The 72089-nt window shown below is 45.8% G+C and overlaps 1 long non-coding RNA gene, 1 pseudogene and 1 gene segment (V, D, J or C); 2 read left to right on the top strand and 1 right to left on the bottom strand.

Moving 5' to 3' along the window:
• The window catches only part of LOC125456644 (Ig kappa chain V-V region MOPC 21-like), a 20772-nt pseudogene extending 10491 nt beyond the window's left edge, over nt 1–10281 (bottom strand).
• Nucleotides 10282–39001: 28720 nt separating this feature from the next.
• On the top strand, nt 39002–54662 carry LOC125456643 (Ig kappa chain V region Mem5-like). The segment is given in 4 exon segments: nt 39002–39133; nt 39320–39617; nt 40097–40128; nt 53798–54662. Coding segments are annotated over 4 exon segments (708 nt in total).
• A 10788-nt stretch (nt 54663–65450) lies between these two features.
• LOC125456486 (uncharacterized) overlaps nt 65451–72089 on the top strand; it is an 8909-nt gene continuing 2270 nt past the window's right edge. Inside the window, exons 1-3 of one of the 3 annotated variants that reach the window (XR_007248455.2) lie at nt 65451–65598; nt 65734–65890; nt 72052–72089. The exon at nt 72052–72089 is cut by the window's right edge and continues 2270 nt beyond it. This is a non-coding gene — a long non-coding RNA (uncharacterized LOC125456486). Of the gene's footprint in view, nt 65599–65733; nt 65891–69321; nt 69400–72036 lie in introns of those variants that run through there. The other 2 variants (XR_007248454.2, XR_007248456.2) reach the window with 2 other exon arrangements.

Genomic DNA, 72089 nt, shown 5'->3' with positions numbered 1-72089 from the left:
AGAAGTTATAAGGAAAATAAAACGGGATGGGTTCTGGTCGCCCTACTTGCAGGCTTCAGTGGAATATATGCTATCACAATGCGAGGTGTGCACCCAGTACAACATCAGAAAGGGTCAGCCGCCCCTATAGGACACATACCAGAACCTGAAGGACCATTTTAGCACTTAGTGATTGACCACGTTGACATGATAAAGAAGGTGAGAGGGAAAAAGTACATGTTAATGATACAGCTTTTGTGCTCCTGAGATGCTGCTTGGCCTGCTGTGTTCATCCAGCCTCTGGATTCTCCAGCATCTGCAGTTCCCATTATCTCTGTTAATGATAATTGACAGGTTCAGCAGATGGGTAGAAGCAATTCCATCCAAAGATTTGGGAGCAGGAACAGTATTAAAATTTCTGACGAATGAAGTTATCCTGAGGTTTGGCATACCATCTGGAATCAGTTCAGGCAATAGGTCTGCCTTTGTACAAAAAGTAAAGTTGGTTCTGCAAGCTTTAAGGATCAAACAGAGGTTTGGATAGGATTTAGCAAAAATGCTGAGTGGATTAGTTACATCTATTACAGCCAACAAAGATTTATTAACTACTAAAATCCAGACAGGTTCTGGATTGGATGTTAGCTGAGAAAGGAGGAGTATGTGTAATGTTTGGGGAGCACTGGTGCACCTTTATACCTAACAATTGCAGTCCAGAGGGGTCTTTTACTAAGGCACTGGGGAAGCTGAAGAGGTTAAGGCAGGACTTTAAGGACAACGCAGGTTTTGGCCATCAGGTTTTTGATTGGTTGGATCACATCTTAGGTGGATGGGGGGCTTGGTTTGCCAAGGTTGGAATTATTGTAGGTATTGTACTACTCATCATCACTTTTGTTTTTTGTTGTGCCTTATCTTTTATTAAGTCTCTTTTAGTGTGTATTACCACATGGCAACTCTTGGTTCTTCCAACAACACCCAGAACAGCCACCTCCTCTACAAGTGGTGCACCACTCTACTACTACGATCCACATCTGCTACAGTGCAGGAGGTGTGCTCGAAAGAAAACGCCAAAGTCACTTCTGCAGGATGTGCGGTCTTTAGACTGTGAGGGTCCATGGGTCTTTTTCCCTGTTCTAGCTTTTGGGAGACAGACTTTTGGCCCAGTGGCCTCCAGGACCAGGGGAGGAACCCTTTATGCATCAGACCTCAAAATTTAATTTGGTCCGTGTTGGGTTCTACAAGGTTTTCATTGGCACACAGGAGGTCTGTACTTATTAGTTTCTTCTTCTGAGTGAGACCAAAAGGTCTCAAAGGGGGGAATGATGGAAATTAAAATTATAGGGGCAGTCGAAGGGTTAAATCACACAATGATCAGCAGGATGTTGTACTGATTTATGGAGTGTTACAATAATCAATAGAATGTTGTACCTTAATAGAATGAAGTGCTTGAACATAGGTCAAGGAAGTGTAGAACACTGGTAGTACACCTAGGTTAGCTATTAATGGCAGCTTAATTGCTTGTGGCAGATGTAATAATAAATAAGAAGCTTGGACACAGGCACAAGACGGCTTCTCGATGCAAATTAGCAACAAAATGGCTTCTAGGCTGCAAACTGTTTACTAATTCTGCTAAAGCTACATAATTCACTAACTCTCAGGCCGCTGCAAAGAAAAATAGTAGACAATGCGCTTTTCAAAATACAGCAGTAACCTGATAAGATAGAGAAGCACTAACCGCTCTGACTGACCTTCAATTGTAGGTGCAATGACTGTTTGTCATAAGATAGAAATGATCTAAGAGTAGTGACATAAGTTGTTTACCAATTAATACCATTGGGCATGCTGATAATTTGAAGAAAATAGGTTAGCAAAAAGGTATAAAAAATAACAAGACCCGAGGATCAGGGGCGATTGGGAAACCATTTTCTGATCATCACAGATTTTGTTTGCAAATAAAAGTTTAACTTCCTGAAGAATTTCCTGCGTCTCCTGGTAGTTTCTCAACTACAATGGCACCAAAATTGGAGGTATAGTGGACAGCAAAGAAGGTTACCTCAGAGTACAAGGGGATCTTGTTCAGAAGGGCCAAGGGGCTGAGGAATGTTCGATGGAAATTAATTTAGATAAATTTGATTTGGTGTATTTTGGAAAGGCAAATCAGAGCAGGGCTTTTACTCTTATTGGTAAGGTCCTGCAATGTGCTGCTGAACAAAGAAGCCTTGAAGTGCAGTTTCATATTTCCTTGGAAATGGAGTTGTGGGTGGTTAGGATAATGAAGACAGTGTTTGGTAAGCTTCCGCTTATCGGGAAGGGCAATGGGTATGTATTTGGACCATATCCGGTCATCTTCAAGCTGTATAAGACATTGGTTAGGTCACTATTGGAATACTGTGGTCTGTTATGGTCTCCTTGCTATAAGAAGGGTGTTGTGAAACTTAAAAGTGCTCAGGTGAGGTTTACGAGGATGTTGCCAGGTTTGGGGGGATTGAGCTATTGGGAGAGGCTGAAAAGTCTGAGGCTAATATCCCCGGAGCGTCAATGGCTCAGATGTGACCTTACAGAGGTTTATAAAATCATCAAGGACAATGATAGGATAAACTGTCTAGGCCTTTTCCCAGGGGCAGGTTTGTCAAAAACTAGAGGACATAGGAGTAAAATGAGAGGGAAAATAGTTAAAAGGTGCTTTAGGAGCAACATTTTCGTGCAGAAGGTGGTGTGTGTATGGAATGAGCTGCCAGAGGAAGTGGTGGAAGCTGGATCAATTACAGCATTTAAAAGCCATCTGGATGGGTAGATGAATAGGAAGATTTTAGAGGGATACAGGCCTAATGCTGGCAAATGGCACTATATTTATTTAGGATATGGGTCAGCATGGATGAGTTGTGCCGAAGGGACTGTTTCCGTGCTGTACATCATCTCCATGACTCTATAAGTCGACAACTTTACCTGAGAAACTTGGAGCAGACATGGATCAACATACTTCAAGAAGGGTGCCCGTGTAGGAGGTTCTAGATTTCACTTCAAACCTTGCTGTCCATCACTGCGCTGATGTCAAGGGTGAGGTTGCAATGAGCCTCAGTGTCTCGGGGTCAGGTAGGGTTACCGCTCCTAACGACCCTGTGACCCCTGGAAGGTGGGAGCATATGGACAATGGGTGGGGGTTAGGATTAGGAGACTCTGACCTCAAAAAAAGAATTTCCACTTGTGTAGTACCCATCCCCAAATCAGGATGAATTTTGCCCTTCACTTCTGATTATGCAGAGCAACATCATAGAGAACTTCTATAATGAGCAGAAAAACAGATTTTTAGGGATGTTAATTCACGAATAAATATTGACCTGGACCCCAGGGAGACCTGTCCTCCTCCTCTAATAGTGCCATGGCATCACTTATTGCCTCCTGAGAGGGAAGATATCAGATCATGCTAACTGAAAGGCAGTTCCACTGACAGTGCAGCGATCCCTCAGTACTGACCCTCTGACAGTGCAGCACTCCCTGAATACTGACATTCTGACAGTGCAGCATCCCACAGCACCGACCCTCTGACAGTGAGACACTCAGTACTGACCCTCTGACAGTTCAGCATCGCTCTCTACTGACATTCTGATGGTGCAGCAATCCCTCAGTACAGCTCTGCACTGTCAATCTGGAGTAGATTTTCAGGTACAGAATGAGAAAGTCACTACAATGTGGAAGACAGCTATTTGGCCCATCAAGTTCACACCAACCCTCTGAAAAGCATCCCACTCAGCTCCAGTGCCTTTACATACCCTTGCAGCACTACATTTCCGATGGCTGATCCACTGAGCCTGCATTCTATTAAGTGGGATGTGAGGCCATAACATTGTGATTCTGAGGGGAGAGTGCTCTCTCCTCTATCCATCTTCAATCCTCCTCCCCGTCTCTACCTATTTATTTCAGAACCGTCTTCCCCACCACCATTTCTGAAGAAGGGTTTAGGCCCAAAATGTCAGCTTTCCTACTCCTATGATGCTGCTTGGCCTGCGGTGTTCATCTAGCTCCACACCTTGTTATTACAGACAGTGACGGCCTTGTTTGAAAACAAGTCACTGTTGTAATGTCTGGAACATGGCAGCCATTTTGTACACAGCAAGATCCCACAAGCAGCTATGAGACCAAATAGCATTTTTAGTGATGTTGGCTCAGGGATAAATATTGGACTGAGCTCGATCCAAAGAGAAAGCAAATGGAAGTTTTTCCAAAACCTTGGAACACTGAAAGCACTGGAATGTGAGCCGTGCTGTAGCTGTTTATCAGCAGAACTTTGTCAAGTGATAACCAGGGAACAGAGAGAGCATACATCCTGTTCCATTTGGGAACTTCAGGATGTTTCCTGGCCCCTGGAATACCGTGAGTGCAGTAAGTGTGGTCGGTGACAGCAGTTGGAGCTCCAGGTTTTGGAGCTTGAGCAGTAGCTGGTGTCAATTTGGAGAGTCCACGAGGCTGAGAGCTCCATGGAGAGCACCTTTCTAGATGTGGTCATTCCAAAGCTTCAGTGTATGCAGGGAGAGAGGGAATGGGGGAGCAGCAGGCGGTCCAAAAGGACCAGGCAGCTAGTACAGGGGTCCCCTGAGTATATCCCACTCTCCAATCAGGATTCAGTTCGGAATCCTGATGGGCATGATGGTTCATCAGGGGAGTGCAGCCAGAGCCAAGCCCATGGCATCACATGTGGTTCAGCTGTCCAGGGGTGGGGGGTGAGGGGGCACAAGGAAGACTAGAAGAGTGATAGTGAGAGTGGATTTGAGAGTGAGAGCAATCGATAGGTGCTTCTGCAGCTGCAGATGGGAATCCAGGATGGTGTGCTGTCTCCCTGGTGCCAGGGCCAAGATGTCACTGAGCAGTTGCAGAGCACCCTGAGGAGAGAGGGGGATCAGTCAGCAGTTGTGATCCACATCGGTCCCTGTGACAGAGGGAGAAAAGGGATATGGCCCTGCAGTCAGAATTTAGGGAGATCGGCAAGGAATTAGCAGCAGGAGCTAAAAGCTGTGAATTTCTGGATTACTCTCTGTGCCCGACAAAAGAGGAAATAGGAACAGGCAGGTAAGAGAAGTGAATGTTGGTCTGGAAAGAGGCCCCAGGATGGAGGACTTTAGATTCTTGGGACATTGAGACCGGCTCTGGGGGATGTGGGACCTGGACAGACCAGACGGGTTACTCCTGAACAGAACCGGGACTGATTTCCTTGTGGGGTGATTTGCTAGTGCTGTTGAAGAGGGTTTAAACTAACTTGGCAGGATTGTGGGTGCCAGGAGGGAATATCAGAGAGGAACAGCAAGGCCAACAGATTGCTGAGTGCAGTCTATAGGTCACCAACCAGTGGGAAGGATGAGAGGAACAAATCTGCAAAGAATTTACAGGGAGGTGCAGACATCATAGAGTCATTATAATGGAGGACTTTAATTATCTGAATATAGATTGGGAAAATAGCAGTGTGATGGGCAGAAAGGTGCCAGAGTTTTGAGTGTGTTCAGGGGAATTTTCTCCAGCTGTGTGTTTCCAGTCCAATGAGAAAATTAGATCTGCTAGATCTAGATCATGGGGATGAAAAGGCCTAAATAGATCAAGTGTTAGTGAGAGGACGTTTAGGGAACAGTGATCATTGTATCACATGGTTTAGGGAGACAGTGGAAAAGGACAACCCAATGTCCAAATGACTCAATCAGGGAACACCAACTTCAATGTGGTAAGGATATATCGAGTCTGAATCAACTGGGGTCAACTGTTGGCAGGAAAGTCCTGAGGTAAATATTAGGAGATTTAGGTCTGGGAGAGTTGAGGAATAGTTGTGGGAGGAAAGTCAATTCCTGAGCTCTTTTGAGGGCAAAAGTAGCATAATTATGGTAACTAAGCAAAGAGCAAAAGAGAAACTAGGGAGAGAATAGGGACTCTTAAAGATGAACAAGGCCACCTATGTATGGAGTCACAGGAAATGGGTGAGATCCTAAATGGATATTTCGTATCAGCATTTATCATGGAGAAAGACATGGAAGCTTGTGAACTCAGGAAGTAAACAGTAATGTCTTGACAAGAATCCACATTACAGCAGAGAATTTGTTAAAATGCATAAATGTAGGTAAACCTCTGGGAACCTGATCAAATGTATCCCAGGGCACTGAGGGAAGCTGTGGAAGAGATTGATGAGTCTGTTGCTGAGATATTTATATCATCGACAGCCACAAGTGAGGTTCTGACAGACTCAACAGTGGGTAATGTTTGTCCATTGTTTAAGGAAAAGCCAAGGAACTGCAGGCTCGTGAGCCTAAAGTCAAGTGTTTGGTATGTTGTTGGAGGAGATTCTGAAAGACAGGATCTATATACATTTGGAATGGCAAGGACTGATTTGGGAGAGTTGGCATGGTTTTGTGCGTGGAAAATCAAGCCACTGCTGTTTATCATTTAGTTAAATGATTTGGATGAGAAGAAAGGAGGGATTTTTAGGAAGTTTGCAGATGGCACCAAAATTGATGGCATAGTGGACAGTGAAGAAAATTATCTTGGAGTACGATGGGACTTTGATCAATGGATCTAGTAGACAGAAGAATGGCAGATGGAGTTGCATACAGATAAATACGTTTTGGTGAGGCACAGGAGATGGGTGAGAACCTAAACAAATATTTTGCATCGGTATTTACTGTGGAGAAGGGCATGGAAGCTAGGAATCTTGGGAAAATAGTGATATCTTGAAAATAGTTCATATCATAGAAGAGGAGTTGCTAGATGTCTTAAACAACATAAAGGTAGGTAAATCCCTGGGACCTGATCATGTGTATCCCAGAACTTTGTGGGAAGCTAGGGAAGAGATTGCTGGACCCTTGGCTGAAATGTTTGTGTCATTGATAGCCACAAGTGAGGTGCTGGAGACCTGGAGAGGTTGGCTAATGTTGTGCCATTATTTAAGAAAGGGAAATTCAGGGAACCATAGACAGGTGAGCCTGACATCAGTGCTGGGTAAGTTGTTGAAAGGAATGCTGAGGAATAGGATTGACATGCATTTGGAAAGGCAAGAACTAATTTTGGATAATCAACATGGCTTTTGCGTGGGAAATGTGTCTCACTAACTTGATTGAAGTTTTTTGAAGAGGTGACAAAGAGAATTGATGAAGGCAGAACAGTAAACATAGTCTACATGGAATTCAGCAAGGCATTTGATAAGGTTCCACATGGTAGATTGATTAGTAAGATTAGATCAAATGGGATTCAGAGGGAGCTATCCAGTTGGATGCAAATTTGGCTTGAAGATAGGAGAATGAGAGTGGTGGCAGAGGGTTGCTTTTTGGTCTGAAGGTCTGTAAACAAATGTGTGCCACAGAGTTTGGTGTTATGTCCACTGTTTTTTGTCCTTTAAATAAGTCATACAGTTGTTCAATTTACAGATGAAAGCAAAATGTGATACAGTGGATAATGAAGAAGAACATTGATGGCTATGCAGCATTTATTGTCCATCACCAATTGCCCAGAGGGAAGTTAGGAATCAGCAACATTGGTGTGGGTCTGGAGTCACATGTAGGCCAGACCAGGCCAGGATGACAATTTCTTTCCCTAAATGACATAAGTGAACCAGGTGTTTTTTTTGACAATCGATAATGGATTCATGGTAAACATTAGATTTTTAATTCCAGATATTTATTGAATTCAGATTCCATGGCAATATTCGAATCTGGGTCCCCAGAATGTTATCCTGGAGCTTGAATTAACTGTCCAGCAATAATGCCACTAAACCATTGCATACCCTATGTCATAGTAGAACAGGGGCAGACCAGATGGGGCAAGGGGCCAAAGAGGCAGTTGGAGTTCAATTTAGATAAATGTGAGGTATTGCATTTTGGAAAGGCAAACCAGGGCAGGACTTACACAGTTAATGGTAGGGCCCTGTGGAGTGTTACTGAACAAAGAGGCCTAGGGGTGTTGATACATTGTTCCTTGGAAGTAGAGTCGCAGGGAGAGAGTGTGATGAAGAAGGTTTTTGGGATGCTTGCCTTTATTGGTCACTGCATTGAGTATAAGATGTTGGGGCATCATGTGGTGACTATATGGGAGATTGGTGAGGCCACTTTTACAATAATGTGAACAATCCTGATCATCCTTTTGGAAACACGTTGTTCAACTTCAGAGGGTTTACAAGGATATTGCTGGGACTGGAGTGCTTGAGGTACAGGGAGAGGCTGAATAGACTGGGGCTTTTTTCTCTGGTGCGTCAGAGGTTGAGGGGCGATCTTATAGAGGTTTATGAGATCATGAGGGACATAGATAGGGTGAGTATGCAAGGTCTTTTACTTCGGTAGGGACACCCAAAACTAGAGGACATAGGTGTAAGGAGAGAGGGGAAAGATTTAAAAGGGACTTGGGTAATTTTTTTCCCACAGAGGCTGGTGCATGTATGAATGAAGCTTCCAGGGGAAGTTGTGGAGCCTGGTACAATTACAACATTGAAACAACATTTGGGATGGGAATGTGAACAGGAAGAGTTTACAGGGATATGGGCCAAATGCTGGAAAATGGGACCTGATTATTTCAGAATGAATGGTCACTGTTGATAAGTTGGACCAAATGGTCTGTTTCCATGCTGTACAGTTCTATGACTATGAGAGTGTGGAAAAATGGAGACTTTGTTCCCCGAAGTGTAGGAGGCTGATGGGTCACCTGAGAGATATTTAAAAAATCATGAGGCACATAGAAAATGTGAATAATTCAGGAAGAATGTGAATGGTTTGTTGAGAGGGCGGACAATATTCCAAAAGATGATTCCAGTGATGGGGGATGTCAGTTATAACGATAATTTGGAGAAGTTGGGCCCGTCTTCCTCGGAGAAGAGAGGACTGTGAGGAGATTTGAATAAGGAATTCAAAATCAAGAGGGGTCTGGACAGAGTGAACAGGGAGAACACGTTCCCACTCATGATAGGACTGACAGCAAGAAGCCACAGATTGAATGTGATTGTTAAAAAAGAAGCAAAAGTGAGATAGAGAAAACCATTTTCAGCCAGCGAGTCATTCAGTTGTGGGATGCGCTGCCTGACACGTGGTGGAGGCAGCTTCAATTGAAACTTTCTGAAGGGAATTAGGCTGTTATTTGAAAAGGAACAATGTGCAGAGTGACAGGGGGAAGGTAGGAGAATGACACTCAGTGAATTGCTCATTCAGAGAGCCGGTCCTAACAGGATGGGCGGAATGGCCTCCTTGTGCACTGTGACAATTCAGTGAGTGTGTGCTTGAGCAGCGTTAAAGCTGTGGGAGGGGGGAGCTCGGGCCTCACTGTGCTGCTGCTGCTGCTGCTGCTGCTGCTGGGGTCAGTGAGATCAGAGACTGGGACAGGGAGCCAGAGCTCACATCAAACTCTGTCCGTGTCTGTCTCACTGAGACTGACAGGAGGCTACTTACTGATTTCACTCCATGCTGCAGGAATGTGACCACAGGCTGCAAACGGACGCAGCTCCTCTACAGAGTGAGTAAAACTTACTGACTTATATCTTACTGCTTAAAGGGGGCAATGGAACTACAGAAATACAGCTGCACACCCTTTTAGACACAGTGCTTCTCATCAACCATTTCATTCACTGCAGCTCCCCACTAACACCGTCAACAATTCAGCATTTGTGCTTTAGAAAGTTTCAGTATTGAAAGAGTTAATAATGGAGGATAGGGGTTTACTTACTCAGTCGGAGCTTGGTTCCTTTAGCAAAAGTATAGGCTTAGCTGTAATCCTGCCTACAGTAATAGTCAGTGACATCCTCATTCTGAACGTTGCAGATTGTCAGGGTGAAACTGGCCCCTGATCTTCTGCCACTGAATCACTCAGAGACTCCTGTGAATCGATTCGTTGCTTCATAGATCAGGAGAGAGGGTTTTTGTCTTTCTCGCTGCTGGTACCAGGAAACATCATCGCTAATATCTTGATTGGCCGTACAGGTGATGGTTGCGGTCTGGCCCACTCCCACTGACAGCACTGGGGGAGACTGGCTCATGGTGATATCCCCACTGATACCTGAGGGGTCAGAGAGAAACACCGTGAAGTCAGAACAGTCACAGAAAGATACTGTCAAATGAGAGATTGTTGGAGACACTGAGCATTCCTCTGGTTTCAGCATTTTCCCTTCAATCACAAGTCAGTGGAATTGGAGTGAAATGGAGAGGAACTAAAGATTCAAGGTGGAAGGAGAGAGATTTGTACCTGCGACACAGAATGCCAGAGGCCAGATCAGCTGTATGTGTGAAATCATGGTGTGTGCTCCTGTCCCTGTGCCTGGTTGCTGATCAACTCTCCCTTCACTGAGCCCTGCTTTATAAAGCTGCAGCCTGCGAGAGTCTCACTGGCTGTTCCTCAATATATAAATGGCATCAAGCAGAGAGAGAGAGCCACGTCAGCCCCTCACACTTCCCCTTCTCTCTCTCTCTCCCTCACACTCCTTCACTCCCTGTCTCATAACTTATAATTTCTTTCCATTTTTCGGTTGTGCCATCCCTGGCTGGGCTAGCATTCAAAGAGTCACTCACATTGTTGTGGGTGTGGAGTTACGTGCAGTCCTGACCAGCAAAGAAAACCAGTTTCTTTCCCACAGTGACATTTGTGAACCACATGGGTTCTTATGACAATTTCATGGTTACTGTGAGACTCTTAATTCCCAAATTTTAGTTTATTGATTTCAAATTACACCACCTGCTGTGGCAGAATATGTTCCCCAGAATATTCCCGGTATCTTTGAATTAATGATTTAATAATAGTTAGCCATCACCTCCCAGGATCCCTTACAATCTGCCTTCTCCCTCTCACGCACTCTCCTTTCCTGCTCACTGTCACTATCTGTCTATTCTCTCTCTCTCTCACAATCTCCTTTAACACTCAGTATCACTCTCTGTCTTTTCTCTCTCACTTAATCTCCTTTAATGCTCACTGTCACTTTTTGACTTTTATCTCCCTCTCACTGTCTCGAAATAAATTTGACAAATTTGATCCAGAATTTGCTGAGTGAAGGAAGCAGAGGGTGGGGTGTTTTTCTGACTGCACATCTGTGTCCAGTGGGGTCCCACAGGGGTCAGTGTTGGGACCCTTGCTGTTTGTGGTTTGTATCAATGATTTAGACTTGAATGTAAGATGGATTGGTCAATAAGTTCACAGATGATGCAAAAATTAGTGTGTGGTAAACGCTGAAGAGTTAAGCTTGATATTACATAGAACATAGAACATAGAACATAGAACAGTACAGCACAGAACAGGCCCTTCAGCCCACAATGTTGTGCCGACCATTGATCCTCATGTATGCACCCTCAAATTTCTGTGACCATATACATGTCCAGCAGTCTCTTAAATGACCCCAATGACCTTGCTTCCACAACTGCTGCTGGCAACGCATTCCATGCTCTCACAGCTCTCTGCGTAAAGAACCTGCCTCTGACATCCCCTCTATACTTTCCACCAACCAGCTTAAAACTATGACCCCTCGTGCTAGCCATTTCTGCCCTGGGAAATAGTCTCTGGCTATCAACTCTATCTATGCCTCTCATTATCTTGTATACCTCAATTAGGTCCCCTCTCCTCCTCCTTTTCTCCAATGAAAAGAGACCGAGCTCAGTCATTACATGAGGATAGAGATGGACTGATCAGTTGGGCTGATCGGTGCCAAATGAAATTCTATCCGTATAAACATGAGGTGATAAACTTGGGCAGGACAAACAAAACAAGGGAATACATGATGGACAGTAGGACCCTGTGAAGCACCAAGGATCGGAGAGACCCTGATATGAATTGTCACCAGTCCCTTAACGTAGCTGGACAGACGGATAAACGACTCAAGAAGGCAAATAAGATACTTGCCTTTATTAGCCAAGGGATAGAGTTTAGGAACATAGAGCTTATGCTGGATCTGTTCAAAACATTGACTAGACCACAGTTGGAGTATTGTGTGCAGTTCAGGAATCCACATTATAGGAGAGGCGTGATAGCACTGGAGAGGATGCAGAGGAGATTTATCAGGATGTTGCCTGGACTGGGGAATTTCTGCTTTAGAGTCATAGAGCCATACAGCACAGAAACAGATCCTTTGGTCCAACCAGTCCACACCGAGCATAATCCTAAACTAAACTATTTCAACCTGCCAGTGCTTGGCCCATATCCCTTCAAGTATTCCTTATTCATGTATTTGTACAAATGTCTTTTAAACATTGTAACTGTACCTGCGTCCCCAATTCCTCTGCTAGTTCATTCCACACACAAACAACTCACTGAGTAAACAAATTGCACCTATATCTTTATACATCTTTCTTCTCTTACCTTAAAAATATGCCTCCAGTCTTTAAGTCTCACATCCTCAGGAAAAAGGCATCTGCTATTCACCTTATCTATATCCCTCATAATTTTATAAACCTCTGTGAGTCATCTCTCAACCTCCTAATCTCCAACGAAAATAGTTCCAGCCTAACTAGCCTCTCTTTATAATTCAAGCCCACCATGTCCAGCAACATTGTGGCAAATCTTTTCCAAACATTCTCCAGCTTAATAATATCCTAAGGGTTTGTAAAACCAGAAGTGAGGCAATCCATCTCAACGGACCCCAGAGTTTAAAACAAGGCGGGAAAACACTCTGACGCTTCTTCGAAGGCTACGCTGAGGATGTTACCGAGCATGGTAATGAAACATCTGCGAAACGAGAAACCAGCTCGGCGAGACAACCAACCTCAACAATATCCTTCTAGAAGAGGTACTCCAGAACATACCTCACCAATATCCTGTACAACCGCAACATGATGTCCCAAGTCCTGCACCCAAAGGCCTGAGCAATGAAGGCAAGTGTGCTCACCATTTTCTTAACCACCCTCTCTGTTATGAAGAGAGATTGGACAGACTGGGGTTGTTTTCCTTCGATCAGAGGAAATTAAAATTATGAGAGACATAGACAGGGCAGACAAGAAGACACCTTTCCCCTTGTTGAAGGGATCATTGACCGAGGGGCATGGATTTAAGATAAGGGACAGGAGGTTTAGAGGGGACATGAGGAAAAACATTGCCACCCAGACAATGGTATGAATCTGGGGCTCACTTCCTGAAGGAGTGGCAGAGGCAGGAACCCTCAGAATATTGAAGAAATATGGAGATGTGCACTTGTGATGTCAAGACATTTTTAGGTATGGGCAAAGTGCTGGGAAGTGGAATTAGAATAGTGAGGAGGTTGTTTTTGACAACATTAGACACGATGCACTGAAGGGCCATTTTCTGTGCTGTAGATCTCTAACACTCTTTGTGTCGCCCAGCCATACTGCTCTACCATCTCTCTCTTTCCTGTCTTTCTCCATCTCTGTAAACATTTCTACCTGTCAGTCTGCATCAGTGACAGAATCTCCTTCTCTCTCTGTCTCTCTCCATCTGTATTTCTCTGTGTTTATGTCTCTTTTATTCATCGCTATCCAAGTCTCCTTCTGCATACCTGCCTTTCATTCTCCTTCTCTCTCTCTCTCTCCTCCTCTCACTGTCTCTCTCCCTCTCTCTCAACCTCCCTGTGTCTCTCTCTACCTCTCCCCATGTTTTGCTCCCTCTCAGATGTAGATGTAAATATATGAATTAGGAGCGGGAGAAGGCCATTCAGCTCAAGATCCTGTGCCGCTATTCAGTAAGCTGCTGGTTGGTCTGACCGTAACCTCAAACCAACAGTGCGCTCCTCCACCTGATTACTTTTCATCCCCTTGTTTGACAACAGCCTGCTGTAAAAATGGCCAACAACTCTCTGCCTGGTAAGGTGCTGGAAGCAGATTTCCACACAGCCACAATCCTTTGAGAGAAATTCTTTTGCCTTTTAGACAATGCTCCTTTTTATCCTTTCCGAAAAATGGTTAATTTCAAATTTTCCACATTATTCCCCATTTATCACATCTTTGCCCACTCATTTAACCTTATTTAGAACTTCCTTTACAGCATGTCACAACTTACTTTCCAACCAACCTTTGTCTTGTCTTCCTTGACTCGCTTCTCTACTCCAACTCTCTTGTGTTCTATCTCTCTCCCTATCCTCCTGACTATCTCTCCCTCAGCCTGTATCATTCCCCATCTTTATCTTTCTTTCCATCTCCATTGATCTCTCTCTCTCCACTTCTGATTCTTTCATTCTCTGTTTCCCTTAGCCTTCCTTTCTCCTTCTCTCGCCCACTCTCTGTTTCACTCAACATTTTTTCTTTGCTCATTAACAGGATGAGCTTGTCACTCGCTAGGCAGCATTTATTGCATATTCCTAATTGCCCAGAGGGAAGTTCAGAGTCAATCACATTGCAATGGGTCTGCAGTGACATATAGGCCAGGCCAGGTAAGGATGGCAGTTCCCTCCCCTAAAAAAAATTTGTGAATCAAATGGGATTTTCTAACAATCAACAACGGATTCGTGGTCATCATTAGATTCTTAATTCTAGGTTTTTTTTTAAGTGAATTCAAATTCCACCATCAGCTGTGGCAGGATACAAATGTGGGTCCCCAGAATGTTATGTGGGTCTCTGGATTAACAGTCCAGGAATAATATCATTTGGCTTTTGCCTCCCCTGCCTCTTTCGCTCTGACTCCTGTCTCTTTCACTGTCACTCTCTCTCTATCACCCTCTGATTCTTCTGCTTTCCTATATCTCTCGATGCTTATCCCCTGCCCACTTATCTCTCTCTCCCACCCTGCTTCTCTCTGTCATTCTCTAAGTGATCCCTATACCACAAGTTCCTGCTGGGCATTGAAACACTGAGTCCTGGGGCAGCAGTTAAATGCATCCTTTCTCTCCCTCCCTGTCTCTGTCACGCTCACACTCCCATTCAAAGTGCCTCTCTGTCTTCCTCCTTCTCTCCCTCCCTTCCTCCTTTCTATCCTTCTTCCAGATGGATGTCTTGAAATTGAGCGTAAATCTCTCCCGGCTCTTCCTCACTAATTGATATGAATCCATCATCAGTGAACATGGGCCCCTTTCCCACTGGACCCTCTGGTATCTCACCTTCATACCCCACATCCTCTCCAACATGTAAACCTCATAATTCCACCTCCACAACAGTGTCCGACTGCACTACACCAGCCCTTGACCAACAGAAACCCTTGCTCATACTCTTCCCGCCTCCTAACTTCATGATTCTGATGCCCTCTCCCAGCATTCTCCTTCCACGCTCCAGAAATCTCAACATGTCTGAAATGGAATGGCCCCTTTCCGATCTTACCAAAGCATTACTCCAGGAGGACTGTTGGCCTGTCTGACCCCACCCTCAATCTCACTGACTTTCTCCCCTAACCTCATTGACCTCTTCCCCTGACATCACTGACCTCCAATTGCCTCACACCATCCCTCCTCCCTCTTTCTCTGTGCCCTGCTGCAGACTCACATTCCCTCCATCATCCTTCCACCTCCTGCCCATCACTGCTTCCTCCACCCCACCATTGACAGCAGAGCCTTCAGATACCTAGAGCCTGCTCTCTGACCTCCTGCCCTTCATCCCTGGCCCTCTCCAGGTCGCTCTTTCATCCATCTCAACTTGGAGATTGCCCACACAGCCAAATATCTAGCCTTCCACTGTTTCTCCCAGTCTTTGTGTAAAAGTGAGACTGAAGTATGTGTAAGCTCGTACACAGCACAGACAGAGGACAATGAGCCTATTGTGACTGTTAGTCCAATCAGTCCAATGAGCCCGTTTGCCCAGCTCTTCCTGAGTAACCCTGCAATTGTTTCCTTTCCAACGATTTCTCCAATTTTGAAAGTTGTTGTTGAATCTGCTGCCACTCACCTTGCAGACAGTCACATGCCCGCTGTATAAAAATGTTCCTGTCTTCTCTTTTGTTCTTTAGACTCATTCTTAAATGTGTGCCCTCTGGTTCCTGACCCTCCTGTCCGTAGACACAATTTGTCCTGCACTTACTGAATCCAAACTCTCAGATTTGGATCCCCTCATTAAGGTAGACCTATTTACAGCACAGGAGGAGACAATGCAAACTGTCAAGTAAATGCTGTCATTCATGGAGCAATCCAGTCAGAACCAGTCCTCCCCTACTCGAGCCCCAGAGCTTTCAGGTTTAGTTACATCAAGGGCCCATCCAATGTGCTATTGCTGCTTCAAAAATAAGTTCTTTCTAATTCCCCATATCTCTTGCTGAACAAATTGGAATGTATTCTCAGTGTGAAGGTGGGATGCTGTCTCCACACGGATTGTGCAGTGATCACTCTCACTGATACTGTCAGGGCCAGATGCACGTGCAGCAGGCAGGTTGGTGAGGATGACAGTGAATATGTTGTTCCCTCACCACCTGCCACAGGTCCAGTCTAACAGCTTGATCAGGTGTAACTTGACCAGCTTCCTCAGGACTGATGCTTCTGAGCAACTCTTGATGGTGGATTTTGAAGTCCCTTCCCCAGAGTAGATCCTGCATCCTTCCCACCCTCAGTGCTCCCTCCAAGTATTGTTGATGTTGGTGGGAAGGACGGAGCTATGTGGCAATCAGCAAGCAGTTCTCTTCCCCATGTTTGACCTGCTGCCATGAGACTTCAGGGGTTCAATAATTAATGGGGAAGGCTCCCAGGGCAATACCCTTCTGACAGTGCACGCCATTGTATTGTTGACCCTGCTTGGTCTGTCCTGCCAGTTAAAAACTGAATGAGAAGACAATTCTGTGCATGATTTATTGCTTGGAGACAGAGCTGCTGTTGGATTCTGTTCCTGATCTCCGAGTGCAGGTGATGTGTGTATTTGTGAGAGAGCAACTGATACTTTTTCCATCACTATTCTGCTTTTGCTAAATTAAAATCCCCAAACCAGGGAATGGCTTCCTCCAGTGCTGTTAGATTTCAGGAAGTGCAGATGGTTCACAGTTTTCTCCCGTTTCAATAACAAACATCCAGCTGCTCCGAGCTCTTTCTTTCACTTCCTCTTTTGGTGAAGTTTCAAACTTGTGATCCGACAGACTTTGCAGTTTTTTTTACACTGGGGGTTTCTGCTGTGGTCAGAATCTCTAATAATAAATGTCCAAGCAGTGACAATTTCAGCAGCTAAGAGCAGTCAGGGCTGAGGAACCAGGCTCACTGGGAAACACATTGGGAAAATCAAAGCCATCCTCTTCAGCTCTCGGCACAAATTCCATCCCTCTCCTTGAGCACTATCTGATGTTCAACCAGACTCTTTACAACATTGGCCTCATCTTTGAGGCTGATCTGAACCCCACATCCTCCACATCACAAACAGCTGCCACTGAAAATCTCAGCCGTGTCTTTGGGACTCCAAATGTGACCATTCCAAAGTAGTCCTGGCCCACATCACAGCTACTGCCCTCCAAAAACTTCAGCTCATCCCAAACTCTGCTGCCCACATCCGAACATGCACCAAGTCCTGTTCCCCCAACACCCTCTGTGCTCACTGACCTATGTTGGCTCATAGCCCAGCAAAACCTTGATTTTCAAAATCTCATCCTTGTTCTCAAACACCTCCCTGTCCTCCACCCTCCCAACCTATGTAACCACTTCCAAGCCACCTCACTCAGTGTGGTCAGCAATCTTTGATATATTGCACTCTGTTCCTTCATACAAGTCATTGAGAAATACTGTGAAAAGCTGATGTCCCAGCGCAGATCCCTCGGGACAACCATGTTCACATATTGTTCTTTGGTGTACACACACATTATCTCTGCACTTCTAGCTCTGAACTAATTCCTTAACCAAAGTCTCTGAGCCAGTTTTGAATTGAATGCTCCAGGTGTGCTCTCACTAAAGACCTGTACAATTGCAGCAAGACATCCCTGCTTCTCTACTACAATCCTCTCACTATGAAGACCAACAAAGCATTTACCTTCTTCACCACCTGCTGCACCTGCATGCTTATATCAGTGACTGCAGTACAGGGACACCCAGGTCTCATTACACCTCCACATTCCCAATCTATCACCATTCTGGTAATAATCTGCCTTCCTGTTTTTGCAACTAAACTGGGCAACCTCACATTTATCCACATTGCACTTTATCTGTCCCTCATTCAGCCTGTCCAAGTTACATTGAAGTCTCTCTGCATTGTCCTCACAGCAACCCCTCCCACCAAACTTTGTGTTATCTACAAACTTGGAGATATTCCTGTTAAGGTCCCTCATCTAAATCATTAACACATATTGTGAATAGCTGGGGTCCAGGTCTGTGGTTCCCTTTCAGAAAATGGCCTGTTTATTCATACACTTTGTTTCCTGCTTACTTGCTTTCATCACATGTTGAGTTTTACCTACACCTTGACAAGTATGACATCTTTTATAAAACTACACCACACCTAAATACAATGTTTCCAGGATAAAATACCTGCTTCTAGATACCTTTATTTTCTGATTCCCCACGTGTCCCACCATGGGCATCTCATGTGCCCCTCACAATTTCTCCCTACGATAAATGGGTGGTACCACTAGTCGATGTCTAACTGACCATTCTTCATCTGTGGGTCTATGTGGGTGGTGTGTTGGGGTTGGGTGCTCTCCACTTCCTCAGCAGCTCTGCGTTTTGAAGGTAATAGCACTCTGCAACTCCTTCAGCCTCGACTTCAGTGTGAGCTGACTGTGCTCATTTATTTCATTCACGGTCTGCTTTTGGGATCTGCGGTAATTAGGGACATCATACCAAACACTCCACCTGGATTATCTTCACCCCCTTGGAAAGTCTCAGCTCTCCTTTCACTTGCTTGTGGTGTCACATCAACCCTTACAGATGGATTTTGTTTAACCATTGCCCAGGTTACCACACACAAAGGAGTGAGACCAGGAACTTGTCATTGTTTTGTTTCTTGGACCTCCTTTGGGCATTCTGTAATTATCGGTGAAGCTACTACTTTTAGCCCTGACAAATCATTACCCAGAAGGAAATTGACTGCCTCAACACAGAATGTTTTTCCCACTCCGACAATTACTTCTCCCAATAATAAATCACATTCCAGTTGTACTTTATAGAATGGAGGTGCAATATATTCTCTTTTATCCTTACCTTTGCTCCCATTGAGTTCTCTGCAGGGAAAATCAATTCTTTTTCCAGTAAAAGTGATTGTGTCTCTCAGTTTGGTTCTGGGTTTAGCTACTTCAGGAGTCACCATTCCTTTTGATAAAATTTCTGTCCACCTCACATCTACCTTCCTTTAATAATGACAGAATTCACCTCCAGCCTTGTGTTAGAGCCACAACCTGGTTGGTGATACTATCTTTCCCTTCTCTGACTGATTTTCACTGACTCTCTGTAAATCCCACGTCTCTACCTCACAACTTTCTACATTCTGAACACACATGGCCCAACTTATTCCAACAGAAACATTTAAGCTTCTGAATGTCACCTCCACCCTCAGCAATTTTCTTCTCAATCTGAGGAGGAGTTAACAGCCTGTTCTCTGCTGTCCATTCTCTCCCTTGGCTACCTGCCTTCCTTACACTCTCCTACTTATTTGTTTATTTTTCTCCTATTTCTGGAGCTGACAGGAAAAAGGTTTCTGGATCTGTTTAGAACCATTAGCCATGATAGCTCCTTGTCTTGCTGTTATTCCTCTTTGCCTTCTGCATGAATTCTGATCCAGAAGGAAGGAAATTTTAAATTCTTCTCAAAGAATAATTTCTCTGAGACAACCATAAGTATTCTCAGCCTTTGATGCTCTTACTATCTGACAAAGTTATTTTGTTGAACTTTCTCAAACTCAGTTGATGTTTGTCCAGACTGTTTCCATAAGTTCTGAAACCTGTGTTTTTATGTTTCTGGGACCAACTCGTATGAACTGAGAATAATCAATTTCACCTCATCATTATCCTGAGAATGTTCCTCTGACAGGGATGGAGAAATCTCTTGTACTTTCCCAGGTCATTTTGCTTTGTATGCAAAAGTTCCAATCTGCTTTTGGGCACCTCACTTATGTTGCTACTGTGTCAAACAACATGAAAAATATTTTCACATCCTTCTCTTCAAATTTCAATATATGTGGCTTCTGAAAACTTATTAATCATGCCCTCCATAATCACATCCAAGTCGTTAATCTAAATAACAAACATCAAGGGTCCTAATACTGATCATTGCAGTACACCACTGGTTGCAGGCTTCCAATCACAAAACAACCCTCCACTGCCGCGCTTTGTCTCCTATTTGGAGGCAGTTTTGAATTCAATTTGTCAACTTGCCTTGGATCCCTTGAACTCACAACTATCAGACCAGCCTTCCATATGCGACCTTGTCCAAGACATCACTGAAGTCCATATAATCTACATCAATTGCATTATGCCATTGATCTGTTCAGTTATTTTTCAAAAATCTTACTGAGCTTAGCCAGGCATGATCAGCCTCTACCAAATGTGTGCTGACATCCCTGCCTTTCCAAGTTCTGATGAATCCTGAACCTCAGAAGCTTTTCCATAATCCCCCTATCACTGATGCCACATGAACAGGTCTATAATTACCTGGCCTATCCCTGCTGCCCTTGAACAGATGAACCACATTATCTGACCTCCAGTTATTCAGCAATTCCCCCGTGGCTAGCGAATTATTGAATATCTCTGCCAGGGTCCCAGCAATCTCCTCCCTTGCCTCCTATTGCAGCCTGGGATACACCTTATCAGGCCCTGGGAATTCAAGCACCTTTAGATCCACTAAAACATCTCATATCTCCTCCTTATTAATCTCAACATGCTCAGGAACCTCACCATCCCAATTGAAATCTCCAGTCACAATTTATTTTTCTCTTTCTTCCTTGTGAATGCTAATGAGAAATATTCGCTTAAGACCTCACCAGTGTCCTGTGGTTGCACTCACAGATTGCCCTTTTGGTCTCTAATATGTCTCACTCCTTACCTGGTAGTCCTTTTGATCTTAATTGATTGATAAAATTTGGGGTTTTCCTTGCCCCCAATTGCTGAAAATGTGTCATGGCCCCTTTTTGCCCTCCTCATTTCTTTTTTAAGCACCCTCCCTACACTCTCTATACGACTGAATGACCTCCCCTGTCTATAATGCACCATACCTGACATACACTTTCATCTTTTTCTTTATCAAACTGTTGATATTCCTTAACATCCAGAGTTCCCTGGACTTGCTGCCCTGGCCCTTCACTCTTAAAGGAACACACTGGCCCCAAATTCTCACTACACTCCGTTTATATGGCACCCACTTTCCAAATATGGACTTATCTATAAGTAACTGCTCCGTCTCTATGTTTGCCAGGTTCTGTCGAATGACATTGAAAGTGGCCTTCCCTCAGTTTAGACATTTAACTGCTGCACTGTCCTTATCCCATTTCAAAATGACTTTGAAAATTACAGCAAAGATCACTATCCCCACAATGTCTGCCCATTGACACTTCAAGCACTCGACCAGGTCCACTTCCTAGGATTCAGTCTAGCACTGCCTGATCACTAGTGGGACTATCTGTGTACTTGCACAAAAAATTTTCCTGGTTGTACTTTGAAAATTCCACCCTGTCTGATCATTTCACACAAAGGTGATCCTAGTTAATGTTAGCATGGTTGAAATTTCCTACTCACACTTCTCTGTGATTTGTCTCATTGTCTGCTCCTCTGTCTCCCTTTGACAATTGGGAAGCCTATAGTAGAATCCCAGCCAAGTGATCTCCCCTTTTCTTATTTCTAGCACTACCAAGACAGCCTCATTTGAACAGAGTTCTAAGATATCTTCTCTCATAATTGCAGTGATGGTCTCCTTTATCAATAATGCAATGCCCCCTCCTCTCTTACATCCCCCATCCCACCTGAAACCTCTACACCCTGGAGTGTTGAGCTGCCAGTCTCGTCCTTCCATCAACCATGTCTCAGTGATTGCAGCAATAACATATTCCCACCTGCTGATCAATGCTCTTAGTTCATCCTCCTTACCAGTCAGGCTCCTTGTATTAAAATAGATACAGTTTTAAGTTACTGCTCCTCCCATGTTCCTTATCCTGCCGTGTCTTCCCCATTGACTGGAACTGACTGAACATTGCTCCAACTTTCCAACTACTCTGTGCCACATTTCCTGTCAAGTCAGTTTAAACGCACCCCCCCCCCCCCACAACTGCCCTCCAACAGCATGAGCAAACCTTCCAGCAAGGATATCAGATCCATTCTGGTTCAGCAGAAATCTGTCCAGCTTGTACAGGTCCCACATTCCCCAGAATCTGTCCCAATGCTCCAAACATTTAAAGCCCCCACACCATCCCTTTAGCCACGTGTTCATCTAATCCACCTTCCTGTTCCTATATTCAGTAGCACGTGACACCAGAAGTAATCTGGAGACTGCAGCCTTAGTTATCTTCTCCTTTAATCTAAAACCAATCTCTGTAAATTCCTGTTACAGGACCTCATTTCTTGTTTTACCCATGTCATTGGTAGTGACATGTACCACGACTGCTGGCTGCTCACCCTCGCTCTTCAGAATGCCCTGCAGCTGCTCTGAGACATCCTTGACCCTGGTGCCAGGGAGGCATCATCCCATTCGAGAGTCTCGTTTGCTGCCACAGAATGGCCTGTCAGTTCCCCTTTCAATCCAGGTGCCGATCACTAAAGCTCTCCCAGCCTTTGCCCTGCCCTGCCCTGCTGGGCAGCAGAGACAACCATGGTGCCACACTCTTGCCTGTTGCTGCTTTCCCTGGAGAGGCCATTCCCCCCAACAGTATCCACCACAATCATGAATATGTAATGAGTCACAGAGTGAATGCGATTTACAGCAGCGAAAGTAATGCAATAGCACTTTGTGGCAATACAGGTCACCAAACTCCTCTAGCCCCATCTCCCAGCACTTGGCCCAGAGCCGTGTATATTATAACATTTCAAGAATTCATCAAAATAAATATTGAGGGTTCCTGCCTTTACCATCCTTTCAGGCAGTGAGTTCCAGACTTCTCCCCCACTCTCTGGGTGAAACCATTTTTCCTCAAATTGTCCTCCCCTCACCATGAATCTACATGCCTGGTTATTGACTGCTGTACCAAGCAGGAAAGTTTCTGTATATCGACCCTGTCAGTGCTCCTCATAACTTTATATCCCTCAATCAGATCCCTCCTCAGCTTCCTCTGCTATAAGGAAAACAACACCAGCCTGTCTGGTCTCACTTCATCACTGAATCACTCCAGCCCAGATAACACCCTGGTGAATCACCATTGCATTGTCTCCAAAGCAACCACACTCACCCGATAGTGCGGTGACCAGAACTGTACACAGTGCTCCAGCTGTAACCTCGCTAACATTCTGGACAGTTCCATCATATCCTTGTATTCAATGCCTTCCCTAATAAAGGCAACTGTCCCATCTGCCTTCTTAACCACCTTATATACCTGTCCTATATCTATGGACATTCTCACCAAGGTCCCTATGATCCTCTGTACTTCCTGGGTTCCCACCATTCATTGTGTACTCCCTTGTCTCACTAGTCCTCCCAGAATGTATCACTTCACACTTTTCAGGATTAAGTTCTATTTGCCTCTTTTCAGCCCATCTGAGTTGCCTGTCTATATCACCCTGTAGTCTAAGTCTTTCCTCCTCACTATTTACCACACACCAATGATTATATCTCCTACATTCATGACTAGATCATTAATGTACACAACAAACAGCAATGAAGCCAGCCCTGAACTCTGTGCTACACCACTGGGCACAGGATTCCAGTCACAAAAGTATCTGAAGAAGGGTCTAGAACCGAAACTACAGCATTCCTGCTCCTTTGATGCTGCTTGGCCTGCTGTGTTCATCCAGCTCTATACCTTGTTCTCTCAGATTCTCCAGCATCTGCAGGTCCTACTATCTTTTCAACACCACGCTCTGCTTTCTGCCAATCAGACCATTTCGGATCCAATTTCCCACAATTCCCTGGATTCCATGGGCCTTACATTTTTGACCAGTCTCCCATGAGAGACTTTGTCAAAGACCGAACCAAACCTGTCAGATATGATGTCCCCCTGACAAAGCCACGCTGACTATCCTTGATTAATCCTTAACCATCCAAGTGGGGATTAATTCTGTCTCTCAGAATGTTTTACAATAGCTTCCCTCCCGCTGATGTTAGATTCAATGGCCTTTAGTTTCCTGGTGCATCTGTACCTCTCTTCTTGAATAATGGCACCACATTTGCTGTCCTTCAGTCCTCTGGTATCCTTCCCATCACCAGGGAGGATTTGGAAAATAATCCCGGAGCCTCTGCAATTCGTTCCCTACCTACTACTGAGTCACATGTCCCAACTTTACTCCCCAAGTTTCTTTTCTCAGTAACCCCGTGCATGTTTCACACAACTCCAGGGCTCTTGCTGTGTTCATCAATATTTTTGCACTGAAAAAGGCCCTTTGGCCCATTGTGTCTGTGATGGACAACAAAGATCTGACAATGCTTGCCCAATTTTCCAGCTCTTAGCCCACTGTCCTCGAGGATACAGCGACAGCAGAAAGTATCTAAAAACTGCTTTAATGGTATGAGAGTCTGTGACTCAACCAGCCTTTCAGGTGGTTCATTCCAGACTCCCACCACCCTCTGGGTGAAAATATTTCTCCTCAACTCTCTTCACCTTCTACTTTTGACCTTCAATCTGGGCCGCTGGATATTGTACCCTATTGGACTATAAGACCAGAAGAAATAGAGACAGGAAAAGGCCATTCAGCCCCTCAACCCTGCTCTGCCATTTTATAGGACCATGGCTGATCTGACAATCCTCTCGTCCAATTTCCTGCCATTTCCCTATAACCCTTGATTCACTGACTCATCAAGATTCTATCAATCTTAGCCTTAAATATACAAAAGGATTCTGCCCCCATTCCTCTGTGTAGCAAGGGGTTCCAAAGATTCACAACCCTCTGAGAGAAGAAATTCCTCCTCATCTCAGTCTTAAATTGGTGCTTCTTTATTCTGAGACAATGCCCTCTGGTGCAAGAGCCACCCATGAGGGGAAACATCCTCACAGCATTTATTCTGTCAGGCCCCTTAGGAATCCTGTATTTTTCTATCTGATCACATCTCATTCTTCTAAAGTCCAGGGATTAGATTCCAAACCTGTTTGACCTTTGTTCATAAGGCAGTCCCTCCAACCCAGGGATCATCCCAGTGAACCTTCTCTCATCTATTCCCATTGAAATGATGACTTTTATTAAATAAAGGGACCAAATGTGCCCACGCTCCTCTAGGTAGGGTCTCACCAGCACTTTGTCCAGTTACAGTGAGACTTCCCCACTCTTATACTCCAATCCCCTTGAAATAGGGACTAACATTCCATGAGCCTCCCTGATTCCCTGCTGCTCCTTTGTGTGAGGTTTCTGTGTTCTGTGCACTTTGATGTTGTGGCTCTCTGTAGTTTTCCTTTATTTAAATAATACTTGGTTCTTTTGTTTTCACTTCCAACATGAACAGCTTTACATTTCCCACATTATACTCCATTTGCCACCTTTTTCCCCACTTACCTAACCTGTCAATATCTCTTTGGAAAGTGTTTGTATCCCTCCCACAACTTGTCTTTCTGCCTATTTTTATGTCATCTGCAAATGTGGCTACAGTATATTTGCTTCCTTCCACTAGGCCATTTATGTAGATTCTAAACAGTTGTGGCCCCAGCACTGATCCCTGTGGAAGCCCACTGGTTTCAGGTCACCAACCCGAAAAATAACCCCTTATCCCATTTGCTGTTTCCTGCCCATTCACCAATTCTCTATCCATGCCATATACCACCTCCAACTCTTCTGGCATAACCTTCTGTGAGGTACCTTGCCAAACACCTTCTGGAAGCCCAATTAAAGCACATCTACTGGGCCCCCTTTATCCACTCTGATGGAGACTTCCTTGATAAACTCGAACAAATTAGTCAGACTCAATTTCTCTTTCACAAAGCCATTCCAAATCATCTAAATTAGATTGTGATTTACCAAACGTTCTGCTATTACTTCTTTAGTAATCAATTCCAACATTTTAACACAATGGATGTTAGTACAATTGGCCTATGGTTACTCACAGTTTAGGCAATCACTGAAAACAATGTATTCCTACTTACCTTATCTCTGCCCATCATAATCTTATAGCCCTCTATCAGGTCCCCTCTCAACCTTCACTGTTCCAAGGAAAGCAACCCCAGCCTTTCCCATCTTTTTTTCACAGCTCAGGACCTCCAGGCCAGGCAGCATCCTGGTAAATCCCCTCTGCACCTTTTTGAGTACAATAACATCCTTCCTAAAACGTGATTACCAGAATTGCACACAGTATTCCAGATGTGGTCTAACCAGTGTTTTATACAGTTTCAGTTTCAAACCTCCTGCTCTTCCATCTTAATAAAGGCCAGTATCCCATTTGTGTTCTGAGCCACCTTACCTCCCTGCCCTGCTATCTTCAAGGATCTGTGGAGATAATCACTGAGCTCCCTCAGACTTCAGTACAGTTTTGAGCATTGGGTATGCTTCATAAATCTCCTCTTTCTTCCTTCTCCAAACCTGTCCATCCCTTGACATCCAGGGTTCTCTGGCCTTGTTGGTCCAACCCGTAACATTTACAGGAACATGTTGGCCCTGCACTCTCACTATTTCCTTCCTGAAACACTCCCACTGCCCTGAATGTGCAGTAACTCCTGTCTCTGTTGTTTATAAAACATTGATTGAGCTCAACCTTGAAGATATTCAATGAGCCGCCTCCAGTGCTTTCTGGGAAAAGGAATCCCACAGGCTAACAGCCTCAGAGAGAAGTATAACTCTCCTCATTTCCAGCTTCAATGGGACGCCTCTCATTCTTGATCTGTGTCGCCCAGTTCCAGCTCCCCCCACAAGAGAAAAAATCTCCTGGATCCATCTGATCTAGCCCCTCAGGATCTTACAGGAACCAAAAAGACCACCTCTCAGTCTTTGAAAATCCAAAGGGTGAAGGCCCAGCTTCTTCAAGCTTTCCTCCCTCCCTCATCCCAGGCATCAGTCAAGTGAACTGTCTCTGAACTGCTTCCAATGCAGCTCCTGTCCTTCCTTCAATAAGGAGACTGAAACTGGGCACCGTGCTCCTGATTTGCTCTCACCAAACACCTAACCCTAACCCCAGTATAGCTGCAGTAAAACGTCTCTGTTTTTATATTACACTCCCTTTGTAATGACCATCAACACTCTATCTGCCTCTGGATTCACTTGCTGTAGCTGTTTACTAACTCTGTGATTCATGTCCCAGGACATCCAGATCCCTCTGTTCTTCGGAGGGTAGCAATCTCTCTCCATTTCAATAGTTTCCTGCTTTCTCCTCTTCCTACCAAAGTGAACAAGGCCACATTTCCACAGATTGCACTACATTTGCTCTGTACTTTTCCAAAGCCCAGCTGTATCTAACATTCAACAGGATGACCCTCACTGAGAAAGAGTCGTTTGTGAATAGCATAATAACACATCTTTGAGAATTGCATTAATAACCATTTTGATTGAAGCTTTCATTAGTTCTGTGTTTAGTGACACAATGCTCTGGTTTGGGCTTTGCTGTCTCCACCTTGTCTTTAATTGTTTATACCTTGCAAATTATGATCAGATAATCTTTTAACCTTCTGAATGCATCTGAACCTCCAAACGTCTTTTGACATCCATTGTATTTAATTTCATGCCTTCTAGAAAGTACCTGGACGTGTCCTTTCTTTGTCCAAAATGGATAATCTCGCATGTGCTTGCGTGGAAATTCATCTGTCATATTTTTTATCATTCACTTGTTCTATCAATATTCATCTGCAATTTTATGTTATCATTGACAATGTCTACAATGCAGCCTAACTTTGTGTCATCAGCAAATCTGAATATCTGACTTTGTGTGTCATTTTCCAAATCATTCATTAATAATGAGAATAACTGAGGCCTAACACATACGTTTGTGGAATACTATTGGTCACATCCTGCCAATTTCAGTACCTACCCACTATCCCTCCTTCTGTCGTCTGCCTCTCAACCAATTTCCCAGCCATGTCAGTAATTTACCATCAACTCCATGGGTTTCTGCTTTAGTTAACAGTCTCTTATGTGGGACTTTAGCAAATGCCTTCTGAAAGTGCATGCAAACAATATCCATCAACATTACTCTGTCCAGTACTTTCGTCACCTCTTCAAAAGTCAGAGATGTGCAATTTTCAAATCCAGAAGGATGATTCTCATATCTAGGGAACTCTGCAAGATTATCTTTAGAGCATTTGGATGGAAATAATCAGGTCCTGGTGATTTGTCCCTCTTTAATTCCATTAATTTCCTCTTTCCCAATGTTATACTGACATTAATTTTATTCAGTCTCTGTACCTGATCCGCTGTTAATTCCTTTGGGACAGCAGCCAGGCTCTCTTCCTTTTCTCCTGTAAATCCTGAGGCAAAGTGATTGTTTAACATGTCTTTCATTTCCCACAGTCACTGACAATGTCCCCCACTTTCAGTCTTTAGAGATTCACATTGCTCCTGACCTCCCGGCTTCCCCTTGATGGAACAAGAACAATTCTTGATTGATTTTAATGTCCCTTGCACGTTCCCTTTCAGAATTCTGTTTGGTGCTTTTAGAAGCTGCTTTGAGGCACTTTGTATCTTTCCCATTCAGCAGGATCTGTGCTTTTCTTTTGCAGTTTTGTAAGCCCTTCCTTTCAATTTTATTCCTTTCCTTATCTCTTTAATTGTCCATCGTCATTTGTTCTATTTTATGTTAAATGTTTCTTTCAACATGATCCAATGTTCTCCAGTTGTTTTACCTCTCAGTAGATTTTCCCAGTTTACTGTGCATCGTTTCTGTGCCATCTCATTAAAGTCAGTCTCGCCTAAATTTGAAACACGAGCAGCTGATTCATTCTTTTCACTTTCAAACGCGACATGGAACTCGATCATGTTATGATCATGAACAATTAGTTTACTACTTAAATCCAGCTCATTACTCATTACTAAATCCAATATTGATTGTCCCCTTGTTGCATCCAAGACATTTTGCTGCAGGAAACTATCCCAGACACACTTCGGAAATTCACTCCCTTTCTCACAGGGTGCTTGCCAGCCTCTCCCAATCTAAGTTAAAGTTAAAATCCTCCATTAATACTGCACTGGCTTTGCTATTTTTTGCATTGATACATTTCAGCGCATCAGAGCTGCTGTCAGAGGGTCTGTACACAACACTGATTACAGTTTTAGATACTTTCATGCCCCACCAAATGCTTTCCCATCATTTTATCCTCCCTCACCCTTGAACTCATCTCGTTTCTAATCAGAGACAAAAAGAAAAAAAGACTGCAGATGCTGGAATCCAAGGGAGACAAACAGGAGGCTGGAAGAACACAGCATCAGATGCTTCCCGTCCTGCTATGTTTTTCCAGCCTCCTCTTTGCCTCCCTTGTTTATAATCAGTAAGGCTTCTCCACCTCTTCTGCCCTTTCCCCCGGTCCGTTCACTTCCTGAATTTTATTATCTCCTTACCATTTTGTATGTATCTTGGTTAATATTTCAGAAATTATATCCCTTGAAGTCCTGTTCTTTAGTTTTGTTCCTAATTCCTGATATTCCCCAAACAGGACCTCTTGCCTGCTGATGACGTTTGTCCCAATAACTGGATCTTTCCCCCGCCCATTCCGGTATCCTTTCAAGCCTGTTCAAGATGACACTTACCTTGGCATCAGGTAGGCAACACACCATGTGGGACTTTCAATCCTGCTCGCAAAGAATGCTATCAGTCCCTGTCATTATCGAGTCCCCTCTTTTCTTAGTGATGCCCCTGACTGAATGGCCTCCTGGACCACAGTGCAGTGGTCAGTTAGTCCATGCTCCCTACAGCCCTTTTCCTCATCCATACAGGGAGCAAGTACCACCTCCTTGTTGGACATGGTCAAGAGCTGAGGGTCCTGCAATGATAAATTCAGAATGCATCACCCTGCCTCACTTGTAGTCACACCCTCCTGTCCCTCATCACTGGTCAAAAATTGAAGTATGTAACTGACAGAGTGTGACAGCCTCCTTAAAGACTGTGACCAGGTAACTGTCTCCCTCCCTGATGTGTCACAGTGCTTGAAGCTCAGACTCCAGCTCAGTAACTCTGAGCTGGAGATCCTTGAGCAACCACCACTTGCTGCAGATGTGGTCACTCTCAGCTACAGTGGGAGCCCCCAGCTTCCACATCATGCAGTTACTGTACATCACCTGGCCCTATGTCTGTAAATAATTACATGAGTTTTTAATTTGTAATTTTAAATTTCCTGCTGTTTTAAATCTGTAAAATATTTCAGTAAAGGAAATAGAGAAGGCTCCAGTACAGGAGGAGGCTGTTCAGCCGATCGTGTCAGTGCTAGCTGTTTACTAAGCTCATTCACAATGAACATCTCTGGTGAATATCTGTTGTCAGAAAGTGATTTAATCTGTTTTTAGGAACAGAATGATTGATAAATTTGAGCTGATCAGAGAGAGTCAGCATGGATTTAAAAAGGTTTGGACATCGGTGCTGGGACAGCAGCTTTTCACAATAATTCTCAATGATTTGGATGAAGGAATAGAGTGCCATACATCCAAGATTGCTTACCACGCTGACTGAGGTGGCTTGGAGGATGTTACAGAGATATGGAGGGTGGGGGACAGGGAGGGATTTGAGAACAAGGATGGGAATTTTTAAAAAGCGACGTGTTACAGTACTAGGAGGCAATGTTGGTCAGTGAGCACGGGGCTGGGGGGAGTTGGGAGGTGTGCAGTGGTTGGGGAGGGTGTTGGTGGCGAATGGGAATTGGTACCAGTTTGGATATTGGCAGCAGAGTTTGGGATCAGCTGAAGTTTCCGGATGGCGGTGGCAGCAATGTAGGCCAGGACAACATTGGAATGGTCACCTTTGGAGTCCCAAAGACATGGCTGAGATTTTCAGTGGCTGATCTTTGTGATGTGGAGGCTGTGGGGCTCAGATAGGCATTAAAGATGAAGCCAACGTTTTCAAGAGTCTGGTTGAGCAGCAGAGAGTGCTCAGCGAGAGGGATGGAGTTTGTACCGGGAGCTGAAGAGGATGGCTTTGCTTTTCCCAATGTGTTTCCCAGTGAGCCTGGTTCCTCAGCCCTGACTGCTCTTAGCTGCTGTGATTGTCACTGATTGGACACTTATTATTAGAGATTCTGACCACAGCAGAAAGCCCCAGTGTAAAAAATAACTGCATAGTTTGTCAGATCGCAAGGTTGAAACTTCAGCAAAAGAGGAAGTAAAAGAAGGAGCTCGGAGCAGCTGGATGCTTGTTACTGAAACGGGAGAAAACTGTGAACTGTCTGCCCTCCCTGAAATCTAACAGCACAGGAGGAGGCCATTCGCTGGTTTGGGGATTTTAATTTAACAGATGCAGAATAGTGATGGAAAAAGTGTCAGTTGTTCTCTCTCAAAGACACACACCACCTGCACTCGGAGATCAGAAACAGAATCTAGAAGTATCTCTGTCTCCAAACTGTAAATTATGCCCAGAATTGCTTTTGCATTCAGTTTTTAACTGGCAGGACAGGCCGAGCAGGGTCAGCAATGCAATGGTGTGCACAGTCAGAAGGGCGCTGCCCTGGGAGTCCTCCCCATTGACCTGGGAACCCCTGAAGTCTCATGGCAGCAGATCAAACATGGGGTAGGGAACCTCCTGCTGATTGCCACATTGCACAACCCTCCCCTCCAACATCAACTGACCAGTCAGTCTCCCTCCATGTTGAACAATACTTGCAGGGAGCACTGAGGGTAGGAAGGATGCAGGATATACTCTGGGGGAGCGACTTCAAAATCCACCATCAAGAGTTGCTCAGAAGCATCAGTCCTGAGGAAGCTGGTCAAGTTACACCTGATCAAGCTGTTAGACTGGACCTGTGGCAGGTGGTGAGGGAACCAACAAGAGGGAAAAACATATTCACTGTCATCCTCACCAACCTGCCTGCTGCACGTGCATCTGGCCCTGACAGTATCAGTGAGAGTGATCACTGCACAATCCGTGCGGAGAGAGCATCCCACCTTCACACTGAGAATACATTCCAATTTGTTCAGCAAGAGATATGGGGAATTAGAAAGAACTTATTTTTGAAGCAGCAATTGGTAATGGTTTGGAAATTAGTGCTCATGGACGTGAGGCAAATGAAGACATTCAGTTATTGCAATAGCACATTGGATGGGCCCTTGATGTAACTAAACCTGAAAGCTCTGGGGCTCGAGTAGTGGAGGACTGGTACTGACTGGATTGCTCCACGAAATGACAGCATTTATTTGACTGACTGCATGCTCTCCTCCTGTGCTGTAAATAGGTCTAACTCAATGAGGTGTTCCAAATCAGAGAGTTTGGATTCAGTAAGTGCAGGACAAATTGTGTCCACGGGCAGGAGGGTCAGGAACCAGAGGGCACACATTTAAGAACGATTCTAAAGAACAAGAGAGAAGACAGGAACAGTTTTATACAGTGGGTTCGTGCTGACTGTCTGCAAGGTGAGTGGCAGCAGATTCAACAGAAACTTTCAAAATTGGAGAATTCGCTGGAAAGGAAACAATTGCAGGATTACACAGGAAGAGCTGGGCAAACGGGACTCATTGGACTGATTGTACTAACTGTCACAATAGGCTCAGTGACCTCTGTCGGTGCTGTGTAAGAGCTTACACACACTTCAGTCTCACTTTGACACAAAGACTGGGCGAAACAGACAACCCAGTTTATAGGATAACAAAGTGTGGAGCTGGATGAACACAGCAGGCCAAGCAGCATCTCAGGAGCACAAAAGCTGACGTTTCGGACCGAGACCCTTCATAAAAGAGTGGGGATGGGGAGAGGGCTCTGAAATAAATAGGGAGAGAGGGGGAGGTGGACTGAAGATGGATAGAGGAGAAGATAGTTAGAGAGGAGAGTGTAGGTGGGGAGGTAGGGAGGAGACAGGTCAGTCTGGGGAGGGCGGACAGGTCAAGGAGGCGGGATGAGGTTAGTACGTGGGAAATGGAAATACGGCTTGAGGTGGGAGGAGGGGATAGGTGAGAAGAAGAGCAGCTTAGGGAAGCGGGGACGTGCTGGGCTCGTTTTGGGATGCAGTGGGGGGAGGGGACGAGCTGGGCTGGTTTTGGGATGCAGTGGGTGAAGGGGAAATTTTGAAGCTTGCAAATTCCACATTAATACCATTGGTCTGCAGGGTTCCCAAGCAGAATATGAGTTGCTGTTCCTGCAACCTTGGGGTGGCTTCATTGTGGCACTGCAGGAGGCCCAGAACAGACATGTCGTCTGAAGAATGGGAACGGGAGTTGAAATGGTTCGTGACTGGGAGGTGCAGTTGTTTATTGCGAACCGAGCGGAAGATCCCCAAGCCTCCGCTTGGTTTCCCCAATGTAGAGGAAGCCACAACGGGTGCAGTGGATACAGTATACCACATTGGCAGATGCGCAGGTAACATCTGCTAAATATGGAAAGTCATCTTAGGGCCTGGGCTGGGGATGAGTGAGGAGGTGTGGGGGCAAGTGTAGCACTTACTGCAGTTGCAGGGGAAGGTGCTGGGTGTGGTGGAGTTGGAGGGGAATGTGGAGTGGACAAGGGAGTCACAAAGAGAGTGGTTTCTCCAGAAGGCAGACAAGGGTGGGGATGGAAAAATGTCTGGGTGCTGGGGCTGAATTGTAGATGGCGGAAGTGTCGGAGGATGAAGCGTTGTATCCGGAGGTTGGTGGGGTGTTATGTGAGGATGAGGGGGTTTCTCTTCGGGCGGTTATTGCGGGGGCAGGGTGTGAGGGATGTGTCGCTCAAAATGCATTCTCGACCACTGCAAGGAGTAAGTTGCGGTCCTTGAAGAACACGGACATCTGGGATGTGCGGGTCTGGAATGCCTTATTTTGGGAGCAGATGCGGCGGAGGCAAGGGATTGGGAATAGGGGATGGAATTTTTGCAGGACGGTGGGTGAGATGAGCTGTATTCTAGGTAGCTGTGGGAGTTAGTGGGCTTGAAATGGACATCAGTTTCTAGCTGGTTGCCTGAGATGGAGACGGAGAGGTCCAGGAAGGTGAGAGATGTATTGGAGATGGCCCAGCTGAACTTGAGGTTGGGGTGGAAGGTGTTGGTGAAGTGGGTGAACTGTTCGAGCTCCTCTTGGGAGCAAGAGGCGGCGCGGATACAGTAATCAATGTAACGGAGGAAGAGGTGGGGTTTGGGGCCAGTGTAGGTGTGGAAGAGGGACTGTTCCACGTAACCTACAAAGAGGCAGGCATAGCTTGGGCCCATGCAGGTACCCATGGCCACCCCCTTTGTCTGTAGGAAGTGGGAGGAATCGAAAGAGAAATTGTTGAGGGTGAGGACGTGTTTGGCTAGGTGGATGAGGGTGTCGGTTGTGGGGGACTGGTCGGGCCTGCGGGACAGGAAGATGTGGAGGGCCTTGAGGCCATCTGCATAAGGAATGCAGGTGTAAAGGGACTAGACGTCCATGGTGAAAATGAAGTGTTGGGGACCAGGGAATTGGAAGTTCTGGAGGAGGTGGAGGGCGTGGGTGGTGTCACAGATGTAGGTGGGGAGTTCCTGGCCCAAGGGGGAGAAACTAGAGTCAAGTTAGGTGGAGATGCGGTGGGGCAGGAGCAGGTGGAGACAATAGGCCGGCCAGGGCAGGCGGGTTTGTGGATTTTGGGAAGGAGATAGAAACGGGCAGTGTTGGATTGGGGATCAAGAAGGTTGGAGGCTGTGGGTGGGAGGTCCATCATGGACCTCCTGCAGTGGCACAATGATGCCACCCAAAGGTTGCAGGAACAGCAACTCATATCCTGCTTGGGAACCCCACAGCCAAATGGTATCAATGTGGCCTTCACAAGCTTCAAAATCTCCCCTTCCCCCACTGCATCCCAAAACCAGCCCAGCATGTCCCCGGGTCCCTAACCTGTTCTTCTTCTCACCTATCCCTTCCTTCCACCTCAAGCCGCACTTCCATTTCCCACGTACTAACCTCATTGCACCTCCTTGACCTGTCCATCTTCCCCAGACTGACCTATCCCTCCCTACCTCCCCGCCTACACTCTCCTCTCCACCTATCTTCTCCTCTATCCATCTTCGGTCCGCGTCCCCCTCTCTCCCTATTTATTTCAGCCCTCTCCCCATCTCCCTCTCTCTGATGAAGGGTCTCGGCCCGAAGCGTCAGCTTTTGTGCTCCTGAGATACTGCTTGGCCTGCTGTGTTCATCCAGCTTCACACTTTGTTATCTTGGATTCTCCAGCATCTGCAGTTCCCATTATCTGTAACCCAGTTTACAGGAGAGTGTTTCTGATGCAGTATGCTTTAGAACCAACTCTGGGAACAGGCCAGACTAGATTTACTGCTGAGGAATAAGTCAGTAAAGTCAATGGTAGGGGAACAGAGAACTAAAAGTGATGAGACTGCACAGCATTTGCAATAGTACAACCACTGTGCCGATAAGTGACCCTATTATTCCCACTGCCCTCCTCTCTCCCCATAACTCAATCTCCAATTCCCTCTTATAGACCCCGGTCCACAGCATGAGACTGCCCCTAACCTGGGTTCCAAACTGGCATCTCATTCGTTCATTGGGAGACAAACTGCCTGGCCTGGGAAATGGAGCTCAGGACCATGAACATTCCCTCTCCCCTCTTGGGGGACACTTCATGCTGAGGGACAGTTCCATGGCGCCTGACAGTACATTCTGACCTTGCGCACTTCCCTATTCTGTGTGTGGAAGATGAGTTATTCAACAGTATGGGCCATCACCAATCTCCAAGGCTTGTCAGAAGAGAGCGCGACCTGGAGAGGGGTGGGAATGAAGAGTGGGAGGTCAGGGAACAGGTTCTAGGTGTCTGGAGGTGCTGCTGCCAATGGTGCAATGGAGAAAGCAGGGATGGGCAGGAGCTAGAAGGGTGAGGGAGGGAATGTGAGTGCAGCAGGGCACAGACAGAGTGAGGAGGGATGCTATGAGACAATTGGAGGGCAGTGAGGTCAGGGACAAGGTCAATGAGGTAAGGGAATACATCCAGGCAGTTCAGCGATCATTCTGGAGCAATGTTTAGAGGGGTCAACTCCATTTCAGACACGTTGGGATCTATGGAGCATGAATTGAGAAATCTGGGAGAGGACATTGGAATCATAGAGATTGGAGGTAGGATGATCAGGAATAATGGTTATACAATCATGAGGATGATGGAGTGCAGAGATGCATAATGTTGAGGAGATGGAAGTAAGAGGCCTTCATGAAGGAGAGGATGTGGGGTTTGAAGCCGCGACACTGGAGGGCCCAATGGGAAGTTTCTGATCTGTTGGTGAAGAAGAGCTCAGGCAGATTTACACTGCATTTAATGATATCCAACTGGGAAATGGGTGAAATGGGAGAAAGGGAGGGAGACAGAGAGGGAGAATGTGCAGGACACTGTGAGTGAGATGGAAACAGAAAGTTGAGGCATTTAACTGCTGCCCAAGGATTCAATGTTCCAATGTCCAGCAGTAACACGTGGTATAGGGATCAGTTGGACAATGGCAAGGAGGGGCAGGGTGGGAGTGAGAGGTGAGCGGGCAGAGGGACAAACATCAAGAGATACAGGAATGAGAGAGAGACAGAGAGGGAGAGAGAGACAGAGAGAGAGAGGAGGGGCAGAGACACAGAGAGAGACAGCGAGAGAGAGGGAGAAAATGAAAGGAAGTTATACAGGAGGAGAGCTGGATGGTGATAAATAAAAAAGACACAAACTCAGGGAAAGACAGATGGGGACAGAGAGACAGACTGACAGAGGGAGAATGAGGCTGTGTCACTGACACAGACGAACAGGTGGCAAGGTTTACAGAGATGGTGAAAGAAAGGATAAAGAGAGATGGTAGAGCAGTGTTGCTGGTTGGCACAGAGCGTCATGGAGATTTCTAGCACAGAAAATGGCCCTTCGGCCCATTGTGCCTGCACCAGACTAAAACAACCACATGATTATTCTATGCCCATGTTCTAGCCATGTATGCCTTGGCATCACAAATGCACATCGATATATTTCTTCAATGTTCTGAGGGTTTTTGGCTCTACCACTCCTACAGGTAGTGTGACCCAGATTCCCATCAACCTCTGGATGACAATATTATTCCTCATGTCCCTCTTAAGCTCCCACCTCTGACTTTAAATCTATGGCCCAGGGTCACTGATCCCTCCATCAAAGGGAAAGGTCTCTTCCTATCTACCTTCTCTTTGTCCCTCATAATTTTATACATCACAATTGTATCCCCTCTCAATCTCCTCTGCTCGAAGTAAAACAACCCCAATCGGTCCAGTCTCTCTTCCTAATAGCCAGGGTGGTTAAGAAGGTGTTTAGCATGCTTGCCTCCATTGCTTAGGCCTTTGAGTATAGGATTTGGGAGATCATGTTCAGCTTGTAGAGGATGTTGGTGAGGCATTTTCTGGAATACCATGTCCAGTTCTGGTTTTCTTCTTATAAGAAGTATATTACTCAGCTGGAAATGTTTCAGAAAAGATTCAGGAAAGAGTATTTGAGCTGTAAAGGAAGGCTGGATAAGCTGGGATATTGTTTACTGAAGCATAGAAGTTTGAGGCCATTACTTCCTAGAATCCCTCACAATCACCTTCGTCTCTCTCTTACACACACACACCATCTTTTCACACTCACTGTCGTTCACTCTCTCTTATCTCTGTCTCTCTCTGTTTCTCTATTTCCCGCTCTCTCCGTCTCTTTCTGTCTCCAAGGAAATTTGACACATTGGTTCCAAAATTTGCTGACAGTGAGGAGGCAGAGTGTGATGTTTGAGGGACGTTTTCTGACTAGAAATCTGTGTCCAGTGGGGTCCCACAAATGTCATGTTTGACCCTTTGCTATTTGTGATATATATCAACAATTTGAATGTAGGAGGTTCGGTCAGGAAGTTCACATTCAATGTAAAAATTGGTGGGGTGGTAAATAGTGAGGAGGAAAGCCTGAGCTTACCAAAGGAAAGGGACAGGCTGGTCAGATGGGCTGATCAGTGGCAAATGGAATTCAATCTGGGTAAATGTGAGGTGATACACTTGAGTAGGACAAACAAGGCAAGGGAATACCCGATGGACAGTAGGATCCTGGGAAGCACTGAGGATCAGAGGGACGCTAATGTGAATGGCCACCAGTCCTTTGATATATCACGACAGGTGGATAAAGTACACAAGACGGTATAGGGGATACTTGCCTTTATTATCTGAGGGATTGAGGGTAGGAACAGGGAGATTATGCTGAATTTGTATAAAACGTTGATTAGGACAAAGCAAGTGTACAGTTTCAGAATCCAGTTATAGTGGGGATGTGATAACACTGGAGAGGATGCAGAGGAGATTTACCAGATGTTTCCTGGGCTGGAGAGTTTTATTTCTAGAGTCATAGAGTCATACAGCACCAAAACAGGCCCTTCAGTCCAATGGGTCCATGCTGAACACAATCTCTAACTAAGCCAGCCCCACCTGCTTGTGCTTGGCCCACATCCCTCCAAACCTTTCTAATTCATGGACTTGTCCAAATGTCTTCTCAACATTGTAACTGTATCTGCAGCCACCATCCCTCTGGAAGTTTATTCAACACACAAACCACTCTCTGTGTAAAAACGTTGCCCCTTATGTCTTTGTTAAATCTTTCTCCTTACACCTTAAAAACATATCCCTTAATCTTGAAATACTCCACTCTATAGAAAAGACACCTACTATTCACCTTTGCTTATATCCCTCATGATTTTATAAACCTCTTTAATGGCCAGAGACACAGGGAATGTTCTGGGGAACATATTTTTCCATAGCTGGTGGTGGAATATGAAATTAATAAAAGAAATTGGGAATTAAGAGTCTCATAGTAATGGTAAAATCATCATTAAAACCCACATGATTAACAAATATCATTTCGGGAAGGAAACTGCCTTTCTTACCTGGACTGGACTACATGTGACTCCACACTGACAGCAATGTGGGTGACATAATACTACCCTCTGTGCAACAGGGGATGGTCAATTAATACTGGTGTAACTAGTGATGTAGTGACATAAGAAGGAAAAATAGTTAAAAATTTTGAGGGAGTGAATCAGTGAGAGGGAGCACTAGAAAGAGAGAGAGAAGAGGAAGTATGAGGAGCTGACGTGGCTCTCTCTCTCTCTGCCGGATTCCATTTACATACTGAGGAACAGCCAGTGAGACTCTCGCAGGCTGCAGCTTTATAAAGCAGAGGCCAGTGAAGGGAGAGTTGATCAGGAACCAGGCACAGGGACAGGAGCACACACCATGATTTCACATATCCAGCTCATCTGGCCCCTGGCGTTCTGCGTTGCAGGTACAAATCTCTCTCCTTCCACCTTAAATCTTTAGCTGCTCTCCATTTCACTCCAATTCCATTGACTTGTGATTAAATTGAAAATGTTGAAACCAGAGGAATGCTCAGTGTCTCCAACAATCTCTCATTTGATGGGCTCTTTCTGTGACCGTTCTGACTTCACTGTGTTTCTCTCTGACCCCTCAGGTATCAGCGGGAACACCGTCATGAACCAGTCACCCCCAGTACTGTCAGTGGGACTGGGCCAGACCGCAACCATCACCTGTACAGCCAGCCAATCTATTAGCAACTACCTTGCTTGGTACCAGCAGCGAGAAGGACAGAAACCCTCTCTCCTGATCTATGAAGCAACAAATCGATTCACAGGAGTCTCTGAGCGCTTCACTGGCAGTGGATCAGGAACCAGTTTCACCCTGACAATCAGCAACGTTCAGAATGAGGATGTTGCTGAGTATTACTGTCAAGCAGGTTATGGCTACACCTACACAGTGATACAGAACCGTACAAAAACCTCAATACACACAGCGCCACCCCCTGCACTGACACATCCCACAATTATATATAAATGTAACTGAACAAATGACCCCATGCCAGGATTATCACTGCCTATGATACACTCCAGTGCCTGTGGTGCCCACCACTTACTGAAGGCCTCAAGTTTCCCTCTTACACTCCATGGCCACATGTGAAGAGCAGCTGTAAGATTTAACATCAAAAATAAAGTTCACAACTCACCCAAGCCAGGCTAGATACCAGCCAAAGAGAGAGAGGAAGACAGAGATAAGGAAAGAAACATAATGAGAGAAACAGAAAGAGAGAGAAAGACGTGAGTGAGTGAGAGATACAGAAAGACTGTGAGAGTGAGTGAGACACAGAGAGCCAAGGAGAGGGTGAGAGTGACAGCCAGAAGCAGAGAGCAGAGGTTTATGTACAGCCTCTGCACTGGGAGCTCTCACTGTGGTTTACGTTCGGTAAAGGAACCAAGCTCAGACTGAGTGAGTAAACATCAATCCTCTGTTATTAACCCTTTCCATACTGAAACTTTCTAAGCCACAAGTGCTGAATTGTTGAATGTGTTCATGGGGAGTTGCAGGGAACAAAATGGTTGATTGGGGAGCATGGTGTCTAACAGGGGACCCAGCTGTATTCCTTTAGTTCCATTTCCCCCTTTTAAGCTGCAAGATACGCCAGTAAGTTTTACTCACCGTGCGGAGGAGCTGTGTCTGTTTGCAGCCTGTGGTCACATTCCTGCAGCATGGAGTGAAATCAGTGAGTAGCCTCCTGCCAGTCTCAGTGTGATGGACACGGACAGATTTTGATGTGAGCTCTGGCTCCCTGTCCAGTCTCTGATCTCACTGACCCCAGCAGCAGCAGCAGCAGCAGCAGCAGCAGCAGCAGCACAGTGAGACACCGAGCTCCCACCCCCACCAGCTTTAACTCTGCTCAATCACACACTCACTGAATTGTTACAGTGCAAAAGGAGGCCATTCCACCCATCCTGTCTGGACCGGCTCTCTGAATGAGCAATTCACTGAGTGTCATTCTCCTGCCTTCTCCCTGTCGCCCTGCACATTGTTCCTTTTCAAATAACAGTCTCATTTCCTTCGGAAAGTTTCAATTGAAGCTACCTCCACCACATTCTCAGGCAGTGCACCCCACACCTTAACCACTCACTGGCTGTACATGTTTTTCATCACCTCACTTTTGCTCCTTTTACTAATTGCTTTTTATCTGTGGCATCTCGATCTCAATTGTTTCATCACTGGAAACATTGTTTTGCTAGATATTCTATCCAAACCCCTTCTGATTTTGAATTCCTCAATCAAATTTCCTCTCAGTCCTCTGTTCTCCAGGGAAGACAATCCCAAATAATCCAATCTATCTTTATAACTGATATTTCTTATCCCTGAACCTTCCTTGGGAAGATTGTTTTGCCCTCTCTGCAAAATATTCACATAATTCCTGGATTTTTCACATCGGCTATGCCCCCTAGTCCCATTTACCTGTGTTTGACCCGAATCCCTCCAAACCCTCCTGTTCATATACCTGTCCAAATGTCTTTTTCTGGCAGATCACCCCACATATGCACCACTGTCGATGTGAAAAAGTTGCAGCTCAGCTGACTTTTAGATCTTTCTCTCTTACCTTAAACAGCATTGAGTTTAGATCTCAGGAGGTCAATGTGGAGCTCTACAGGACATTAGTTGGGCCACTTTTAGAATACTTTGTGCAATTCCAATCTCCCTGCCATAGAAAAGATATTGTGAAACTTGAAAGGGTTCTGAAAAGATTTACAAGGATATTGCCAGGGTTGGAGGACCTGTGCTATCGTGAGAGGCTGCATAGTTTGGGCTTATTTACCCTGGGGTTTTGGAGGCTGGGAGGTGGCCTTATAGAGGTTTATAAAATCATGAGGGGCATGTATAGGGTAAATAGTAAAGGCATTTTCTCCAGTGTGGGGGAGTCCAAAATTGGAGAGCGTGAGTAAGGCGAGAGGAGACAGATTTAATAGTGACCTAAGGAGCAACATTTTCATGCAGAGAGTGGTGGGTGTATGGAATGATTTGTCAGAGGAAGTGGTGGAGCCTATTACAAGTGCAACATTTGAAAGGCATCTGAATGGGTATATGAATTGGAAGGGTTTTGAGGGACATGGGCCAAATTCTGGCAAGTAGAACTAGATTAATTAAGGATTTCTGGATGATTTGGACTGAATAGTCTGTTTCAATGCTGTACAATGGTATGACTCTATGGCTCCATATACCAACTAGTTTTGGACTCTGCTGCCGTAGGGAAAAGCCCTTCTCTATTCAGAGACGATAGGAACTGCAGATGCTGGAGAATCCGAGATAACAAGATTTAGAGCTGGATGAACACAGCAGGCTAAGCTTGTCTATTCACCTCATTTATGTCCCTCATGACTCGATAAACCTCTAAAAAGTCACTGCTCAGCCTCCTGTGCTCGATTGAAAAAAGTATCACCCGATCCAGACTTTCCTGTTGACTCAAACCTTCCAGCCTCAGGAACATCATTATAAATCTTGTTTGCATCCTTTCCAATTCAATAACGTTGTTCTGATTATATGGCAACCAGAATTACACACAGTATTCCAGATGTAGCCTTGCCAATCGCTTGTACAGCAATAACATAACATCCCAATCCTGTACTGAATGCATTAACTAATGAAGGCAAACAGGTCAAGCACCTTGACCAGTCTGCTCTCTGATGAAGGGTCTAGGCCCGAAACGTCAGCTTTTGTGCTCCTGAGATGCTGCTTGGCCTGCTGTGTTCATCCAGCCTCACATTTTATTATCTTGGAATTCTCCAGCATCTGCAGTTCCCATTATCTCTGTCTACTGGTGATGCTACTTTAAAGGAATTATGTACCTACACCCCTGGGACTCTATCTGACAACCCTCGTCGGGGATCCTACCGTTAATCGGGTACGTCCTGCCTTGGTTTGTCTAACCAAAATGTAACACCTCACATTTACCCAAGTTAAACTCCATCTGCCATTTGGCCCTGTTGAAAAAGTGCCTGTTGTACTCTCAGATAGCCTTCTTCATGATCCAGCAATTTTGGTCATGTCTGCAAACTTACTAACCGTACTCCCTATATTCTCATCCAAATAATTATATAAATGATGAACAACGATGGGCCCAGAAATTATCCTTGCAGTACACTGCTGGGCACAGGCTTCCAGTCTGAACAGCAACTTTCACACCTCTCTCTGTCTCCTACTGCCAAGTCAATTTTGTTTCCAGTTGGCTAGCTCTCCCTAGAACCATGTAAGCAAACCTTACTATTCAGTCTACCATGTAGGTCCTTATCGAAAGCCTTGCTAAAGGCCATGTAGACAATGTCTACCACTCTGCCTTCGTCTATCTTCTTGGTCACCTCTTCATGAAACTTGATCAGATTTGTGAGGCATGCTTTCCCATACAGAAAGCTAGGTGGAGTCTCTCTAATCAATCCTTGCATTTCCAAATGCATGTAGATCCTGTCTCTCAGAATCCCCTACAACAACTTCCCCACAACTGACATCAGACTAACTGGCCAATAGTTCCCTGGGTTTTCCTTGCAGCCTTTCTTAAATAAGGGCATAATGTTATCTACCTCCAGCTTTCTGTCACCTCACCCATGGGCTGTCAATGAAACAAATATCTCTGAAAGGAGCCCTATAATCTCTTCCCCACCTTCAAGCAAAGTTCTGGGAAAGACTTGATCATATCCCAGGGATTTATTAACCTTCATGCGTTTTAAGATCATGTTACTGCACTTCCTTTTCTGTCATGTGCACTCTTTTCAAGAAATCAGTCTCTTTCCACAATTTCATCAGTGTCCATATCTTTCTCAACAGTAAATACTGAGGCAAAATATTACTTTTATTCCTCATTCATCTGCTGTTTTAAAGAAAAAAAAGTGAAAATTTCAAATTGTGAGACATTTGGAGGAGAACCAATGGGAATTTGATCCATGGTCATGCCTTTACTGTGGATATTCATTTTTCTTTTTCTACTCTCTCCCCAAATATTGTGATACAATGAACTCTCTTCCCGAAATGTCCTCTCACTGACACTTGATCTACTTGAGCCTACTCATTCCCAAGATCCAGGTCTAGCAGAGCCTCCTTTCTCATTGGATTAGAAACACACAGCTTCGGTAAATTCACTTGAGCAACTTTCACAACTCTGGCCCCTCCCTGTCCTTCACACTGCTACTATCCAAGCTTATTTTTTGACAATTAAAGACCCCCATTCTAATGACTCTATAGCACCAGAGTGAGAAATAATAACATATTGGGCAGGGTAGCAGATTGTGGGAGAGAGTAATAAGCCCAAATCTAATGACTCTATAATGTCTACACCTCTCTGTAAATTCCTTGCAGATTTGGCCCTCTGCATCCTTCCCTCTAATCAGTGACCTATAGTCTGCACTGAAAAATCTGATTGCACCTTTTTTGTTCCTTTTCCCAAATCAAATCAATTCTGTCCTTGACTCCTATGGGACATCCTGTTTTTCCAGCTCTTCACTGATCTCCTGAACCAATCCCACAACCCCTTGCTGTATTCCCTCCTCTGCAATCTTTCCTGAACACTTCAGATTCTGGAAAATTTAACACCCAGACCTGCCATTCTTTGAGCCTGGTCTCTATTAAGGCGCAGCATCAGATTTCAACTTGACAATCTATCTGTAACTCTCCAATCGAATTCCCCTCACTGTGTAGTCCCACATATATACAGTGACCATGATTTGGGCTTATTACTCTCTCCCACAATCTGCTACCCTGCCCAGTATGTTATTATTTCTCACTCTGGTGCTATCTATCTCTCCCAGGATTTTGGTGGACCTTGGTTTCCCTCTCTGATATTCCCACCTGGCCCCCACAACCCTGCCAAGTTAGTTTAACCCCTCTCCAACAGCACAAGCAAATCACCCCACAAGGAACTCAGTCCCAGCTCTGTTCAGGGGCAACCTGTCTGGTCTGTGCATGTCCCATCTGCCCCAGAGATAGCCCAAAGTTCCAAGAATCTAAAGCCCTCCCTCCTAGAACCACTTTCTAGTCCCACTCTCCCTCTCTTACCCTCCTGCTCCAATTCTGTCTTGTGTGTGACACTGGGAGTAATCCGGAGATTCCTCCTTTTGAGATCCTGCTGCTAATTCCCTCCTGAGCTCCCAAAATTCTGACTGCAGGACCACATCCCTTTTCTCCCTCTGTCACTGGGACTGATGTGGGTCACGGCTGCTGACTGATCCCCCTTTTCCCTCAGGGTGCTCTGCAGCTGCTCAGTGGCATCTTGACCCTGGCGCCAGGGAGACAACACACCATCCTGGATTCCCATCTACAGCTGCAGAAACATCTATTGATTGCTCTCGTTCTCAAATCCCCTCTCACTATTGCTTTTCCAGTCTTCCTTGTGCTCCCTCACCCCGACACCCAGACAGCTGAACCAACCTTGGTGCCATGGGCTTGGCTGTGGCTGCACTCCCCAGATGAGCCATCATTCCCATCAGGATTCTGAACTGAATCCTGGTTGGAGAGTGGGATATGCTCAGGGGACTCTTGTACTAGCTGCCTGGTCCTTTCAGACTGCCTGCTACTCCCCCATTTCCCTCTCTCCCTGCATACACTGAAGCTGCGGAGTGAGCATATCTAGAAACGTGCTCTCCATGGACCTCTCAGCCTCACAGACTCTCCACACTGACACCAGCTGCTGCTCAAACTCTGAAACCCGGAGGTTCAACTGTTGTCTTTGACCACACTTCCTGCACTCATGGTATTCCAGGAAACATCCTGACATTATGGCATGGACCAGGATGCACACTCTCTCCACTCCCTGGTTATCTGTTGGCAAAGTTTTGCTGACAGACGGCTACAGCAGCAGTCACAATCCAGGCCTTTCAGTGTTCCAGGGTTTTTGGGAAATTGCCATTTGGCTTCTCTTTTGGTTGAGTTCAGGCTGATATTTATCCCAGAACCAACATCACTAAAAATGCTCCTTGGTCTCAATGCTGCTTGTGGGATCTCGATGGCTGCCAAAATGGCTGCCATGCTCCAGACATTACAACAGTGACTCATTTTCAAACAAGGTCCTCACTGTCTGTAAATGTCTTTGGGAGCATATAAGGAGTGAAATGCACAATAGAAATAGTATTCTTTCTTTTCTTTGGATGAACAGCCATTCCCTCCAAACATCAAACCCCATCCCCGTCCCCATCACCTGCTCTCCATCTCGCTCCTGAAGGCACTGGCTCTGGCAGGGGAACAGCTCCAGTCTCTCCAAGGGGCCTCATTCCTCCAAGTGTGAGCCAGGATGGAGGGGGGCATATCAGGCTATTGGACTGGGAGGTGTCAGCCAGGCATCAGCAGGGACCACTCTCCTCTCCGACTCACAATGTTTTGGCTTCACATCCCATTCTATAGACTGCAGTCTCAGTGGATTAGCCATCAGAAATGTAGTGCTACAAGGATATGTGAAGGTGGTGGATCTGAGTGGGATGCTCTTCAGAGGGTCGGTGTGAAATTGATGGGTAGAATAGCTGGCTTCCACGTTCTAGTGACTCTCTCATTCTGTAACCTGAGAATGTACTGCAGATTGACAGTGCAGAGCTGTACTGAGGGAGTGCCACACTGTCAGAATGCCAGTAGAAAGGGAGTGCCGCATTGTCAGAGGATCAGTCCTGAGGGAGTGCCGCATTGTCGGAGGGCAAGTGCTGAGGGAGTGCCCCACTGTCGGAGGGCCAGTGCTAAGGGAGTGCCGCATTGCTGGAGGGTCAGGGCTGAGGGAGTGCCGCACTGCCAGAGGGTCAGTGCTGAGGGAGTGCCGCACTGTCAGAATGTCAGTACTGACAGAGTGCTGCACTGTCAGAATGAAAGTGCTGACAGAGTGCCGCACTGTTGGAGGCTCAGTGCTGAGGGAGTGCCCCACTGTCGGAGGGCCAGTGCTAAGGGAGTGCCGCATTGCTGGAGGGTCAGAACTGCAGAAGTGCCGCACTTTCAGAGGGTCAGTGCTGAGGGAGTGCCGCACTATCGAAGGGTCAGAGCTGAGGGAGTTCTGCATGATTGAAGGGTCAGTACTGAGGGAGTGCCACACTCTCAGAGAGTCAGTACTGAGTGTGTTCTGTGCTGTGAGAGGGTCAGTGCTGAGCGAGCACCATACTGTCGGAGGGCCATTGCTGAGGGAGTGCTGCACTGTTGGAGGATCAGTACTGAGCAAGTGCCACACTGTCAGAGGGTCAGTGCTGAGGGAGTGCTGCACTGTTGGAGGGACAGTACTGAGGGAGTGCCGCACTGTCGGAGGGTCAGTGCTGAGGGATTGTCTTACTGTCGGAGGGTCAGTACTGAGTGAGTGCACACTGTCGGATGGCCAGTGTTAAGGGAGTGCCGCATTGCTGGAGGACCAGTGCTGAGGGAGTGCCGCACTGCCAGAGGGTCAGTGCTGAGGGAGCACCGTACTGCCGGAGGGCCAGTGCTGAGGGAGTGCTGCACTGTTGGACATCAGTACTGAGCAAGTGCCGCACTGTCAGACGGTCAGTGCTGAGGGAGTGCCGTACTGTCGGAGGGACAGTACTAAGGGAGTGCCGCACTGTCAGAGAGTCTGTACAGAGCAAATGCCACACTGCCGGAGGGTCAGTACTGAGGGAGTGCCACTTTGTCAGATGGTCAGTGCTGAGGGATTGTCATACTGTCAGCGGGTCAGTAGAGAGGGAGTGCTGCACTGTCAGTGGGTCTGTACTGAGGGAGAGACACACAGTCAGAGGGTCAGAACTAAAGGAGTGCCACACTGTCAGAGGGTGAGGACTGAGAAAGTACCTCTGTCAGAGTGTCAGTGCTGAGGGAGTGATGCATTGTCGGAGGGTCAGTGCTGAGGGAGCGTGGCACATATGAATGGTCAGGACTGAGCGAGTGTCACACTGTCAGGGGGTCAGTACTGAGCGAGTGACACACTGTCGGAGGGTCAGTACTGAGGGAGCGCTGCACTGTCAGAGGGACTGCCTTTCAGGTGGTACAATCTGATGTCTGCCCTCTCAGGGAGCATTAAATGATGCCATGGTACTATTAGAGGAGTAAGGCAGGTCTCCCTGGTGTCCAGGTCAATATTTATTCGTGAATCAACATCCCTAAAAATCGGAATCTCTGTTCATTATTGAAGTTCTCTGTAATGTTGTTGTGCATAATCAGAAGTGAGGGGCAAAATTCATCCTGAGCTGGGGATGGGTGTTGCACAAATGCAAGTTCTTTTTTGAGGTCAAAGCCTCCTGGCCCTGGCCCCCACCCGTTGTCCACATGCTCCCACCTTCCAGGGGTCACAGGGTCAATAGGACCAGTGACCCTGCCGAACCGCGAAGACAATGAGACTCATTGCAACCTCACCCTTGACAACAGCACAGTGATGGGCAGCAAGGTTCGAAATGAAATCCAGAACGTCTGATATGGGCACCCTTCCTGAAGTATGTTGATCCCTGTCTGCTTCAAGTTTCACAGATAAGATTATCGAGTTATAGAGTCATAGAGATGATGTACAGCACAGAAAACAGACACCGGCACAACTCATCCACGCTGGCCCATATTCTAATTAATCTAGAGTCATTTGCCAGCATTAGGCCCGTATCTCTTTAAAACCTTCCGATTCATCTACCCATCCCGATTTTTTTAAAAGCTGTAATTGATCCAGCTTTCACCACTTCCTCTGGCTGCTCATTCCATACACACCCCACCCTCTGTGTGAAAATGTTGCCCCTAAGGTAACCTTTTAAATATTTCCCCTCTCACTTTATTCTCACTAGATGCCCTCTAGACAAACCTGTCTCTGGGAAAATACCTGACCAGTTTATCCTATCCATGTCCCTGATGATTTTATAAACCTCTAAGTTCACACCTGAGCCACTGACGCTCCAGGGATATTAGCCCCAGCCTATTCAGCCGCTCCCTATAGCTCAATCCCTCCAAACCAGGCAACATCTTTGTAAATCTTACCTAAGCAATTCTGTTGTGTTTACTTTAGTGATGGAAAGGGATAGGTGTATACCACTGGGCAAGAGGTATAGCTGGGGGAAAGGCAATTACGATGAGATTAGGTAAGATTTAGGGAGCATAGGATGGGGAAGGAAACTGCAGGGGATGGACACAGTAGAAATGTGGAGCTTATTCAAGGAAAAGCTCCTGTGTGTCCTAGATAAGTATGTACCTGTCAGGCAGGGAGGAAGCTGTAGAGTGCGGGAGCCGTGGTTTACGAAGGAGGTGGAGTCTCTGGTCAAGAGGAAGAAGAAGGCTTATGTTAGGATGAGATGTGAAGGCTCAGTCAAGGTGCTTGAGGGCTACGAGGTAGCCAGGAAAGACCTACAGAGAGAGCTCAGAAGAGTCAGGAGGAGACATGAGAAGTTGTTGGCGTATAGGATCAGGGTAAACCCTAAGGCTTTCTATAGGTATGTAAGGAATAAAAGAATGTCGAAAGTAAGATTAGGCCCAATCAAGGATAGTAGTGATAAGTTGTGTGTGGAGTCAGATGAGATAGGGGAAGCATTAAATGAATATTTTTCAACAGTATTCACTCTAGAAAACGATAGTGTTGTCGAGGAGAATACTGAGATACAGGCTACTAGACTAGGTGGGATTGAGGTTCACAAGGAAGAGGTATTAGAAATCCTACAGAGGGTGAAGATAGATAAGTACCCTGGGCTGGATGGGATTTATCCTTGGATCCTCTGGGAAGCCAGGGAGGAGATTGCTGAGCCTTTGGCATTGATCTTTAACTCGTCATTGTCTACAGGAATAGTGCCAGATGACTGGAGGATAGCAAATGTGGTTCCCCTGTTCAAGAAGGGGAGTAGAGACAACCCTGGTGATTATAGACCAGTGAGCCGTACCTCAGTTGTTGGTAAAGCGTTGGAAAAGGTTATAAGGGGTAGGATTTATAATCATCTAGAAAAGAATAAATTGATTAGGGATAGTCAGCACGGTTTTGTGAAGGGAAGGACGTGCCTCACAAAACTTATTGAGTTCTTTGAGAAGGTGACCAAACAGGTAGATGAGAGTAAACCACTTGATGTGGTGTATATGGATTTCAGCAAGGCGTTCAATAAGGTTCCCCACGATAGGCTATTGTGCAAAATGCAGAGGAATGGAATTGTGGGAGATATAGCAGTTTGGATCGGAAATTGGCTTGCTGAAAGAAGACAGAGGGTGGTAGTTGATGGGAAATGTTCATCCTGGAGACCAGTTACTAGTGGTGTACCACAAGGGTCAGTGTTGGGTCCACTGCTGTTTGTCATTTTTATAAATGACCTGGATGAGGGCGTAGAAGGATGGGTTAGTAAATTTGCAGACGACACTAAGGTTGGTGGAGTTGTGGATAGTGACGAAGGATGCTGTAGGTTGCAGAGAGAACGTAGATTAGCTGCAGAGCTGGGCTGAGAGGTGGCAAATGGAGTTTAATGCAGGCAAGTGTGAGGTGATGCACTTTGGGAAGAGTAACCAGAAGGCAAAGTACAGGGCTAATGGTAAGATTCTTAGCAGTGTAGATGAGCAGAGAGATCTCGGTGTCCATGTACACAGATCCTTGAAAGTTGCCACGCAGGTTGACAGGGCTGTTAAGAAGGCATACAGTGTTTTAGCTTTTATTAATAGATGGATCGAGTTCCGGAACCAAGAGGTTATGGTGAAGCTGTACAAAACTCTGGTGCAGCCGCACTTGGAGTATTGTGCACAGTTCTGGTCACCGCATTATAAGAAGGATGTGGAAGCTTTGGAAAGGGTGCAGAGGAGATTTACTAGGATGTTGCCTGGTATGGATGGAAGGTCTTACGAGGAAGGGCTGAGGGTCTTGAGGCTGTTTTCATTTGAGAGAAGAAGGTTGAGAGGTGACTTAATTGAAACATATAAAATAATCAGAGGATTAGATAGGGTGGATAGGGAGAGCCTTTTTCCTAGGATGGTGACGGCGAGCACGAGGGGGCATAGCTTTAAATTGAAGGATGAAAGATATAGGACAGATGTCAGAGGTAGTTTCTTTACTCAGAGAGTAGTAAGGGAATGGAACGCTTTGCCTGCAGCGGTAGTAGATTCGCCAACTTTAGGTACATTTAAGTCGTCATTGGACAAGCATGGACGTACATGGAATAGTGTAGGTTAGATGGGCTTGAGATCGGTATGACAGGTCGGCACAACATTGAGGGCCGCAGGGCCTGTAATGTGCTGTAATGTTCTATGTTCTATGTTCTAAGCAATTTTAATATTCACAACACCCTTCTGACAGCAAGGAGACCACAACTGCCCACAGTATTCCAATAGTGTCCTGACCAATGTCCTGTACAGCTTGAAAATGACCAAATGTGATCCAAATATATACCCAATGCCCTTCCTGATAAGGGGAAGCTTTCCAAACATTGTCTTCACTATCCTAACCACCCATAACTCCGTTTCCAATATGAAAGTAAACTCCAAGGCTTCTTTGTTCAGCAGCACTCTCCAGGACCTTACCATTAAGAGTATAAGTCCTGCTCTGATTTGCCTTTCCAAAATGCAACAAATCACATTTATCTACATTAAATTCCATGTAACACCATTCAGAACTTTGGCCCTTCTGGGAAAGATCCCCTTGTACTCTGAAGTAACCTTCTTCGCTGTCCACTGTGCCTCCAATTTTGGTGCCATCTACAAATTTATGAACTATTCCTCTTATGTTCACATCCAAATCATTTATATAAATGATGAAAAGCCATGGACCCAGCACCGATCCTTGTGGCACACTGCTGGTCAGAGTACTCTGGGTTGAAAGGATCCCTCCACCACCATCCTCTGTTTTCTACCTTTGAGCCAGTTCCATGTCCAAATAGCTAGTTCACCCTATATTACATGTCATCTAACCTTGTGAACCAGTCTTACCATGAGGAAACTTTTCGAATGCCTTACTGATCTCCATATAGATCACACCCACTGCTCTGCCCTCATCAAGTCTCTTCATTATTTCTTCAAAGAACTAATCAAGTTAGTGAGACGCAATTTCCCACTTACAATGCTATGTTGACTATCCCTGATCAGTCCATGCTTTTCCAAACACACATAAATCCTGTCCCTCAGGATTCCTTCCAACAACTTTCCCACCATCAATGTCAGTTTCACAGCTGTATAATTCCCTGATTTTTCCTTTCTTAAACAACGGCTCCTGATCAGTGAGTGATCGGAAGTTTATTAAAGACATATTGAGATGAAGGACAGATGTCATTTGGAGAAGGAAATCTGCTGGACTTACCTCGTTTGACCTACATGTGACACCAGACCTACAGCAATGTGGCAGGCTTTTAACCCCCCCTCTGAAATGGCCGAGTGAGCTACTCCATTGTAAAATTCACTGAAAGCTCTCAAAAATGGAATGAAACTGGGCAGACCACCTGGCATCGACCTTGGCATTGGAAACACCATCAAACACAGCTCTGTCTACCCTGCTCTGCCATCTTTACTAACATCTGTGTGCTGGTGCCAAATTCATAGAGAAGTCAAACAACAGCCTGACACAGTCATACTCACAGTATCAGGCCTTACAGACCACGTCCCAGACACTACCATCACCATCACTGGGTATGCCCTGTCCCACCAGTGGGACAGTCCCAGCAGAGGTGACACCGTGGGATATAGTCGGGAGGGAATGAGCCTGGGAGTCCCCAACATTGAATCTGGACAATGTCTCATGGCATTAAGGAAACCAGTGAGTCTCAAATCAGTGTTAGGAATGTGATTGGAGAAAATTCTGAAGGTAGAATGAATCTCCATTTCAGGGATAGTCAACGCGGCTTTGTCAGCGGGAGGTCATGGCCAACAAATCTACTGCGATTATGTCAAGGAGGTGACCAGGTGTGTAGGTGAGGGAGGTGTAGTTTATGTAGATTTCAGCAAGGCCTTTGACAATGTCCCATGTGGGAGACGGATGAAAAAGGTAAAGGCCCATGGGTACAAGTTGGCAAGTTGATCCAAACTTGGCTTTGTGACAGGTATCAGAGGGGGATGGGAGAAGGCTGTTTGAGTGACTGGGCTCAGTGTGCAGTGGAATATCACAGGGATCAGTGTTGGATCCCTCACTGTGATATATATAGGAACAATTTTGATGAGAATAGGGGAGGGGAGGATAATTGAGTTTGTGGATGACATGAAGATCAGCCGGAAGGTCGACCGTGAGGAAGAAGGTTTTATGTTACAGGAGGATATAACCAGATTGGTCAGATGGGCAGATCAGAGGCAGCTGGAATGGAAGCCTGAAAAGGAGAGATGGTGCACTTTGCAGGAAGTAACAAGACAAGGGAGTACTCAATGAATGGCAGGACACTATGAATCTCAGAGTGACAGCAGGATCTTGGGATGATTGTCGACAGATCCCTGAAAGTGCCAGAGCAGGTTAATCGGGCAGTTATGAAGGCTTATGGGACACGTGTCTTTATCATTTCAGATATAGATTATAAGAGCAGGGAGGGTATGGTGGAGCTGTACACGACTTCGGTTAGGCCACAGCTGGAGCACTGTGTGCAGTTCTGGTCACCACACTATAGAAAGGATATGATTGTACTGGAGGAGGTGCAGAGGAGATTCAACTGGGATGTTGCCTGTGATGGAGAGTTTCAGTGACAAAGAGGGACCGGATAAGCTCAAGTTGTTTTCTTTGGAGTAGAGAAGTTTGAGGCTTTTTCACACAGTGCCTGGGAGGGGAGCAGGTGGGTAATTTCACAACTGTTCAAACATACTTGGATGAGCCTCTGAAATATCCCAACATTCAATGTTATGGGCCCAGATCAAGAAAGTGGGTGGAGAGCAGATTTAGTGCAGCATTCATGGTACAGACCTGATAGAGCAAATGGCCTCTTCAGTACTGTATGATTCTGTGAAACCTCCCACTGATTACCATGTACTGCCCTTTCTCGGATGAAAAATCACTCTCCTCCAGGTTGAACAGCACTTGGAGGACGCACTGAGGGTGGTGAGGGCACAGAATGCACTCTGGGTGGGGGATTTCAATGTCCTCCATCAACAAGGAATTTTAATAAATAATCATTCTGCTGTTGGGTTTGTTCATTATTGGCTACAAGTGTTCAAACAGATTGTTTTGTGAGTGAATGTTTGGAAAGTTAAAATCTTTTGAATGGTAGGGATTAAAATTGCTTCTGTTGTCTTTCAGGCCGTGACAGGTCTCAGCCCAAGCTGACCCTGCTGCCCCCCTCCCCGGAGCAGGTTCAGACCAAGGGCACTGCCACCCTGGTGTGCCTCGCCAATCACTTCTATCCTGATGAGCTGGAGGTGCAGTGGAAGAAGGATGGTGCAGTCATTTCGGATGGGGTTCAGACCAGCAACTACCTGCGAGCTTCAGACAGCACTTACAGTGTCAGCAGCCTGCTGACCCTCTCTGGCTCTGACTGGGAGTCCAACGCTCTCTTCTCCTGTGCTCTCACCCACGTCACCCTCTCCTCTCCCCTCAGCAAGAGCATCAGGAGATCAGAATGTGTGTAGTGTGTTTGAGACAGTCCACAGAGGAGACACAACTTTAAATAGAACGGGGCTGAGCTGGCAGGGCAAAGGCCATTGTCAGCACGATATTTCAACTCTCTTCCTTCTCAGGACTGACTTGGAGACATTTCTGAGGTTCAGGGGTTAAGGCAGGTCATTGGGACAGTGTAGAGGGTGCTTTCCTCTGTATCTAACCCCATGCTGCCCCTGTCCTGGGAGTGTTTCATGGGGTCAGTGGTGACTTGTGATGACAATTAAAACCTCTCAAAGTTGTGGAAGACTGTCAGCTGCTGAAAAGCAATGTCAACCTCAGAAGTCTCTGCTTCAGTAAAGCAGATCTCCTTCCTGCTCAGCCGTCAGTTCCAACTTAAGGTTTTGTCACTGTTTAAAGGGACTATTGAAAAAGTCTCCACAGGTGTTTACCTTAAGTTCCAATGTGGCTATGAATTTGTGCAGCTTCCTCTGTCTGGGCTGTTAATTGCAGTCTTTTTTTCTGTAAATGTCTATCTGGAAATGACAATAAAGTTGAAGAACATTCAGGCTCTGTCGCTTGTCTGGTTTCGAAATGAGCTATCCCTCTCTTAGCTGATGGGCTGGGTGACCTGTCAATCAATGACACCACTGTAGCTGAATTGACAGCCTTTGATCTGGAATCTGTCGAGTTTACAAGATTACAAATGGAGCAGAATCTGAAAGCTGCTGGGACTCAATCATTGCAATCTGAGATACTCACTCTTCACTCTGTTGGTGAAGACCCAGCAGTTGGGATCACACTGTGCACTGCATGCTGTCGAATTCCTGAACTCATATTTGGCCGATCACAGACTCTGGAGGCTGAACTTGTAACATTCAATTCTCCCACTTTCACCTGTTCCTCACAGTGACAGCTCAAAACTGAACTGAGTGCGGTCTTAGTTCAGAGAGAGGATCAGTCAGGATCTCACAGTATACATGACACCACGTGAGTGTGTCTGTTACATGGTGCTGTCTGTGGGTGTGTATCTCAGCTTTACAGCACGTCCTCCCTCCTTGAGTCTGATCACAGTGTAAAACCCAGTTGGTGATTTCAGATTTGCTTTGAGGAGGGGAATGGAGGGAGTGTGCTGTGTCAGGCAAGTTGTGATCATTCCCTGGCCCCCATTCACATATTCTAGTTAAGCGTGGAATAATGGGATATTGTGATCGATGTGTCAATAACTGAGATTTACAGGACAGAGCGCAGTCACTTACTGACGATCCCACTTCTGACCAGAATGTGGTCACATTAACACTAATTGAATGGTTTGAAGTGAAAGAGAAAGAATTGGGATCTTCCTGTATATCCAGCTGAAGGTCCAGCAGTGTGGAGCGATCACAGAACACAGGAAGACCAACAACAGTGAGATAATTTATTATTGAAAATACAATTGTCACAAATATAAGCTGCCCCTAGAGATGGCTTTACCACAGTGATCAACTGGGAGCAGCTGACATTACAGATAAACTCACCAACAGTAGGAACCTGTTCCCTTGGACAACAGGCTGCTGCAAGTTAAACATAGCATTTCCCCAAATTTTAACTACTTTTAATATTGAACCTATTTGAAAATTAAAGAAACTAGAAAGCTTGTTTGTTTTTTGTACATTGTGCAAATTGATTCCTTTAGCTGTTCCTCTGTCACATCCACACACATCGGTTTGTCAGGGCTGAAAGGGAAGAATGTAGGAAAGACCTGCGTATAGATTCAAGTAGCACATTTAGTATGTAAGACAGGATGAGCAGAATGCCACAGTGAATCGTGGGAACTGACCTGAACAAAACATTCTGATTCTGTGGGTCAATGAATAGGAGAAGCTCTCAGTCCAGAGAGATAGAGAGAGAGAGAGAGAGAGAGGAGGAGGAGGAGAGAGAGGGGGGAGGTGGAGAGAGGGAGAGAGAGCAAAAGAGCGAGCATGTATTCTGGATAGTAAGAAACTCAGAAAGAGGGCGCATACAGGAGAGAGAGAAGAAAGGAGAGGAAAGAGAGACAGTTGAGAGTGAAGTAGATTCTGAGTTTGCCTGGTCAAGGTGACGAATTAGTGAATACTCGTATTTCTGACAATGCCTCATCCTTCCCAGTGACTGTAGGATCAACCCATTCACCGTACTAAATCAATGAGATTCCCAAACAACAATACCTGCCAATGAAAATGACAAGAAGGCGCTAATTATAAAAACTAATCTTTCTTATGAGGCAAGATGGAGACGACCAATCAGTAAGGTGAGATTGCATTATAAGGAAGTACTTTATGCAGGGCTGGTGTTCACCCTGTGAGATCTCAATGCCACAATTAACAATAAATGCTGTTTGAGATCAGAGTGAGGGTACAGGAGGGTCATCCAGGGTTTGTGAATGACTCTAAAACAATGCATTTTAGGGTAGAAAATGAGACAGACCTCCTCACTGACTTTCCCTGCAGCTTGTGACTGTTCCCATTCAGATCCAAATGTGTGTGCTGCTGTGCTGCTTAATGGGTTAGACTGCAGTGATCCTGCCCTCTGTAGACTCATGTCACTGAGAGAGGGAGATGAGCCTGTGTTTCTGGGATTCATTCCTGGGATATGGTCATCAGTGGCTCGGCCCAGCATTTATTTCCCACCCCTAGTTGCCCTGGAGAAAGTGGCTGAGCTGCAACTGGGGATGGCCAATAAATGCTGGTCCAGGCGGCAACACACACATCCCATGCATGAATAGAAGATGCTGATGTTTGGGTATTTAGCTCATTGTGAGCAGATTTTCCACAATCAGGAGGCTATAGGAGAAGGAACCCTGAAGACATTTCAGAAGCATTTAGCTGAGTATTGAAACCCCTCAGCATACAAGGCTAAGGGTCAAGTCCTTGGAAATGGGATTGGAGTGTGTTTGATGGTTGGTTTGGACACAATGGGCCGAAGCACCTCTTTCCATGCTGTAAAGATTCTGTGACCACACAACATACAACAGATGACCCAATATGAAGGCAGCACAAGGACAAGTGCAGGAGTGGGACTATCAGAAGCTGATCATCAGCTGAATCCTAACTTCACTAGCTCCAATTCCTCCTTACTCACTGCCTGCTGTCTCTTCAACCATGTTCTCCACTGTGAACAAACCGAAACAGAACAAGAGGGAGACTTATTGCTGCTCCTGTCACCTCACTGACAGATGTGCAAAATTCTTAAGGCTCACGTTGTCACACTGCACTGTCTATCAGTTTAGTGGGAAGGCTGTAATTATTATGCACTAATGGGACTTTGTTGTTCTGAAGTAAACTGTCTCTCTTAAACCATCTGGATAACCCTCCATGAGGAAACTTCTCCTTGGTATCCATCTGTAATATCCCCTCAGGGTTTCAGTTAACCCAGCAAGATCATTTTTATAAATGCGGGGAATATTCCTTCACACTCCTAACTTGTGCCTTGTAGATAGTGGGCAGGCTTTGCGGAATCAGGAGGTGAGTTACTCGCCGCAGTATTCCTAGCCACTGACCTGTTCTTGTAGCCATTTATGTGGTGAGTCCATTTGAGTTTCTGGCCAATGAATGACCCTTGGGGTGATGATAATGGGGGATTTATAGATGGTAACACCGTTGAATGTCAAGGGGCAGTGGTTAGATTGTTTCTTATTGGTGATGGCCATAGCCTGGCATTTGTATGGCGTGAATGTTATTTGCCACTTGTCAGCCCAAACCTGAAAATTGTCCAGATCTTTTTGCATTTGGATACAGACTGCATCAGTATCTGAAAACCACGAATGTTTTTCCCAGGGGTCCTTGATGCCACACTCAGTGAAATGCAGCCTCGATATCAAGGTCTGTCACTCACCCTCACCTCTGGAATCCAGCTCCTTTGTCCATATTTGATCAAGGTTGTAATGAGGTCAGGAGCTGAGTGGCCCTGGCAGAACCCAAACTGGGCATCACTCAGCAGGTTATTGATGAGCAGATGCTTTTTGATAGCACTGTTACTGACACCTTTCAGCACTTTCCTGATGATTGAGAGGAGACTGATGGGGCAGTAATTGGTCAGGTTGGATTTATTCTGCTTTTTATGTACAGGTCATACTTGCAATTTTCCATATTGTTGGGTTCATGCTGGTGTGTAACCGTACTTGAGCAGCTTGGCTCTGCAGCACGAGTCTTCAGTACATTTGTCAGAACGTTGTCAAGGCCCATAGATTAGGCAGTGTCCAGTGTCTCCAACCATTTACTGATATCATGTCGAGTGAATCCAATTGGCTGAAGACAGGAATCTGTAATGCTGTGACTACTGCGAGAGGCCGTGATGGATCATCCACTCAGCATGTCTGGCTGAAGATTGCTGAGAAAGCTTCAGCTTTATCTATCTTTTGCACAAAAATGCATTTTTTTTCATCATTGAGGATTGGGTAATTTGTGGAGCCTCCTCCTTCAGTGAGTTGTTTAATTGTGTCCCACCATTCACGACAGGATGTGGCAGGGCTGCAGAGCTTAGATATGATCTATTGGTTTCGGGGAACTCTCAGCTCTGCTATCTCTTGCTGCTTATCTGTGGAAATTGACACACAGGTAGCATTTCCAGACCAGTATGACTTCTTCAGAAATCTTAACTCAATTCTCTTCTCCACAAATGCTGCTGGACATCTTGAGTTTCTCCAGGGTTCCCTGTTTTTTGGTTCATATCTCCAGCATCCGCAGTCTCTAGTTTTTATCTTTCAGGATCCGATCGATTTCAAATGGATCACCTTTTGTTCTCTAAACTCCAATGTATACAGCATGTCCACCTTTTCCTCAGAGGATAACCCCGCCATCCTAGCAATGAGTTGAGTGAACTGTCTCTGAATTGTTTGTGACACAATTTTATCAAAATTTCTCGGAGCAGAAGTAGGCTGTTCAGCCCATTAATTCTGCTCTACAATTCAATGACATTAAGTTTGATCTGATACTCTTTATCTCCATTTTCCGGCCTTTTCCCAACAAGATTTGATCTCCTTTCTTCAATGAGACCAGAACTATACACAGCTCTCTAGATGAGGCCTCATCAACAGCCCTTTGCAATAAACACCAACACTCCATCTATCTTCCTTATCATTTGCTAGCACTGTGCACTAACTTTGTGATTCAAGTACCAGGACACCCAGATCCCTCTGTGCCTGCCTGCAGAAGGGGAATAAGTATAGAACGCTTGCTCAGGGTCCTTGTGCCAGTAAGGGAGTAGGACTTAACAAAAGGACACTTTCTAAACGGAGTTCTTGCTGGGAGAGAAGTTTCAGAGAAAGCAGCCGATACTTTCCAGTGAGCTATTTGTCAACAAGTGATTGTGATAAGTGAAGGATTTGCACTATGCAAATTCAGGAATAGGTACAGCCTCAAGAGGAATTGACAGTAAAATGTCTTTGCTTAGAAACTGCTTTTAGGAGAGAGCAGTCTGCAGGTAGTGTGGTCACACCAGTTAAGGTAGACTGGAAATTTTCCACTCGAATGTCTTTAAGCTGCAACAAAGTTTCACATCAAGATTAAACTGAAGATGAAACCTCAGGGTGTGTCATCAGTTAAAGGCAACTGGGAAGCCGTGCCCCAGCCGTGTGCAGCTGATGGAGGATGGTCACCCCCCACTGACATTCGGAAAGGAATGAGAGACAAACCCCGCATTTAGACCTTGAAACACCCAGCAATCGGATGCACCATTCATTTCAACACAATCTATACAGTGTCCATCTCCCAGGATTTAAGCAGCAGGTCACGGTGTCCGGACATGTTTGTATTCTGAAATGATGGCATTTGTCTGGCAGACTTCATATTCAGCTTTCTCTAACTCTCTGAGGAAAACCTCCTTAATCTGCAACATCGGGAAAGCAAAGATCAGAACGAGAGTCTCAATCAGCATCAAACATTAACCACACGGACGAGGCCTCTACCCCTGCCCTTGGGTCAGGGGTTTCCCTCACCCCCTAACCTCTACAACGCCCCCACCTCTCCCTGTCCTCTTGGTCCCTGCGCTGACTCCTCCTCCTGTCTCCTTTTCTCATCTTCAGTCTCCACCAGCCTCTGTTTGTTTTGGAGGAGCTCCTTGTTGACGACGTCCGCCTTGTCTTCAGCCTAAGTGGGGAAGGTGGACACAGTGTGAGGGACAGACAACATGACTCCCTCCAATCTTACAGAAAATGTAATAGCACACTCGGACACTTCCCCAATTTCTTCCCTGGGCCTCACTTTCACCCCTCAGTCATGGAGCGAATGGAATTTTACCCTTTACTGCTGTTTGGAATTTAAAAATAGAGAAATCTTGTTACAACTGAACAAGGAGTCAGTGAGCCTGCATTGGGAGTATTGTATACAATTTGGTTTCCTATATTTAAGAAAGGATGGACTGACACTGGGGGCCTCCTCTTGCTTCTATTTCTCTGGTCCCAGTGTGGTCCAGTGTCATTTCCTCACAGCTGAACTGGTTTGGAGCCTGCCTGCAGTAACAGCCTCCAGTCTCTGGGTCATGCTGCCAAATGATCTGCCTTGCCCAGCCTCGCGATTCCTCTCCCCAGTCTCCTGCTGCAGCAGGCAGATGGGATGCAATGGAAATCAGGGTTATCCTCAATCCGCTCAGTTCGCAACAAACAACTGCACCTCCCAGTCGCAAATCATTTCCACTCCCCCTCCCATTCTTTAGATGACATGTCCATCATGGGTCTCTCCGGACTCCCTTGTTCGCTCCACACTGCCCTCCAACCCCACCACACCCGGCACCTTCGCCTGCAACCGCAGGAAATGCTACACTTGCCCCCACACCTCCTCCCTCACCCCTATCCCAGGCCCCAAGATGACATTTCACATTAAGCAGAAGTTCACCTGCACATCTGCCAATGTGGTATACTGCATCACATGTACCCAGTGTGGCTTCCTCTACATTGGGGAAACCAAGCGGAGGCTTGGAGACCGCTTTGCAGAACACCTCCGCTCAGTTCGCAACAAACAACTGCACCTCCCAGTCGCAAACCATTTCCACTCCCCCTCCCATTCTTTAGATGACATGTCCATCATGGGCCTCCTGCACTGCCACAATGATGCCACCCGAAGGTTGCAGGAACAGCAACTCATATTCCGCCTGGGAACCCTGCAGCCTAATGGTATCAATGTGGACTTCACCAGTTTCAAAATCTCCCCTTCCCCAACTGCATCCCTAAACCAGGCCAGTTCGTGCCCTCCCCACACTGCACCATACAACCAGCCCAGCTCTTCCCCCCCACCCACTGCATCCCAAAACCAGTCCAACTTGTCTCTGCCTCCCTAACCAGTTCTTCCACTCACCCATCCCTTCCTCCCACTCCAAGCCGCACCCCCATCTACCTACTAACCTCATCCTACCTCCTTGACCTGTCCATCTTCCCTGGACTGACCTATCCCCTCCCTACCTCCCCACCTATACTCTCTCCACCTATCTTCTTTACTCTCCATCTTCGGTCCGCCTCCCCCTCTCTCCCTATTTATTCCAGTTCCCTCACCCCATCCCCCTCTCTGATGAAGGGTCTAGGCCCGAAACATCAGCTTTTGTGCTCCTGAGATGCTGCTTGGCCTGCTGTGTTCATCCAGCCTCACATTTTATTATCTTGGAATTCTCCAGCATCTGCAGTTCCCATTATCTCTTATCCTCAATCCCTTACCTATTCCCCAAACTCTCCAATCTGGCCTCCCACCTCATGGCTGGCAGCTGTGCCTTCAGTCGCCCTGGCCCTCAGAGCAGGAATTTCCTCCACAAAACCCTCTCACTGCTTAGAAATAGCTCTTTGTCTCCTTTTAGTCATCAACCAAAAACACTGTATGTGCCCACCTTTTGGATGGTTACCACATTAAAGATGCTACATCAAGACAAGTTGTTGATATGACTGACCAGGAGTTATTTATTGACTGGTATCAGTGATATAAAAGGTAAAGGAGTGACCACTGGCTGTGGACAGGTGATCATTTTCAGTCTGCCGTACCACCACCTGCTCACCAAGCTTCCTTAAGACAGCACCTTCCAAACCCACTGCCACTTCCATCCAGAAGGACAAGGGCAGCAGACACATGGGAACACCACTCCCTGTGAGTTCCCCTCCAGGCCACTCACCATTTGGATTTGGAAATATATCACCGTTCCTTCACTGTCACTGGGTCAAAATGCTGGAATTCCCTCCCTCAGGGTATTCTGGGTTTGCCTACAGGACATGGCCTGCAGCATTCAAGAAGGCAGCTCACCGCCAACTTCACCAGGGCCACGAGTGACGGGTAATAAATGCTGGTACAGCCAGTGCCCCCACATCCTGTGAATGAATTCCATTAAGCCCCTTTCCGTTAGCATCACCCTCCCACCAAGCCCAATACTCAGGCCTCACTGGCTGCTTGGGTTTAAATTGCCAGCCTGTCCCATTCGCCGCTCCAGTGTCCTACCCCCGATGTTCTGGTCAATAGTTCGCAGTTACTGTGGAAGCCTGCTGAGAGTAAATAGGCTGCCCCAGTTCCCACATTACAACAACGGCTAGACTTCAGGATATTCCATTGGCTGTAAACATCTTCAAACATCCTGAGCTCATGACCAGTGTAACAGAAATACAAATCTCTCTCCTTTTTGTTTCATCTCCACACTTTCCCACCTCTTCCCTCGCAACATCCCTCCCTTGTTTAAAATCCAGAATGAATCATGAATCTCTGGGAGAACTTACTCTGTGGTAACATTGAGACAAATGACCAGCTCCTTGGTCGGCTTTATGCGTGAAGGTCAATAACAATCTCACTGTGACTTGATCTGAGTTACCTCTAGCCCGTGTTCTTGCTCTGGGTCTAGGCAGTACTGACCAACCTTAGACCCTCTGATCTGATTGAAATGAAGGGTGAGCTGTGCCAGTCTCTAACACACAGCTCAGTATAGGGAAGCAGGGATTACTCATTTCACAAGAGAATGAAAGGAACTGATAAACTGTGTGAGTGTGACACCCTTACCCTGACACTGATCGAGGGCTGACAGGATGAGTAACATCCTCAGAAAGAAAAGATGGTAAAATTGTGCACACACAGACAGAGGGGATAATGACAGCGAGACGTGTCAGAGAGAGCGGATGAGAACAGTGACATTCCCAGAGAGAGAGTTCAGTAACTGTCAGTTCCTTACTTTCTTGCCGTGTTGTGACAGCTGTCCTTGGGAAATTGGTTTGGTGTATATTTTCTCAGTTGTATTTGTGTTTGATGAGGTGATGCAGTAACAAATATTCCAATTCCATGCTTCCTATTGCAGCAGATCCACTGAAGGTCACACAGACAAATGGTGCGTTGTGTCAACCCTCAATACCTCAGGGAACATTCATGGACAAACACAACAACCGAGAAACAAAACGGGACCAGATTTTAAAAAAAATACAAATTAGCATTTCATGAATAAATTGAAAACACAACTTTTATAAAAGCCAAAATAAAGGAAAACTTGGAGTGTTGGTCCATAGGTTCTTGAAATTGGAGTCTTAAGTGGACGGGGTCGGAGTGGTTGGGGGGGAGCTGTGGTGAAAAAGGCGCTTGGTATGCTTGCCATTGTTGGTCTGCGCATAGGGTATAAGAGCGAGGAAGCCATTTTGCGGCCACACGGGACATTGGTTCTGGCACTTTTGGAATACTGCTTGCAATTCTGTCCTTTCCCTGAAGGGTCTCCAGGAGGCTGCGTGCTGACAACTGCCTGACGGACTTGAGCTCAAAGGTGTTTTACACTGCCTGAAACTTGCTGGTCTTCCAGTCAAAAGAGTTGACCTCGACAGAGTGTTGCAGACCGGCACATTCCAAGGCCCAGAACTATAGCTTGGGGCAGCTGCTGCCAAGGGGCAGTGGAGAAAGACCATGGTATAAGGTCCTTCTGCCAAAGCAAAACACAGTTCCATCCAGTAGTTGGACCCTCCCTGAGGCCTCGAATATATGCCAAGAGGTTAACTTTAAATATGCAGAAAGCCGAACAACAGTGTTTGCTTTCTTCTCTGCAAGTGAAGACAGTATGGATCTGAATGTCTTCATGTACTATGTATGTGCATAAATATCTCCATCTAATAATAAAGTATATTTTTGCAATAAAAAAGTCATGATGTTAAAAGACCCCAGCCATAAGCACTGATGTATTTACATCATTAACTTGTTAAACAATGTTAAAATGCCTGTGATCAGGAAGGGAAAAAGAACAATGTGCAGATTAAAGAGCAGGCACCTACATTTGGTCCTGACGCTGGAGCCCAAGCTACAACACACCAGCCTCACTTCACATGAACCTTCATACAGTGTGGGGTCATGATTTCTGGCCATTAATTCCTCTGGGCCCAGGGCAGATGAGGAAAGAAAGGCAAAGGTAGAAGGGCCAATAAGGAGTAAACCAAGATGGAGACAGTCTTTCTGGTTTAGAGGAGGAGATATACATTGTGCCACTCAATATTGACAGGGTCTACGTGCATCACAGAATGAACAAAACAGCACACACTGTGAAGACAATCAAAAATTACGCCAAAGTATTTTTCCTCAGATATATCGATGTATCTCATCACAGGAGAAATTTTCATTGTCGTGCAATTGGTATTTTGTTTCTAAAGCTGTTTTCTCCCTCTTCTCTTTCTTTCTGTCTCTGCTGATTGATTCAGTCAGATCCTAGCAGAGCCCCAGTTTGCACTGTTCAGTGACAATGAAAGAACAGCCCACTACTGTCTGTGCGGTGCTTGCTCAGCTGCTGAGGCATATGGCCTTCCATTAGCAGCCAAAAAAAAGAGGATCGTTACCAGAACAAACATTTATACTTCAGACAGAGACAACAAAATAGTCATAAGACAATGAATGACCAAACGGGCAGTCAAACTGGAACATACCTGACACTAGGCAACGTGGGCAATGTGGAGGGCACATGAGGAGCAGACCAAGTGGATCTGCAAGATCCCACTCAGAAGAGATTCCCTCAGGTGTCCTGCTCAATATTCATCTCATATCACCAAAATAAGTTGTCCAGTCATTCATTTGCTGTTTGTGGTGAGAGGTTATTGGGATAACATCCCATTGATTTCTATATTCTCTATAAGTTAATGCTCTTTATCTGTTTACATAGAGCTATGCAGACATTGCCTTCAAACTTCCTGCCCAACTACAATTAGTGTTAAACTTTGTAAATTTTTATCTTCCTGCACAGGGGCATGTGGAAACTGTCTCAAATAAGATTAGATGGGAAGCATTTGTAAAGGAGTGAGATTTCTGAAATCCTGTAAAGTATGCAACTTCTGTTTCTGCTAAAGGGACCAGATACTTCGGCGGCTTGAAATTACATTCTGTCACTTCCGCAACTTGAAATCACCTCCTTAGTTAGCAGTCACTTCACGAATGATCAATACTGTATCCTGTTCTCTTTGTGTTTTTCATGCAGTAATTGTTTTTGTATCATGTCATTGTCCGATGTAGTGATTGCTTCATGTATCATGCCATTGTGAGACATAAAATTGCTTGTATTATGCAGTCGATAAGGTATAAAAAACAGGGACTGTCTGCTGCTCATGGAAAATCGCTTACGAAACTCTGCATCCTGTGCCGGGTTGAGTACAGTGATCCTCCACGGCTTGTACTTGCTTTGTAATAAAGGATTTGTGTTTTTCTAAACAGGTCAGTGTCTTGTTATTGCATCAAGTCTGTGAGTGTCTCCGAAAATGAACCTAACATTTGGCGCTGTGAGGAGGGTTCTGACACGTACAGAGGTCTTACGTGGACTGAACAAGTGATCATTCGCATGTCAGTGGAGTGAGACCGACGGGCCCGCAAGGTACGATTCACCTTTGTCTCTCTCACTAACCTGCCACCTGTACGACCCCTCGTCCCTGCGTAGCTCCGTACTGACGGAACCCCGAGACGATTCATGGTCTTGAACACTGCTAAATCCTAACGCCTGGTGGTCCGAGTCCCCACATTAGTAAAGAAAAATCCAGGAGGTTGGAGTCCCCGGATGGCCGGGATTAGAGTTCCCAGGCCAGGTGACTGGTAAAATCCGGGAGGTTAGAGTCCCCAGGTGGCTGGGGTTAGAGTCCGTAAATCAGGTAAAATTGACTAAGTAAGTCCGGGGGGTTAGTATAAGAATGGTAATGTAGAATAAGTGTTCAGACGTAGGTATAGGATAGTTACAGTGTCTGTCTATGTCAACCACCCTGCCTTAGGCCGGTTGTTAAGAGGGGAGATCCTCCACGTGAAGTTCAGGACCCTGAAGTGGGTGTTGAAACTAAGGACACTAGTTTCGTATATAGAAATAAGTAAAAAGCAAAAGCGTCAAAAATGGGACAAAAATTAGGTAAGTCAGGTGTCGGAACCCCTTTACATTGGTTATGCCGGGATGACCTTGAAAATGAAGTACAGTACAGACATCTGTCGGCATGCCTAAGCAAAAAATTGTAAAATGAGAATTAGCCATTAGGGGCAAGGTGGGGTATAGGTCTATGTATTAAAGCCGAGGAGGCACAATGGACACGTAATGCGGGAAGCAAATGTAAAGAGTTAATGTTACCCTGCAGAAAGAGAGCTGAGGAGCTGACTGAGAAATCAAAACTGCCCAGTTGGGTGGATAATGCATGTTGGAGAGGGATTAGTGAATCTGATAGTGAGGGAAAACTTAATCCTTGGGAGGTGTTCAAGCTGCAGTGTGAGGATCATGAGATGAATGAACAGGAAAGGGTTAAACAAGAAAGGCTGGAAAGGGAAAGATGAGACAAACAACAGGGATTAAAGAGCCAGGCCACGTTGACAGAAAATAAAACAAAATGGAAGTACCTCCTGACATATCTGGTATGCCGATGTTGCTCCAAAATAATATTATGGATGAGCAAGATGAAGAGGACTGGGGAAGGCACTCCTCTGCCCCATCGAGACCACTACCTCCTCCACAACCCTACCCATCCTTGGCCAACCTACATCTGTCATCTGCCATCAGTCCCAGCAATCACCTGTAGCCTTATCACCGCCACCGTTCACTGACCAAACCAAACCTCCTGCTACAGCACCTCCAAGCTCTTCAGTAATCAGCTCACATGAATCGCCTGACAAACCCACGGCTTGTACAGACCCTATTTCCTGTCGTACTAGGTCTAAAACTAAACAGACAAACAGGAAACAGAATATGGAACAGACTGGTAGTGGACTAAAGGAGGGAAGGCAAGATTCTTTTAAAACTCACAGGGGTAGCTGAAAAACCGTAAGTCCCACGCGCAGTTCACTCGATCCTCTAGTGCCTGTTCACTGCTTTCTAGCAATTCCACAAGTAGTGAAGAGTATGATAGTCCCGATTCACAAGCGGAGGAGAGTGAATCTGAGGGCAGTGTTTGGGAGTGACCTCTTGGATAACCATCCCCTAACGAAGGACCCCCGTAAAAGAAATCGGCAATTTCCTAATCGCACTGTCCCTCACCCGAACCCACCACAGGGGGGTCAAATTACCATGCACGTCTACACCCCTTGGAAGCCGTGTTTAATAATGTCAAGGGCCCCTGATTGAAAGACTAATCCTTACGACTTCATAGACTACATCCTGAGCATTCTTCAAATGTACCAAGCCAGCCCGAAGAACTCTTTAGCCTGTACTGTATGGCTCTTACCCTTAGTGAATGTACCAGGTGGAAAAAACACCTAGGAAACCCAGCTCCCCAGGATTGGGATGCTTTAACTGGTCTCCTGGCTGAAGGTGTTCAGCTACAAACCATTAAATATGAGCTCAAGCAAACTTTACAGCCGCCGGTAGATGGTACCAAAGTACGAGAGTGCAAACCCACAAACCCAGGAAGGACGGCCCTGATTTCTGGGACCGTTTCTGCTCCTTCTATGCCACCTACGCTGGTGATACTGCCTACACTGCAGGGAATCCTCCACCACAATTTAATGCTCTTTTGCTGCAGTGTTTGCCTGAGGCGGTGGCAACAGCTATTCACACTAATAACATGGATTAGCCGGATAATACTCGTCCCCAGATGAGAAGGGCATTGACTTATTACTGGAACACTGTTAAGGAGTCCAAACTGACCATGGTCAAGTATGACATGGTGCAGAGTCCCCCAAGCCAACCCAGGCCCAAAAACCCAGCACTTCTAGAGTCAGACTTCGAATTAGCGAAAGCATATCAAATGGAACCCGAATACTATGTTCCTAGCGGGACCGACAATTACCGTAACAGTTATGCGACCCATTTACAGGGTCCTACTGTTCCTCAATATGGAACGCCATACGCACCCGCTCCACCATTCCTTAGACCTAATGTCTCTCTGCCGCGAGGCAGAACACCAACCTCTGCCCAGGGATGTTTTCACTGTGGCATTCGGGTTCACTGGAAGAGCGATTGTCCTCAGAATCAACCTCAAAGTGACTCACCAAGGAAGAGGGCAACCTTTTCCCACTGGTAATCCTTTTACAGCGTGATTACTTGCACCCCATAATTTGCCTGTTTTAACTAGAGATCCGGAGGATGAACCAATTGTTAATCTAACAGTACAACGTGTAGCAATTCCCTTTATGATTGATACTGGGGCCACAGGATCTATGCTGGATGCTTCATGTGTCCAGCAGTATGGGTTTAAACTCTCACCCACCTCAGTAAGCCTTAGGGGGCTTACTGGGCAGGAAAGCACACACCCTTTAACAGAACCGTTGACAGTTCAATTTGGCCCTCAAACCTGTGTTATACAATTTGCCCAGACCCTCAATTTGGGAGTTAACTTAGCAGGAAGAGACTTGTTGTGGCTTCTTCAAATTGAAATTCTCTGTCTCAATAAGGACATTAGCATAAAAGTGACCTGATTAAACAACAGTTATAGGTTCATCAATTACCAAAATGGTGGACAATTCACTTATATCCTCGAGACTTCACCCCTCCTCTACACTTCCCTAACCTTCATGTTACCTTGTACTATGACCCTACAGGCGCTTCCAGTGAATTGGCTGGCGCCTATCTCGGATCAAGTTTATCGGTTACTATTATCGGGTGTATTGTGGGAAAGGAAGGATCAGTGTTTCTGCTGGAGGTGCCACCCCAACTATGGCACCAATCGGGTCTGGTGTCCCCTCACCTCACACTGACTGTGAACACCGGCTATAGGGTTAAGTCCTTGGGGTTTCTAGTGCACCACTTGATCCAACAGTCAGACTGGAAGTGAAGGTTTTTCCACAGCAGGTGGCTGATGGTCACATTACATATTATAGCGATCCTTTTATTGTCTTCAGGCCATTACATCACCACCCTCATCATAGTCCCCTTGAGGAGTCTTCTCTGGACCTGTGGTCTGCTTCCATACATGAGGTAGGATATACTCCGGTCACCCCCATAAAAATACAGGTCATCCCAGGAACAACCTTACTCTCGACACCTCAGTACCCCCTCAAACTTGAGGCAGTGGAAGGAATAACCTCCCTAATCGATTTGTTGCTCCAACAAGTATATTGGTCCCTTGTCAATCGCCTTGCAATACTCCTTATTCTGCCTGTCCCTAAACCTGGCCGCCAGGAATGGAGACTAGTCCAGGGCCTTAGACAAATAAATAAGATAGTCCGACCCCTACATCTAATCCACCCTAATCCTGTCACTATCCTTCGTAACATCCTCTCGGATGTGTGTGTCTTCACCGTTGTGACCTTATGACATGCATTTTTTGCTAATCCCTTGTATAAGGAGTCGCAGTATCTGTTTTCTTTTACCTTTAAGGGCCAGCAGTATACCTGGACTTGTCTCCCCCAAGCGTTCGTTCACTTGCCCACCGCATTTTCCCAGGTCTTACACCACCAGCTCCAAGATCTGCAACGGTTGGACGGCTCCACGGTTATCCAATACATTGACGATTTGCTTTTAGCCAGTCCATCAGAATCTGCTAACCGGCTTTTGAACGCTCTCCACCCTTGGGGATATGTGGTGCCCTGAGCGAAGGTTAAGTGTAATCAAGAGCTAATACAGTTTCTAGGAATTCTGTTCAGTGCCTCAGAACGAACGCTGACTCCTGAGCGCATTGCCCCTATTCTCATGACCCCATCGCCCACCACCACTAAACAAATGAGGGCCAGGATTAGTAAATTATAATCGACCATGGTTCCCTAATGTAACTTTGCTTACCAAACTCCTAACTCCTTTGGCTTCTCGTAAAGCCCCAAAAATCTTCACCCTCTCTAACGAACAAAAGTCAGCCTTTACAGACTTAAAAGCAGTCCACGCTGCCACCCCAGCTTTGGGAAGACCTTTATATGACACATCTTTCCAGCTATATGCTAATGTTCTGGATGGGTGCGCTACTGGGGTATTGACACATACTCGCGGCGATCACAAACGACCGGTTGCCTACTATTCTACCCACCTGGACTCTGTAGCACAGGGCTTACCCCCTTGTTCCCAGATTCTTCCGGCGATTTATTCTTTAGTCACTGTAGCCTCTAATGTTACTCTCCACGGGCCTCTTACCGTCTATACCTCACATGACATTGTGGCCCTCCTCGCCTCCCACCAGACTCAACACCTTACCCTGGCACATTTAAGCTGCTGTGAAGCTGCACTCCTCAACAATCCCGTCTTGAAATTTTCTTTCTGCTCCATTATTAACCCAGCCACATTTTTGAGCATCCCCCCCTCCTCCCCCCGCCCAGATGATTTCCTGGAACTCCCACTTGACTGCCTACTAAGGAATCAATTTCTGACCTCTCCCTGACTGGACCTTATTGATGTCCCACTCCCATCTCCGGACCTTATCCTGTTTGTTGATGGCAGTTCTTCCATGTCCCCCTTGGGTACCCCCCTCTCTGGATACATGATTGTCGATGCTGCTTCCACATTGGAATCAGTGGCGTTTGAGCCCCCGGTGTTTGCTCAGAAAGCAAAACGTTTTGCCTTTACCGGTGCTTGCATCCTAGCCTCAGGGAAGTCAACGAATATTTACATCAACTTGCCTTTGGAGTGTCCCACGACTTTGACCTGTTATGGGCTCAGGATGGGTCTTTAACTTTCTCAGGTACACCCATCCAGAATTCCCTGTATGTTAAAAACCTTCTCCAGGCAACCCTCCTTCCTAACCAATTGGTTATTATCAAATGTGCTACCCATGCCTCCGACGATTCTATAGTTACTCAGGGCAACGCTCAGGCTGATCAGGCTGCCAAACAGGCTGCTGCAGATCAAACTTTTATTTTGCCCTCAATGAACAAGCAGGTGGAAAATTGCATGCCTTCTTTGGTCAAGACGGGCATGCCAGATATAGTCACTGTTCAGCACTTACAAGGGGACGCCCCTGCTTCTGAAAAGGATATTTGGAAGGCACATGGATGTTCACATTCTGCGCCCTCAGGCCTTTGGGTTACCCCAGTCAGCCAAGTGTGCATACCTGATGCTTTGTTACCAATGCTTGTTGAGTGTCTGCAGTCTGACACCCAACTTGTCAAGGAGGGAATGGGTGGTATTATGCTCCATACCTGGTGGCACCCCAGACTGGCTGACGCAGCCCAGTCTCGTGTAGTATCATGTCTAACATGCCAACAAAACAATGTTGGTCAGGGGGTGAGATGCTCACCAGGAAAAACACCCATGCCAAGTAGACTGTTTGAATGCATTCAGCTGGATTTTATTGAATTACCACATATAAACTGTTATAAACATTATCTTGTCATTGTAGATGCATTCAGTAGGTGGATAGAGGATTTTCCAGTGACAAATAACAAAGCTCAACAGTAGTAAATGTATTATTAACTGAAATAATACCGATGTTTTTTGGAGTGCCCCTAGCTTTGTAACACGTGTGAATAACACCCCATTCTACTAATGGACTCTCAGCAGCAGAAATAGTCTATGGTCGACCCAGCAGAGCACCCTGGGATGCTGATACCACCCTACACACCCAAATTGACCTGAATGTGATGGGAGAAGAAATGCAAAAGTACTTCTGGCAACTAATATCGTCTCTAAAGTTTCTCCATTCACAGGTGAAGTGCGCCTTCGGTCCACCTCCGTGGACACCAGA

This window comes from Stegostoma tigrinum, chromosome 8, assembly GCF_030684315.1.
Source record: "Stegostoma tigrinum isolate sSteTig4 chromosome 8, sSteTig4.hap1, whole genome shotgun sequence".
Taxonomy (NCBI): Eukaryota; Metazoa; Chordata; class Chondrichthyes; order Orectolobiformes; family Stegostomatidae; genus Stegostoma; species Stegostoma tigrinum.
Note: the sequence above shows the minus strand (reverse complement) of the source record. Positions and strands in the feature narration are given on the sequence as shown.